The sequence below is a fragment of the Ixodes scapularis genome, unplaced genomic scaffold (assembly GCF_016920785.2).
Source record: "Ixodes scapularis isolate PalLabHiFi unplaced genomic scaffold, ASM1692078v2 ptg000146l_1___fragment_2___debris__unscaffolded, whole genome shotgun sequence".
Lineage (NCBI taxonomy): Eukaryota > Metazoa > Arthropoda > Arachnida > Ixodida > Ixodidae > Ixodes > Ixodes scapularis.
Window position 1 is genome coordinate 162,802 of NW_024609922.1, and position 72,089 is coordinate 234,890.

At 45.4% G+C, this 72,089-nt stretch overlaps 1 pseudogene; it reads left to right on the forward strand.

Annotated features, from left to right (window-relative positions):
* Nucleotides 1-9,181: 9,181 nt before the first annotated feature.
* LOC120846662 lies at nt 9,182-10,051 on the forward strand (annotated as a pseudogene).
* Nucleotides 10,052-72,089: the final 62,038 nt, after the last annotated feature.

Consider the following 72,089-nt stretch of genomic DNA (forward strand, 5'->3'; position numbering starts at 1 on the left):
CTGGTCCCATCACAAGCTGGTCCCAGCATCCCAGCCTCATGCTGGTCCCAGCATCCCAGCTTCATGCTGGGTTATTGCCCCAGCATGCCCAGCTTGTAGTGCTGGTCCCAGCACAAGCTGGTCCCAGCATCTCAGCCTCATGGTGGTCCCAGCATACCAGCTTCATGCTGGGTTATTGCTCCAGCATGCCCATCTTGCCGTGCTGGTCGAGCTGGTTGGATGCTGGGTCGTGCTGGGTGAATGCTGGGCAAATGCTGGGTCAGGCTGGGTGAACTGCCCATGCTCGTTAGGCTGGCGTACTTCCCCACCATTTTAACCAGTTTAAATGAATACACACGATAAACAAGCCAGACTCTTCAGAAAAGCCAGCTCGGCATCACATTTATTATTTTCGTATTTGGAGTCTGCACATGACCTCAGATGCTATACATCCACTGCGCTGACACAGTACTAACCGGCGCACAGATAGCGGTTCTCGGTGCAAAACAAACAATGCTATTAAAACTGGATTGCTTATCTCTCAACACGAAAAATACTAGACACACGCCAAAAACAGGCAATAACAATAAAAATACTACATGGATGAGAAAAGCGAACCTGTGTCCCACCCGTAATGGGGGCGAAGCGTCCTCTTGCGTAGTCGGCAGAGGCGAGGAAATCCGTGTGGCTTGGATGGCATTGGCGAAACTCCTCGGCACCACCGTATTTCACGAGCACACGGATGTTCGAAGACACGAAACGACGCCTCCGTCGGGGCATCCGATTTCTTCCCGCGCTGAACGGACTGCCGCTCGCCGCCTCCCTAAATCCCGCTTCGCTTGCACCGCCGTTCAAGTAGTGGTCAAACAACGCGCACACAGCCGTCCCTTCGAAAATCTGTCCAAGATAGCCAAACGTGTCTCAAATTCTCCGTTCCTACCACTCACTCTCTCTCTTTTCTCGCACAGAAAGGAAGCTCGCAGCGTGCCTGAAGCGCCCGGTCGTCCACCGAAAACGAGAGGACAAAGAACAGGACGTGGCATCACAACCACCCCTGCCGGCCTTGGCGCGCGCGCTCCCGGCAATGCCAGTTCGACAAGCTCCCGCCGACCTTGGCGTGCGCGCTCCCAGCAAGACCGGCTTGAACCAGCTTGAACCAGCGTGACCAGCTTGAACCAGCTCAAGTACCAGCTTGCCCATCCGCGGTGTCAGCTCGAACCAGCTTGAACCAGTTTGACAAGCTTGAACCAGCTTCAGTACCAGCTCGAACCAGCTTGCTCAGCCGCAGTGCCAACTCGAACCAGCTTGAACCAGCTTGACCCAGTGGCGGATCCAAGGGGGGGGGGGGGGGGGGGGCGAGGTCAGGGCGATCGCCCCCCCCCCCCCCAAACGCCTCGCCAGGCAACCCCCCCCCCCCCCCCCCCCCCGGGGTCAGCTCAAAAAAAAATGTAAGCAATCGACGCGAAGGACAAAAGATTAAAACAGCGGTGGGTGGACGCGCCTGCTGGGCGCTTCCAAAGTGGGGTTTATCTCCGTCAAGGTCACGGTACGTCTTCCCGACAGAGACGGCGCCAGGGCAGGTTTGCTCATCTTGCGGCTGCGGTCGCGGTTGCAGCCAAGAGGGATTTTTACGTCACGTGACCAGCTTTATGGGGACAAGGAAGTGCCTAACGTCCCTGCCTAATGGCGGAGTGATCCGCATCGCTTCAAGCACACAAGCCTAAATTCGCTCGCAGAAACTGATTGCAGCGACTTTCATCTCGAGTCCAATTGACCGCCCCTTTATACTGTAGGAGCGGCAGGTAAAGTTGTGGCCAGGGGGGCCAAATAGGAGCCAAAATAAAGAAAAAAACCACACGAGATAAAAGCGGTAGCAGTATATTTATATACCTCCGCCGCCGCTGGCGCCTCGCGCCTTCTGCTATGGTCGAGAGTAGTGCCACTAAATAAGCTACGCTTCAGAGTAGCCACACTTGGCCATTTTGTGTCTTAAAATCATGGTTGCGAGTTATCTGACGCTTCATCTGAAACCACGGGAAACGCTTTTCCGCCCTCCAGAAATGTTTAAACAGTTCGCCACAGAGCATATCAATATTACGTGACCTTCCTAACACCGGATCTCTTCTGAGGAAGTCGCACTTTTGAATCATGACGATCGGCAGTTGCGTCTGCTCTGCATACGAGCCAAAATGGCGGCGCTTACAAGAATGTCGGGGAACGGAGTGCCGATACTCTAAGCGCAGCTCATTTAGTGGCTCTAGTCGGGAGAAAGAAGAAGACGCCGTTCCGAAAGGACGCGCTTTATGTTCTTCAAGGAAAATACACCGGCCACTGGCCGGGGAAATGCTGAGGCTTCGGCCAGTTCTTCGGAAACCATGACAACTGAATACCGGACCGTCTTACCTCGTCTACCCACAAGTAATTTGAGCCTAAACTCTGTTTTCCTGCATGGAGATCTTGCCGCGAGACCCTACCGCGCACCTGACTTCCGTGATGCCTTACGAGGAGTGGTTGAGGCTCAAGATATCATCGGAATCGGCCAATTCCAAATGAGCCACGTATGGATGGTAACTTGTACTAACGCTTTGGCGAAAGCCAAGCTCGTCAACAAGGCCGAGCTCTTTGTGAAGGGACACAGATGCATAGTCATCGACCCAGACACCAGAGACGTTAAACTCAAGTTGTTGCGGCTGCCGGTCCACATGGAGAACAAGCGAATCGAAGAGGCGCTAGCGCCCTACGGTACGGTTCGTTCAATCGTTCGCGAGAAGTGGAGTTGCCCAGGGATGGAGCAAATGGAGACTTTAAACAAGGAAGTAACGTTAACACTCCGTGAAGGGATGAACAGCACCCAAATCCCACACCAACTCACGGTTTTCGGCTGCCGAAGCCTCGTGATCGTTCCTGGTCGCCCTCCGCTGTGCCTCCGATGCAACCGAATCGGGCACATACGTCGAGAGTGCAGAACGCCTCGGTGCGGCGAATGCCGACGCTATGGACACTCTACAGACGAATATGTATCGACATACGCCGACAAGCTCCGACAGGTGAGAACCCCTCTTGATGACGTTGTTCAAGATCACCTAATGGACATCAGTGAGATGCTTGACGCTACAGGAGAAGTCCTCGATTCCATAGCACCAAGGACAGAACGGGAAACTGCTTCCCAAGAAGCACAAACGACCAATCCCGTCTCGCATGATGTCTCATCTGAGCCAATCAAAGAAGACTCTACGATAACCACTACAGCAACCGTGCGAAACTGGTCGGAAGACGAGTACCCCGTCTTGGAGGTAACAGAGGAGCCGTCCTGCAGCCAACAGCAACTGCCTCGCCGGGAGCGTTCCACCACATCCAATGGAGCATCCGTCAAGAGACCCGCTCCTAGGGCTGAGTCGTCCCAGCCCTCTGGAATGGGTGCCAAGAAGGAGAGCAAGAACGACGAGGGAGGAGAGGAAAAGCGCAAGCCAGCAGCGCTCCGAGAAGACCCTTACAGCGTGGCTCCACAGCCGGACACCGAGATGAAAGACAATGATGTTTTACCTACATAACGACTAGTAGCCCATGGCACGCCCCCCACTCAGCTTCGCTACCCTCAACGTCAGAGGAGTGTGTTCACGTGCGCGACAGTCACAAGTATATAGGCTCCTCTTAAAAGAACAGATAGACTTTGTTGCCATTCAGGAAACAAAGATATCGTCTGATGAGGACACCGCTCGAGCACTGGACCCTTTCCTCTTGACATTTCTGTCCGGCTCGCACGCCGTCAACCTTCATGATTTTGCAAAGCCAAAAGGCACCCCCTACAGACTGCGTCATGATAAACTTTTTATAAATGATAAGTGCTATGTATTCGATGCCGCTCATGGCGCCGTTGAAGAAAAAGACACATAGCTACGCCAGCGCTTCTTCTCGTCGCCCTCTAGAAGTCGACCGGCAAAGCACCATGTTATCACTAACAAATCTTCAAGTCATTCTATCCTATTTACTAACATTAGAAGCCTAATACCAAAGAGAGACGAAATAATTTCAGTAATCGAAGCGTGTAATGCCGCTTTTGTTGTACTTACAGAGACGTGGCTAAGCCCTGATATATCTGACGTTGAGCTATTTCCCTCGCAACTAAACTTTCGAGCGTATAGGTCTGATAGAAAAACTAGAAAAGGAGAGGGCGTACTTTTGACCATAAAAGACCATATACCATCACGGCTAATACCGCTTACCACTGACCTAGAAGTTGTTTGGGTGTATCTTTGCACAACGCCTTCCGTAATAATGGGTGTGTGTTACAGGCCGCCGGATAATAAAAGAGATTTTGTTATTGAGCTGTATAAATGCCTTTCTGAACTCGCATGTAAATATCCTAACGCTTTAGTTACCCTTTTTGGTGATTTCAATTACCCAAATATTGACTGGTCTACTATTTGTTCTAGCTGTGCATTTTCTCAAGAGTTTATTGACCTTTGTTTAGATTTTAACCTATCTAATGTTATCACTCAACCCACTAGAATTACCAATCGCTGCAGCAACGTACTCGACCTATGTTTAAGCAATGACCTTTCTCTCTTCAGCAACGTCACATACTTACCCAGCATTAGCGACCACCTCGTCATTGAGCTAACATTCTCCATCACTACTCCTAAGAAATCACGTTATTGCAAATTCATTCACGATTATGCGAGAGCCGACTACGCATCTATCAACACCAACCTCGAAGAATTTTATCACATATTCTCAGTAAACTTCGCAGAAAGGACGGTCAATGAAAACTGGATTCTTTTCAAAGATAGACTAACATGCCTAATCAAACGTTTCGTTCCACTCACTCGAATTATATCCGATAACACTAACCCTTGGTACGATAAAACAGTTCATTGTCACTCCAACAGGAAAAAAAGAGCTTATACGAGGGCAAAGGCTCATAACACTAACGCATCTTGGAACGCCTATCACGAATGCGCTAGGGCCTACAAATCCGCGATTCATGATGCCAAATCCAAATTTTATACTCATGACCTCCCCAACATTTTAACCAATAAACCTAAAAAGTTTTGGAAAGTAATTAACCCAGCACTCTCTCTTCCATTACAATTCGTTGACGAGTACGGCCTTCCACTTTCTGACGAACATAGTGCTCTTGAAACTAACAACTTTTTTAGCTCGATCTTTACCAATGAAGGCTTGTCAAGTATGCCCAACTTGGGCCAACCCCTTCATCCTCCTATGAATCCTATCATGATCGACCGCTCTGGTGTACTGAAGGCCATTGATCAGCTGAAGGTGTCTTCTAGCTCTGGCGACGACCAAATAAACTCGAAAATATTAATAAATACTAAACATGTCTCTTCAACTTTCCTCTGCGACATTTTCTCGCAGTCTCTTCAACTTTCTGAAATTCCATGCGATTGGAAAATCGCTAACGTCATCCCCGTTTACAAAGCAGGTGATCGCCAACTAATTAACAACTATCGCCCCATCTCGCTCACCAGTGTGTCGTCTAAACTCTTAGAGCATATACTCTATTCTAACATAATAAACTTTCTAGACTCCCACAGCCTTCTTTTCGAGCATCAGCACGGCTTTCGCAAGTCATACTCATGCGAAACGCAACTAACAGCTTTTCTTACTGACGTTTACTCAAACTTTGATTCTAATAAGCAAACTGACGCCATATTTATTGATTTCTCCAAGGCATTTGACAGGGTCCCTCATCAACGTCTCTTACTGAAACTTAGAAATATTAATATCCATCCCTCAGTCGTCAAATGGATCTCCGAATTCCTCACAAATCGCACCCAGTACTCATCTATTAACAACACCAAATCTACCACCTGCACTGTAACCTCCGGCGTCCCCCAGAGAACCGTTCTTGGCCCCCTTCTATTTTTAATATACATTAATGATCTCTACCTCAACATCTCCTCTTCAATACGTCTCTTCGCCGACGACTGTGTAATTTATAGACCTATTAATTCAAACCACGATAATCAAATTTTGCTGAATGACCTCGCACTTATAACTCAGTGGTGCCACAAATGGCAAATGACTTTAAACTTTAATAAATGTAAATCTCTATCATTCACCCGCAGTTCACATGTTTCATCCTTTTCTTATCACCTTTCCACTATCCCAATAGCCACCTGTTCCTCATATAAATACCTAGGCGTTCACCTGACCTCTGATCTGTCATGGACTACTCATATAAATGCTGTCACTGCCGATGCTAACCGTACTCTCGGATTTCTTCGCCGTAACCTCAGACTAGCTACACCTTCAGTAAAACTACTAGCTTATACGACCTTGGTCAGATCTAAACTTGAATTTGCTTCATCCATATGGTCACCATGGCAATCATATCTAACTAACAACCTTGAATCCGTTCAAAACAGAGGTCTTCGTTTTATTTACTCTGACTACTCCCCATACACTAGCATATCAGGATTACGCAAATCAGCTAACCTTGACTTACTTTCTTTACGTCGAAGGGTGTCACGTCTCACTCTTCTTCACAAAATCTTTTACCACAACAACCATCTAAAAGATTCTCTCCTATCACCTCCCTACCGTATTTTCCCTCGTTTTGACCACTCATGTAAACTGCGCTCAATTACTTCGTCATCTGTCTCCTATAAAATGTCGACTTTACCATCTGCTATTGACGATTGGAACTCATTACCTGACCTCATTGTAAACATGACTGATACTAACAAGTTTGCTGCAGCCGTTAACCTCTTTCTTTCTGAAATACAAGTATAGATTACAGCGTGTTTTTTATTAACTATTTTTGTTGATGTTTTTAGTGTGTTCACTCCCTTGTATAATGCCCCCTGGGGCCCTCAAGGAAAATAAATGATGATGATGATGATGATGATACGAGGTATGTGTCAGTCATGCTGATGGCTTGTCGGGAGGGTGCTTTTTGTTTCTGAAAAAAAGCCTGGGTTATTCTTCACTGTCACATGTCGTTGGCGACAAAGGAAGGTTTATATGCTGTGATTTTCTGTTACGGGGCATTTTTTCGTTTACTGTGTATTTACGCTTATAACGGCGAGCGAGAGAGACGTTTTTTCTTTGAAAATCTTGCCCCATTTCTTGATACAGACAAGCAGATTGTTTTGCTCGGAGACTTTAACTGTGTGTGTAACGTTAGCGACAGATCAGTGCCTTCTACAAGGCGTGATAGCAGTGCCGAAATTTTGAACAGTCTTATATCTGATTACTACCTTTTTGACGTTGGGGCTTCGCAAAACGTTTCTAATCGATTTACCCATCTTCATGCAACATGCAATGCGAGACTGGATCGCATTTATGTATCAAGTCCCCTTTTTGCACAAGTGCGTGCCTACGACGTAAAGCCAGTTTCCTTTTCGGATCACTGCCTTGTAAGGGCGTGCATCGGTAGAGACGTACAACGTAAATCATCACCAAATTGGGCTTTATGGAAATTTAATACGAGACTATTAGAAGACAAAGAGTTTAGCAAGCGAGTTCGAGAACATTTTAATAAGGCGAGTACGAACCACCTATTCGGCATTTTTGCCCAGTGGGACTCGTTTAAACAAGAAATTAAGAATGAAGCAATTGAATGCTCGTGCATAACATCATTCCATGCAAAGAAAGACAAAAATCTTCTTTTACGCAACCTACAGACCCTCCACGAGCTAGAGTGTGAGACGCCTGGTCTGTTTCATGAAGAAATACTAAGAGTGAAATGTCAGATACAAAGTCACGAACAAAAACGGTTCCATGGAGCACAAGTACGGTCTCGTTGTAGACGATTTCTATCCTCAGAGACACCCACTCGACGAGCACTTGACGATGAGACTCGAAATAGACAGTCAAAAAGAATACAACTTCTGAATTGTAACGGGGCATTATCATCTGACGAACTTGAGATCATGAATGCTTTTGAAACACACTACCAGAGCCTCTTCGGGCAAACGCAATCGATAAATAGAGAAAAAGCTAAATATCTAGTCTCTTTGATGCCCCAGGTTAGCCAGCTTAAGAGCATCTCCTTGGTAGACCAATCGCATTGGAAGAAGTACAATGCGCGATAGATGAATTACCAAATTCAAAAACACCAGGGCCCGATGGACTCCCAGCAGAGTTTTATAAAGAATACAAGGACCTCCTAAGCCCGTTTTTACTTAAAGTATTTCTGGAAGCGTATGAGCAGGAAACACTACCACCTTCTTTTTATAAGAGCCATACAGTTTTAATCCCAAAAAGTAAAGAGGCAGATAAACTCCTAAATGTTGAAGGGTACCGCCCTATTACACTCTGCAATGTGGACTACAAAATCTTTGCAAAAATTCTGACAAAACGACTTCAATACATCACATCCAGCGTTGTTGGCAATCACCAGACTTGTGGAATTAAGGGCAGAACGATACAAAAAAACATACACGTAGCTCGTACAATAATAGAGAGCTGTTGTGCTCATGCAGATCAAGTGGCTATGGTTCAAGTGGATTTAGCAAATGCTTTTGATCGCGTCTCCCATATTTTTCTATTCGACATACTCCGCCACGTAAACTTAGGACCAACACTTTTTAAAGGAATAAAGATATGCTACCGCAATTGTACCACTAGGCTTATAGTTAATTGCTCTTTGTCAGGTCCAATTCGCCTAGAGTCATCTGTCAAACAGGGATGCCCCTTGTCCCCCCTTTTGTTTGCACTATACTTAGAGCCCCTATGTTTAAGCGTACTAAATAGCCCTACTGTAGAGGGATACCGTTTCTACTCCACAGAGGTAAAAGTGTTGGCATATACGGATGACATTGCGTTCTTCTGTAAGGACAAACGAAGCGTAGACAATGTGTTCGCTTTAGCTCAAAACTTCTGTTCCACGACTGGGGCGCTCATCAACAAGGCAAAGTGTACAGGCTTCTGGTGCGGGCAATGGGCCACAACACCTTCAAAGTACGCTGGCATTTCATGGAGCTGCATTGCCCCTCAGTACCTAGGAGCTCCCCTTAATTGCGTTAGGAATAATGGACATTATTGGACAGAAATGGTTGAAAAGATGAAAACTCAATCGGCAATAATGAAAGTAAATCAGTGGTCTATTTTTGGACGGGCGAAAGCCTGTAATATCTTCTTAGCAGCAAAACTTTGGTACGCACTTCAGGTGATTTGCTGTACTAGAGGCCACATTCAGAATTTTCACAGAGTGTTTGCAACTTTTGTATGGGGTTCCACCTGGGAACCCATGAGACGAGATAACCTGTTTCGTTCCGTTGAGCAAGGCGGTCTCGGGCTTTTACACGTCTTTTTAAAACAGATTATATCACGCTTCTTGTTCTTCAGAATTGTGTCTCATGACTTCCTTCGAACTTACATGCAGGCAGAGCTTTCAAGCGCGTTGCCGTATTTGGTAGTAACAACAGTGCCTGCGAGCACATATCGTCCATTGGGATACCTCGGAGAGGTTGTGAGCTCAATAGAGTTCCTTAAAGCACGTTTTTCCTTGGAATATTTATTTGAAGTGTCGCGGAAAGCTTTATATGTTGATCTCATCGATGCATTATTTCCTATACCCCTGTACCGAAGTATGTTCAGTAATGGCCCGGGACAAGACGTCCTGAAACGTGTGTGTAAGCTACATGTCTCACTGACAGCGAAGTCATTCTTTTATAAGCTCCACACTTCAACGTTGCCGGTAAAGCCATGGCTTCGCGAAAAAGGTATATTTGTTCCTTGGTCAGTGAACTGCCGTTTGTGCAACCAGCCTGAAACAATAGAACATTGCTTTATATTTTGCACCGACGCCTATTTGTTTTAGGATGTCCTACAAAGGACATTGAAGAAAGATTTGAATATCTGTGCATATACTATACGTTTTTTGCCTTTAAACCAAAATGATACTTTTCCTTATGACTTGTTCACATTGATGGGTCTGCATAGCCTTTGGAAAACAAGGATGATTGATAGAAATGCTGATCCTCCACGGTCTACAAAGTCCAATTTCATAGAAACTGTGTCACATGTACGTAATGTGTACGACCACCTCAAGAAACGTCCAGAATGGACGTTTCTTGACAAATGTGTTCATCTTCCTTCTTGACAAATGTGTTCATCTTCCCGACTTTTAGCGATGTGACCCCATTCGAAATATGTTACCATAGCCCTCTTTCTTCGTATTTCCATGTGACCATTATCAGTCAGTTTGAATGTAAATAAGGGATACCTCTGTTAGAATGTGTCTTGATTGTTTTTACTGTCCTTTTTCCATGTAATAAATACAAAAAAAAATAGTGGCTCTAGTCGAGAGGTTAAAGCGCCGGTACTTGTCGTCGCGGCGAGAAAGTTCCGGGTTCAAATCGCGCTAGGGACTTCTTTTTTTTTTTTGTATTTTGCGCGTGTTTTACTTTTTAACTGTGATCCTTTTTTAGGAAATCATCCACTTGCACTACTGCGCCTTACACGGTTTTTACTGTTAGTCCCACCTGTTCAATTGAAACACCGGGAAAAGAAAAGATCAACGCAAGTTAACGCGCTAATATTATCATTTCATGATGTTCATTAAAAGGAAACCAAGGTAACAGCATCGGTAGGGCTTTCACACAAACGGAGCCGAAACAAGCGTCCTTTCACCAGCAACTACAATTTTATCTGTTTTTAAATAACGCTCTTGCTACGATTCCTTTCAATAGAGAGTTTTAGCTTACCGCGTACCGGGCGACCGCCGGGGTTACCGCGACCGCGACCATCGAGCCGGTACCGGACCGAGAGCGTAGCGGGTAAAGAACGTTTTAGCATACCGTAACCGCGCCTGACCGCGCCTATGGAAGTTTCTTCTTTCTCCAACGGCTGGAAAAAGTCATGATGATAGTGAATACCGGCGTGGTTCGTTTTTAAAGCGGTACATTTATTTGGACAAATGCCGCATAAAAAGCCACTTTTAACAAATATTTTCCTTATTGCGAGTAGTTATAGTGGTACTTCCTTGGTATACGACCAAGTAACTTAATTTGTCAGCTAAGCTGATGGATAGCGCGAGCTTTCGCTACACGTGCTCCGAGCTGTGGTGCGTTAGCCCACTCGGCCACCGTTCTCCCACGAATGCAAGCAAACAGCATCATCCTGTACGCTGCTTGTTTGCATTCGCAGCTCCATTGCCATCAGCACCAGTCTCTAATGTCGGCTAGGTGGCTCAGGTTGCCGCCCGAAACAAGGGGCATAGCAGTTACCATCCATCTATTCAACCGGCCTGTCCGGCGGCCATGGAAGCCCGGACTTTTGCTATGGACCTCGGGTAGGCGAAAGCCTTTATAGGCCAACCAGAGCCGCTTCACTTGCCCTTTCCCATGTTATGTGGTGCGACGATTGTTTCTAGACGCCTCCCCCGCCATTCCAAAACAGTAAGTGATTTGTCTACGCCGGCCGTCGGAGCCGATGCCCGGCAGTCGCCATTGACGGTAAACGCGGTAAACCGAGTAGCGTGGTGTTGTAATTGAGTTTATGAATCGCCACCAGGGTGTCCCTTTTCCTTTAATCGCCCTTGTGCGCGTGAATAAAGAAGAAGTGTAGCAGCGTTCGTCGGGGCTGGACGTGTCCTTTTTCCTTCGGCGTGTCCGCTTGGCCGCGGGCCGCCGCTGCCCTCCACGCCATCGTCGTCGTACCGTAAGCCTTCCTGCGCATATATCCTAATGCAGTATAGCCCCTCAAACACTACATTCTGGCGACGAGGATGGGATAACTGAGATCGAGCTACCTCGACAGATTTCAAGATGTCGGCGTTCGCGAGCACAGCTCCTCCGCCATTCATGCCAATACCGGGTGCCCCCGCGCTACCCTGGGCGATGTGGAAATTAATTTTTTTAAACCACTTAGATGCTATCGATGCCGACGCATTCACCCCGAGACGGAAACGGGCCCTGCTAATTGGAATGCTTGGCCAGGAGGGTCAACGGATCGTGTCCACCTTCAACCTAGCAGGAGCTGCCGTTAGCGCCGAGCTTACTGAATTCGACGTACTGCTCCAGTCATTAGATCGACACTTCGGCTTTACAACCAACGTAGTTCTCGAACGCAAGAAATTCTTAACTCGGGTTCAGGCCCCAGGAGAAAGCGTATTGGAATTCCTTGGTGCTTTGCGTCACCTGGGCTCCTTTTGCAATTTCGGAGCGACTTTAGAAGATCGCATCGCCGAGATTTTTCTGGCTGGGCTTCGATCATCAGAGGTACAAGATCGCTTAATCCGAGAGGCTGCGGGGGCTCAGCCACCAAGCCTCGAACGTGCTGTACTCCTTGCTCAGCAGTTCGAGCAGTCCTCTCGCGATTGCGATAAGTACCGCCAGCTGTCAACAAATTTAAACTCGCAAGTACAGTCTTGTGTTGAGCGGGTCTTCGCGCCGCGGACGCAAAACAACGCCGCTCGACCGTCACCGTCATCAGGCCGTGTCCAAGACGGCGAGCGCCAGCAATTCGTTGCCTCCTCATCCCGAGCTGAAGGTTTCAATTTATCTCCGCGCCACCAACCGCGCCCATCGGCTTGTGTTTGCGAGCGACGACCAGCACGTGACGCCCCTCCGGGAGCGCGTGCTTTCCGTTACGGTGCACCATTATGCGACTTTTGTGGCCGTCAACCCCACCCTCGGGACCGATGCCCCGCGTCGGGGGCTACGTGTTTTTCATGTGGCAAAGCCGGACACTTCGCCAACGTGTGTCGGAGTCGTCCACCTCCATCCGCCTGCGATCGGCGCCAGCTGGCCTTTCCCGCTGGACGCGGCCGAGGATCCGGTCGCCGACTTCCGCCAAACGGAGGCAACCGAGCGCGGGCCCCCATCCATGGCATCGTGACCTTCCCCGAGGAGGACGAGGACGAGGAGATCCTGTCCACTGTCTACACCGTCAGACCGGCCAGAAGTCCTTCGCAGCATGACCGTAACCGTAGCCTCAACTTCGCAGAATGTAGTGTTTGAGGGGCTATGCTGCATTAGGAAATATGCGCAGGAAGGCTTACGGTACGACGACGATGGCGTGGAGGGCAGCGGCGGCCCGCGGCCAAGCGGACACGCCGAAGGAAAAAGGACACGTCCAGCGAAAATACTCAACTGGGGAGAAAGAGGCTCTCGCAATCCTCTGGGCCTGCGAGAAATGGCACATCTACCTCTGGGGTCGACAGTTTACCATCCGGACCGACCACCAAGCATTGGTCACCCTGATGTCTACGCAAGGAGCTGGCGTGCGCCCATTGCGCATCAGCCGCTGGGTTGCCAGGCTCTTCAATTACAACTTTGTAATGGAGTACCGCAAAGGAACCGACAATGTCGTTGCTGATGCCCTTTCTCGCCTTCCAGTTCACGATACTGAAGATGGTACGACTTTTAGAGAAGAAATTGTTTCCATCGTCTGCGCTTCCCTCACAGAGAAGGATTTCCAGGAGGCAACTTCACGAGACCCTGCGTTGCGTGAAGTCATGAAATATACTTCATCATCATGGCCAGAGGAAGGCAAGCTATCTCCAGAACTCAGGTCATATTTCGTTCTTAGAGATCAACTTTCCGTGGTCGACGGACTCCTTTTCCAAGGGGAGAAGATCATCGTGCCGCCGAGTCTGCGCGACAAGGTTATCCAGATCGGCCATGAGACCCATCAAGGAATATCGAGGACGACGAGTTTTATAAAGGAACTTTATTGGTGGCCACATATCGCAGAAAACATCAAGAACGTAATCCAGCATTGCACTGTTTGTCACTCCACCGACAAGCCCGCTAAGGCTTCCCCGGCGCCCCTACAGCCGGTAGCATTTCCTTCCCGTTCGTGGACCAAGCTTGCCATCGACATCGTTGGGCCGTTTGAGCAAGCCCCACCAAAAGAACTTTACTTCATTACTTTGGTGGACTACCACAGCAAGTGGCCGGAAGTGGCTTCGTCCCACAACGTCACGACAGCGTCAGTCGTTGACTTTTTGAAATCGATTTTTTCTCGAGAGGGCCTGCCTCTCGAGATAACAACAGATAACTGTCCACAATTCACATCCCATGAGTTCAACCAGTTCCTACAGACAAATGGCATAAAACACGTAAAATCTTCCCTTTATCACCCTCAAGGTAATGGGCAAGTTGAAAGATTCAATAGAGTCCTAAAGTCCGTCATCCAGTTGGCAATGGTGCAACGCCGTCCGCTTCGAGAGGCCATCACTGAATACCTTGGAGTTTATCGAAGCACTCGGCATGCGGCCACAGGTGAAACCCCGGCGTTTCTGCTGCATGCAAGAAATCATCGGACTCGCCTACACATCCAAGGACGAGCAACTCCGGATCCACCTCTACCTCGGCACATTGTCCAGCGCGACCTGCCGGAAAGGGTACAGGCGTACCAAGCAAAGATGAAAAAGTACTCGGACTCAAGGCGAGCAGTGAAAGTGCCATCTTTTAAAACAGGACAGTATGTAAAGGTCCATAAGCCAAGACACCATGGTAAATTTCAGCACAAGTATTCTGAACCACAGATGATTTCTGCGAAAATTGGTCCTTCTACATATACACTTGATGATGGTACAACATGGAATGCCGACAAATTTACTCGTACACCTCTCAAACCTACGTACTCACACAGATCACACAGATCATCCTGGGCGGCTGATGAAGCTTTGTTTCCTTGTGCACCTCTTCAGCCCATCCCTGCCGTTCCTCCCGTCAGCTTTTCACGAATTCCTCCACCTCCTGGTGTCTTCGGCACTGAACCACCCTCCGTGATTGGTCGTGAAGCGTCCGCCAGTGCTCCTCCTCCGCCTGGTCTACATTCTGTAGAAGCAGAGCGAAGTTCCCCTAGACCAAGCCATCTGGACCAGTCCTCCCCCGCAAAGTCGTCACCGGAAGTTAGCGGAACTACCGAGTACAGCGAAGCATCAACCTCTGCCAGATCTGCTTCACCAACTCCGGATCATGACAATATCGAACAGGAGCAACCTTCTTTCATTCCTCTTGGTGGGCTGATGAATGACTATCCAGCTTCACGTCCCCCAGCCCGACCGCAGCGACCCAAGCAACGACCAGCTTGGCTCGACGACTATGTCTGCGATTATGTGTGTGCTGAATGAATTTTTGTGCCCTGTGTGCTCATGATGAAACGTGGCGGGATAGGATGTGTTGTAAATAGTTTTGGTTCCCAGATTTATTTCGTTCTTCATGTTCTCTCTTTTTTTTTATTTTACGGAAGGAAGAAAATGATATGTTGTAAATACCTTTCGTAGCCTGATAGATTTCGTTTCTTTTTGCTCTCCGTTTGCTTTATTTTATGAACGGAGAAATGTTGTAATTGAGTTTATGATTCGCCACCAGGGTGTCCCTTTTCCTTTAATCGCCCTTGTGCGCGTGAATAAAGAAGTGTAGCAGCGTTCGTCGGGGCTGGACGTGTCCTTTTTCCTTCGGCGTGTCCGCTTGGCCGCGGGCCGCCGCTGCCCTCCACGCCATCGTCGTCGTACCGTAAGCCTTCCTGCTCATATATCCTAATGCAGTATAGCCCCTCAAACACTACACGTGGCATAATTGGCGCATGCGCAGTTCTGCAGTGACGGTCGCGGTAACCCCCCGGTCGCCCGGTAGGCGGTAAGCTAATACTCTCTATTGACAAGAGACGCCTATTTATGACTAATAAAAACTGCAGTTGTGACAATTTAAAAAAAAAACTGCAAAAAACAAGCAAAAAGAAAAAAAAAGACTAGCAGCTGTCAATCATCCTTGTCAATCATCCGAAGTCATTTTAAGTGCACACACTTAAAATGACTTCGAATCAACATATGGAATTAATTATAATTAATTCCACATGTTGATCCAAAGTCCTTTAGGTGTTTGCATTGGAGAGAGGGACCTAAAATGACTTCGGATCAAGAAATGGAATTAATTATAATTAATTCCATATGTTGATCCAAAGTCGTTTAGGTGTTTGCATTAGAGAGACGGACCTAAAATGTCTTTGGATCAAGAAATGGAATTAATTATAATTAATTCCATTTGTTGATCCAAAGTCATTTTAGGTGTTTGCATTAGAGAGAAGGTTTCCGATGTCGACGCCTGATTCATTTTTGCATTCGGTCGGGATAGTCCGCTAATCTAACTAAAATTCAACAAGTAATGTGTTAATATTACAAAACGATTGCCACAACAAAATTTAAAGAGTATAAATATATTTTTATGACATTCAATGCAAGTAAAAGTATGATCTCTTTTATTTCGGTTTTTTTAATTTCTCAGACGTTTGACTTGCTGCCTTGCCTGTAGGATTTCGCTCAATCAATGTATCAGCTGCTAGTCTTTTTTTTTTCTTTTCGCTTGTTTTTTTCAGTATTTTTTTTTAGATTGTCACAACTGCAGTTTTTATTATTCCTAAATAGGCGTGTCTTGTGATTGAAAGGAATCGTAGCAAGAGCGTTATTTAAAAACAGATAAAATTGTAGTTGCTGGTGAAAGAATGCTTGTTTCGGCTCCGTTTGTGTGAAAGCCGTACCGATGCTGTTATCTTGGTTTTCTTTTAATGAACATTATGAAATGATTGTATTAGCGCGTTAACTTGCGTTGATCTTTTTTTCCCGGTGTTTCAATTGAACAGGTGGGACTAACAGTAAAAACCGTGTAAGGCGCAGTAGTGCAAGTTGATGATTTCCTAAAAAGGATCACAGTTAAAAAGGAAGACACGCGCAAAACACAAAAATAGAAGAAGTCCCTAGCACGATTTGAACCCGGAACTTTCACGCCGCGACGTCAAGTACCGGCGCTTTAACCTCCCGACCATAGCAAAAGGCGCGAGGCGCCGGCGCCGGCAGAGGTATATAAATATATTGCTACCGCTTTTATCTCCTGTGTTTTTTTTTTTTTTTATTTTGACTCCTATTTAGTCTCCCTGGCCGCAAATTTACCTACCGCTCCTACAGTATAAAGGGGCGGTCAATTGGACTTGAGATGAAAGTCGCTGCAATCAGTTTCTGCGAGCGAAATTAGGCTTGTGTGCTTGAAGCGATGCGGATCACTCCGCCATTAGGCAGGGACGCTAGGTACTTCCTTGTCCCCATAAAGTTGGTCACGTGACGTAAAAATCCCTCTTGGCCGCAGCCGCGACCGCAGCCGCAAGATGAGCAAACCGGCCCCAGGAATTTCGAAGTGGAGAGTCAGTGGGGAGGCGCACCAAATATCAGGGTCCTCGACTGCAGGCACACTTCCAAACAAGGCCAGCACGTCGAGCACGGGGGGAAAATACCTTCAACATATCTAGTCCCCTTTCTCTCTCTCCCTCTCTGTCTCCCTCTCTCTTTGGAGGTTGTCTGCGAAATAGTTGGGCCCTGAAAGCTCCCAAACGCAAACGCCAAGCAGCCTTCCTCGAGGGTACGATCCTATACACAGCGCATTATCCTTCCTCTCTAGCGGCCGCCTTTTCATCACTTTTCGTTTGATGGTTTCTTCGTGGTTCTGGGCTTGTCTTTTGGCATGTCTTTTAGAGAGCCCGTGGGCGACAGAATCTTTTTGAGATTCTGTCGCCCACGGGCTCACTAAAGGTATCTTATTGGTACGGCGTGTTCATCGCCAAGTGCGGAGGGGACGTACCAAGAGGAGACGTTCCAGTGGGGGGGGGGGGGGGGGGGGGGGGGGGCGGGGGGGGGGAGGGATGCAGCTTATACAACCAGGTGACCAATTGCTTTTCTTCTCAGCTGAGAGAGGAAGCAAATGCTTTGGGTGCAGTGTAGTCTGCGTCTGAGCTTCTCCTGACGACGCTCCGGACTTCCCCACGACCTTGGCTTAGACATAAGCCCGCTTACGCCCTCGCCTCCATCCCTCACTGAGGATCAGCGCCGCAGCGCGGAATACAGAAAGAAGCCGACGAGCGCCAGAAGGGGAGATGTTTCCTCTAATGGGCTTCAAGCGGCCTGCGGTACGACTTCTCGTGGCGGGAAGCTAATAACAGAAAGATAAACGGTACGACCACTCTAAAGGCTGGAGGCTGCTTACACGGGGTCCTCAAGCCGACGCCGTAGGCATTTATTTGTATACATTGCCGTTTTAACTTAGGGTGGCGGGACATATTTTAGGAAAGGCGTCCGCTACCCTTGTCTCCCCTTGGCGCCGTCTTTACTTTTCGAGTTAAACGCGGCTTCTGTGGATTGACGGCAGAGCTTTCGCGCGGCTTTGCAGGAAAGAATATGCGTGTCTAACGAAACGGAGGCTTGGCTTGCTGGTTTGCAACTGCGGCTTCGAATTCCCTACCTAGGAACTTGGGGAAAACGAGCCCTTTCAAAGATGTAACAAGAGACAAATTAAATAGACAGTGCCTGTGCCCTTCCGAGTGAACACCGACTCCCAAACATCCATGCTGCAGTCGTGATCGGCCTTTAGTCCAGTTGAGATTCGCCGAGCAAACAACCGCTCTGCTCTATCATATATCTGCACCTGTCCTCTCGACCCTGACGAATGAGCTAACTACCCAGAAACAAGTAAGTGTTCCTGTCATGCAGAAAATATCCAGACGAAGTGCAACTGAATATAATTTGGAAGGATCAATTGCTGGTTTAAGGTCTTGTCTAAGTTTAAAAGATATAGTTGCCGAACTGCAACATGCTTTCAAAAATATTCAACAATTATTAGCTTTCGTTCTCTCGAGTTGCATCCAGAACACGTGAAAACACAAGTTTGTGTTGGCAATGCCGCATGTGCTGCGCTCTGGACATTCCAAATACACGGCGAACAACCGACGAACTTGCCTGGCATCGTTCGTTTCGTTCGCTGCGTCAACAGCCGCGATAGCAACAAACATTCATCCCCAGTAGTTAAACTTCCTTTTCTATTTCTAGGGCTCTGCCACGCGAATGGAGTAATCCCGTTTCCTATGAACTACAAAATTCCCTGCGTTATGGTGTTCAGAAAAGATATTGCCACCACAATTTTCTAGCTACTTACCTCTAGCGTGGTCACCCGAAAGGTTTAAATTCAAAGAGTTCATCCCCCAGCGGGTAAACCGATACAAAAGCTCTCAAGATCTATAATATGTTAAACATGTTATCAGAGTTTAGTAAAAACGATAACTCTACAAAAAAATTTATAAACACCCCCCCCCCCCCCTTCCGCCGTTTTACGCCGAAAAACCGCCCCCCCCCCCCCCTAAAATAGAGGTCTGGATCCGCCCCTGGCTTGACCTAGAGCCACTCTATATGGCAGCGTAGCTGCCAGAGTAGCGACATGACGCAAAATTATCTGGATGCACGACGTCAGAAGCGCTGATAGTGATCTTCATTTTGGGCCTGGGAGGTTGCCATGGTAACCGTGCTTCTAGCGACGCCGGGTGGAAACCTTTGTAGTCTAGTTGATATCTCCATTCGTTCATTGAAAAGTGGTATAAAACGCTTGGAATCGCGGTACGGCAAGAACCTCTGGAGGAACGGTGCCTGTTTTTTTCTGAAAAGTGAGACGATTTGCAGCCCGGAGACTGTCGGGTGACGAGAGCTGCTATGGCATCGTACGTGGACGGACAAGGCGAGCGGTTTTCGGCGCCGCCGGGATGGCGGCCGCTTCGTGGGACGAACGCACCGTCCTAGTACTTTCAGACTTCGCTTCGATGGAACAAAATCCGATTGCGCCGGCCACGACAGGACGATTCGCTCGGAATATGACTGCTGCTCGACTGCCCCATAGTGAGCGAGTAGATATGTTTAGCATCATACTTCTTCAAGACCCGATCATCCCTTCAAGATGAGATTTTCTCACCGACCGGTCAAGAGCGACGTCGACGGGGTTCAACCAAGAAGGACGGCATGGTGGTCTCTAGAGAACTGTTGACGCCATCAAAAGAGACGGACGCCGGATATGAGGTGTTCTTGCCGACAGGGCAAATGGTCTTCGGAAGTTTACCGGCATTCAAAAAGTCAATATTTTTATCTGGTGTAGCACACATATCCGTGTTAAAGGGGCCACGAAATTATTTTTGAACTTTCTCTTCCTTACCTGTAATCCTCAACTCAGAAGAGAACTGTGAAATCACGCAGTCGTGACATGCTAGGACACCGGTGCGATGATCCCAAGCTTTCACCGTGCTTTTTAAGCACACCGTAGAACTTGGCATTAGCAAGTAATGATAAGTTCCGTCAGGGCACTCATTCGCCAGGAACGCGAATTCAAATATCCATGGACGAATTGATTGGTGACGAGCGCATACATCCGAGCGACGCATTTTTCGTGTCCAATGCGTGAGTTGGGGTCGGCTGACGTCATTTCGGCCTTTGTAGACATTGTAAAGAGGATATTTAGAACCATACACACATGATGATAACGTCATAGCACACTGACATTAAGGAGCACAAAACGGGCCCAGCTACAGAAAATAAATATTACACTCGTAAGAAAGAAATACGTCCGTAACTTGTTAATTACAAAGACGAACACACCTCCGAGCATCTAAGTTTAATAGTATGTGTTGATGCATTGTCATATAGACGAACATTTTATACGCGTCACTTGAGCAAACGCCAGTTTTTCACTTGAAAAACAAACCAAAAAAACACTGCGATCAAATGCAAGCTATTGCAACGAAAGCAAGTTGTATCAAAAGCTTCAGAACTGCCTCTTCGTAAAATTGGCGATTAGTAAAAAAGGTTAAAGATCGCAGGAGCTTCCTCGCTAAGAAATGCTGTGATTATTCGGTGACCCAGGGCTGAAACAATTTTGCCTAGGCCCTACACGCGCCGTATACCTTTCGTTATGATTCTCAGAAACTCAGACTTTCAAAGGAAGCTAGAAAAATGCGAAAATTTTATCCCAAAAGCTATGTGGAGCGCAAGTTCGTCTGCTTCTTTTTGCAGGGGCTGTGGTGACGTCAGAACGCCGAGATCTGAGTGGCTCCGACTGAAGGATAGTGTTTAGACCTAAAAGCAAGCTGCATTGAGGTCTACCCACTATTCTTTATTCAGAACCAATCAGAGCTCGGTGTTCTGACGTCACCACAACCCCTACTAAAAGGAGCAGACGAACTTGCGCTGCGCATACAGTAAAATCGTTGATTAGTATGCTTGGGAGTTGTGTGAATATTTATACAGTGTGTAGTTGGTCAGCCATTTCAAAGTTGCGACGAGTCACTCGCTGTAGATGAGCAATTTAGCCAATGCAGTATAACCGCTAGCCTGGCCGGGGTCTATAGGTTTTTAACGTGCACCACGCAGTAGTGACACACAACCGCACGCCGGTATGATGCTCATCCAGATCGAAACGGGCAGGGGTGAGGATTGAAACCAGGTTCCCTGGTTTATTAGTACAAAACGTAAATATCGCAAAAGCTTCCTCGCTAAAAGTTGGTGATCATGCGGTTACCTGGGGCAAAAACAAATTCCCCAAGGCCCAACATGCGACGCATAGACTTCGCATGGATTCTCAGACACTCGACCGTTCAAATAAAGCTAAGAGAATGCGAAAATTGCATGCTAAATGTCTTATCGATCCTCAAACACATCTGGAAACCCGAGCACCGCTAAGGCGATATTAATGATGCTGTCGCACAGGTGCTAATATCCAGAGCGATCTTGCACAGAAAGGGTATAAAGTATCATTCTTTCAGATCTTCACGTTATACCTACGTCAGAAAGCACGAAGAAGCCCTAAATCGTCGACAAGCTGCGGCACATCATGACTATGGGTCCCGAACAAACTCGCATCCACCAGCTCTGGGCGCTGCCATCTTACCGATGACATCACGGCTCTTGAGAGGTCACGTGACGAGTCGTCACTCGGTTGTTACGGAAACCGAGCCAGCTCAGCTCGTTCCTATGGTACCGCTTGTGACCAATCGCGGTGAGAGGCGGCACAGGGAAAAGCGTGGCGCTACTATGGCAGCTACGCTGCCATATCGAGTGGCTCTAGCTTGACCCAGCTTGATTACTACCTAGACCAGCTGGAACCAGCTTGAACCAGCACGAACCAGCTCGAACCAGCTTAAAAACCAGCTAGACCAGCTTGCCCAGCTTGAAATTCTTGCTGGTTTTCTCAATAGGGCACTACTGATATATATGGAAAGTGGCGTTCATATAGCCTAAGAAATTGCTCTAAAAAGGTGCTATAGGCATCATCAATCGTTGTTTGGATTAGCACGTTAGCAATAATCATGGCGGTTGTTCAAAACAGTTGCCTCCAAACATTCGTCTCGTTGTGCGAAATCCCCCTTTGGCAGTGGCCATTGGCTACGGGTAATGTTGGATGGTTTTAGAAACTTCCGCTTTTCCACGTACTTCACGGATCACTCTGAGAACTTACCACGTCGCACCTTTGTCATCAGGTACGTCACGGCACCTTTCCCCCGCATTGGGCGACTGTGCTACAGCAGTCGCTTTGGTTTCTTTGCACATTATAGGCAAAAGGTACGACTCTTAAAAAATAGTTTGCAATTTCTTGTAATATTATTGACTGTGGTCTATTGAGAGCACCGAGGGCGAAAAAATGCAATAACAATACTCGTACACAGCAATAAACCAATAATCTAAATGAGTCCCATATTACAAGACAGATGACTGTAAAGGCAGCCTAGTGGTTCATTTTCTAGGCTGCTTTTGCTGTTCTTGCTAGGGGTGGTTTGTGGTAGCCTTGTATGAATGCTGGATTTTTATCTCTGATTTTTATTTGATTATGATTCCTCGTAGAATTCCCCGCAGGGTGCACCTGTGAAAGCAGGGGTTTGGTGAGTGGCGTCACTACGGACCCCGAGCCATGTGGGCTTGCCGTCCCCCACCCCCCCCCCCCCCCTCGTCCCCCGTCTGGCTGTGCGTGCCTTTCCCGTGTCCAGGGAAAAGGTCATTGTGGTGATTGAGTCGAACTTGGGGTAGATCTGGACCTTTCGTCTCAATCTGACCCCTCGGAGGGTCAGATCCGGGCGGACCTGGAGGCTGATGACGTAGCCAGCCTCCAGCGCGGTGTCTACTTTGTGGGAGATAACGAGCCACGCTGAACGTGGATGGACGGCCCCGTGAGCGGCGAGGAAGAAGAGAAAGGGACGCTCGTGGTAGGTGCGCGAGGACAGGAGTTGGAAGGGCCGTGACAAACGAAAGAGGCGGTGCGGAACGAGCCCAGGGAAGACTCGGACCACAAGGCAGCCTTGGCCCCCGCAGCACAACTTAAGTATCGATAAAGTGTTTGTCTATCATAGCGCTCCTTGTGTGACTTCCTCGGAGCGAGTGGAGCTCGGCCTGATCGGGAATTGTCAGGCGACCCACAACTTGCACGCACTCACAGACACGGCTATCTTGGCATATCAACTCTCAGCTTCCTCGTTTACCTTCCACGTTTCCAGCATCCGGTCTGTGACGATTACGTCTACGGCATCGATCGCCTTGTCGAAGTGTTCGACATTGGTCGCAGCAGCGATGAGAGTGATTGATATCAAGAGATGTTGGAAGCTGTTCATTTTGACTGCGACCCGCTGGCGACGAGCTCCATCGACGACGAGTTCGCCGCGGTCACCGTCGTCCGGGAATATCTCGCAGGCGCATGCAGGGTGGAAGTTCAACCGGCCGGGGGGCGAGAGCGAGAATAGCTTTCAGTTTACCGAGCTGTTTGAGCGGTTTCTTTCGTACCGCGACGAGAAGAGCTTGGGCGATCTTGGGGGCGCCTAGAATGAGAGAGTGTTCATGGTCACGTGGTTTATGTTCACCATGGTTGGATGGATGGATGGATGGATGTTACTGGCTATACCATTTGTAGCGGGTGGTAGCTTGCGCCACCTAGCCTAAGTCTAAGAAAGACAAGCATTTGATTTGATTTCCCGCGCCCTTCTAAGCCAATTTTCTACCCCCTAACTATCACCAGGTAGTGTGGGATATCACCAGGATGACCTTTGGGGGATCGGGCAAAAAAACTAAAAACATCACCCCCCGCCTCTTCCCCCCGGCGAGGGAGTCGCCAATTTTCCTCTAGTCAGACCTTGTCGGCGTTACCCCCGCACCGGACCCACTGGGAGACAGGGTTGAGACTTTGGGCCGGAGCCACGCGGGAGGGAGTCCCAATTTTCCTCTGTCCCGCCTGTCCCCAGCTGTGCTAGTTAGTTCTGTATCATTCAATTTTCCCTAGATAATTTCCACCAATCTTCTAATCTCCTCTTTGTGACTGCAATCCTCTTCTCCTCCGCCCCTCCATCGTCGCCAGCAAACCCCAGGGCCCCGGCCAGATCTATTACCCCTTCAGGGAGTGCAGGACGAAGCCCCGTGCACTTTAATACCAAGTGCTCAAGTGTCTCACTCTCATTATGGCAAGCAGCACATAATGTGTCTATCTCCTGAAATTTAGCCCTATACGTCCTCGTCCTCAAAGCCCCCGTTCTCGCCTCGAACAGCAAAGAACTTCCTATTGAGTTGTCAAACACATTTTCCTTTCCTATGTCCTGCTTTCGTGACCTGTACACTGTTAGAGCTGATTTATCCTGCATTCTTTCTTCCCACATTTTCCTCTCTGCCTCTTTCACCCCATTTTTCACTGAAGTAGTCTGTTCAGCCCCATCACCAGTGTGTAGGTATTTAAATGTAAGCTTTCGGGTTCGGTTTGTCCATTTTGTGTTTAAACTTTTCATGTACAAATATTTGAATACTTTCCGTGCCCACCGCGTATCATCCATTTCGGTCAACCTTTGTTCAAATTTCAACTTACTAACTGCCTCCCTGCTCTCAAAAGACGACCATCCCATGTCCCCCTGTACTCCCTCATTTGGTGTTTTTCCATGTGCTCCCAGTGCCAGCCTGCCTACGCTTCTTTGTCGAATTTCTAATCCTGATTGAACCTCTGATTTCATGCACAGCACTGCATTGCCAAAAGACAGCCCTGGCACCATCACTCCTTTCCATATACCTCTGACCACTTCATATCTATTATAGTTCCATAGCGCCTTGAGCTTCATAATTGATGAATTTCTTTTCCCTTTTCTAATGATATTCTCCTCATGTTCCTCTAGATATTTCGCTCCCTCATTGAGCCAGACTCCCAGATATTTGTATTTTCCTACTTGGTCTATTTCAATGTCCTGTATCCTCAGGGGTTCCCTCTTTTTGTCGTTAAACACCATTACTCCAGACTTTTCTCTACTAAAACTCATGCCCATTGTGTCCCCTTCCTCGCCACATATTCTAGCTAGTTCCTGTAACGTATCCTGGTTATCTGCCATAAGTACTATGTCATCGGCATACATCAGTCCTGGTATTACCTGTAATACATTTCTCCCTCCTTCCATATAACTCACATCAAAACCTAAGTTGCTTTGCTCTAGTTTCTTTTCCATTTCCCTGAGATATATCATGAAAAGCAGAGGTGACAGTGGACAGCCCTGCCTGAGCCCTCTTTTTATCGCTGCGGGTTGTGTAGTTTCTGCCTCCCATGCTATAATTACCTTATTGTCTGTATACACCTGCTGAAGAAACCCAACCAAATATGCATCTAAGTGATATTCCCTCAGCTGACTCCAGAGTTTTTCCTGGCTCACATTATCGTACGCTCCCTTGATGTCCAAATAAGCCAACCACAAAGGAGTCTGGTTCTTCATTGCTATTTCTATACATTGTGTGGTGACGAATAAGTTATCTTCCAGTCTTCTATCTCTTCGGAATCCATTTTGAAGCTCACCCAGTATTTGATTTTCTTCTACCCATTCCTCCATTCTCCGCTTTACTATCTGCATAACTACTCTGTATAGAACTGAAGTTACCGTTATTGGGCGATACGACTTAATGTTGTCTTTGTTTCCTCGGCCTTTATATATTAGTCTCATTTTACTCAGTTTCCAATCCCTAGGCACCTCTCCTCCCATAATTATTTGATTTATTGTATGTCGTAACTTCAATTTGCTTGTTTTTCCTAGTGTCCTAATGAGTTCCATGGGTATGTCATCTGGGCCTGTCGCTGTACCTGCTGGAACCTTACTTTCTGCCTTATCCCATTCCCTTGCGGTCGTCTCCATTGTTACATAATTCTGCTCCTCCTCTATGCTGCTGCTGTCAGAGTTATCCACTATCCCCCTCTGCTCAAGCTGCGAGAAAGCCCCTTCGATTGTCTGCCTAATATATTCCCGAGCCTCTTCCCCCTCCACTCTTCTCCCTTCCTGTGTGGTTAGTACGTGTTGGAAACTATCTGTCTTTCTCCCTTGCGCTTTAATATGTTCCCAAAACCTTTTCGCTGCATTCCTATCTTTTTTATTTATTTCCATCATCCACTGCACTCCTGCACTCCCAATTTTGGTCTGTATTAAAGCTGATGCCTCCCTTTTTCGCTCTTGGAAGTTTTCCCATTTTGATTCTACCTCAGTTGGCAAGGCTCCCCTTTTCTTTGCCCACCTATGCTCCCTAGATGCCTCTTGGCGCTGCAATATGGCTGCTTTGACCTCCTTATCCCACCAGCTTTTTGGTTTGTGTTTTCGTTTTCGCTGTCCTCTTTGTTTAATTCGATGCTTCTCTAATTCTCTTTTAAAGATTCCTATTAGATCCTCATATGCCCATTCCCTTTCTGGTTGTTTCGATACTATGTTCTCAATGCTTTTCCATACTTTTTGTATTTGATCTTCACTCAGTTTAGGTTTACCCGCTCGTTCCTGGGCTTGCTGTTCTGGTTTGGATGCACCAAATTTAATCTTAATTCGTTTGTGGTCACTCCCTAAGCTTTTTGTTCCTTCCTCATCTATTTCCATACTTCCTAACCTGGCATACAGTTTGTGGGACATGAGGCAGTAGTCTATAGTTGAGTGCGAGTTGTTTCGTTCCCACGTTATTTTGCCGTCGCATTTTACTTGAGCATTCACTAATACTAGGTCAAGGGCATCACAGAAATCTTCTAGCAACTTTCCGGTTGTATCTGTAAATCCATCAAACTCTTTTAAATGGGCATTCATGTCTCCTATGATAATTATTTCCTGATTAAGGCCAATTTCTCTAATGTCCCTTGAAATACATGTAAAGTGTTTTCTATTTTCCTCCCTCGAGTCTTTTCCTGTTTTCAGGTAGGCGAATCCCAGAAGAGTGTTGAGGCCTGTTACTCTACCATTCAACCATAAGCGTTCCCTGCAGCCTTCCCTCTCTCTTTTCCAGTCCTGTCCTTTAACTAACATGCCCAGACCCCCGCCTTTGCGTTCACCTTCCCTCCGGTTGCATCCCATCCAGGAGTAGCCTGATATGTATGGTGGTTTCTCCTCATCTCTAAGGTGCGTTTCTGCTACCCCATATACTGTGAAATTTTCAGCCTCTAATTGTTCACCGATCTCCTCCCACTTTATTCTGTTTCTACCCCCCTGCATGTTTATGAACCCTATATTGAGCCGATCCTTTCTCTTATTTTTTCGGGGCTTCCTCCTGCTCTCCCTGCTGCTCCTGCGGTACTCACACCCAGTAACCTCTTCCGACTCTGGTACCGGTCCATCTTCTCCCGCTATGTTGCCATTTAGCCAAGGATGCGCTGTGCTTCTAGCTCTATATTCCCTCTCTTTCCTAACTCTACATTTTTTTCTGTTTCATCCCCCCCTCCCCAGCCCCGGCCTCTAAGCTTCCGCCCTTAGGGACCTGTGTGTATTTAAAAAATACCTCACTGTGCATCCAATCCTCCGACCCACCCTCCTTCCGGTGTGCTCCCGGTAGTGAATGCCGTCCGCAACAAATGGACTGGCAGACGCTGGCTGGTACACCCCTCTGTTAATATCAATTACCTCGTACCCCAGCTCTCGCCCCAGTCCCTTTATGACCGCATTTGCCCTGACCACCTTCTTCTCAGTTTTTACAGTCTGCCCCTGAATCTCTGGAATCGTGCACATGACGATTTGGACTCCTTCAGCTGTCGCCTTCAGTTTCCGCACCCCGGCTTCGATTTGCCTCCCCAGGTTCTGTTCCCTTCCTTGTAAAACGTCGTTCAGCCCAGCGTGTATCACCACCAGGTTCTGCCCGTCCATGCTGTCCCATAAGTGGTCCTTTGCCCCCTCCATAACCTTTCCGATGCAGGCACCCGGGTACGCCTGCACTGTGACCCTCTCATCGTCCTTTACCTTCCAAGCGAGCCCTGCCTTGAACCTGTTCACGTTCGAACTTCCAACCACAAGGACCCTTTTTTCCTCACTTGGGCCCGCTCCAGTCGAGCCCCCTGCCAACTGCCCTTTCTGGTTCACCGCATTTGTCTCCCTATTCTTCTGGCTGTCCGGCGTCAGCGCCCTCGCGTAGCTTTGTCTAACGCTGCCGTCGTCGTCCCCATCCCCGTCGCCCATGCTGGTGGCCGACCGCGCCTCGTCCTTTTGCTTCTCAGCCTGTCCGCCATTACCGTTCAGGGCGACCGTCTCTGTCCGACTCCCCTCTACGTTCTTCAGTCTCTCTTCCAGTGCCTGCCGCTCGTCTCTCTCCTTTCTCAGCTGGTCCTCCAGTTCCACAACGCGCGCTACTATTGTCGTGTTCTCGGTTTCCATCCTGTCTAGACGCGCCTGTAGGACGCACAACCTGCATAGGAAGTCTCCTGCCTCCGCTTCCTCAGCGCTCTCGAACCTAGTTTCCGACATACTAACCCAGATCAGACACTCCCCGCACTGTACCTGAACGTCCTTCGCCATTCTTCCCTACTCCCGGAGTCCCGGATCCCAGCCCAATTCGGCACTAATCTCGAACACGTCGTATACCACGTGTTCTGCTGCTCAAATCCAGCCGATTTCCCCTCCTTTTTCCGCTATATATACTCGATAAATGGAATTGGCAGACCTCTACTGCCTCTACGCCGTTCTCCCCACGTGTCTTCTAAACAACGCCGCTATCTATCCCGCCAACCATTCAAACAAAGCCACGTGGCCCCGTCATGTGGCACCGTTGATACACTCTCGTGCCTACAAAAGACTAAACTTAACTAAACTAAAAACTATCCTATCCCCTGTCCCTACTGCTACCAAAAACTACCGTCCCTGGTCCATGCACACCTAAATAGAAGAAGAAAACAAAAAAGTACTTAGCTTCGGGAGCTTTCGAAAACACGTCCGCTGCCGATGCCGTCCGACCAGTCTCCGACAGCGTTGCTAAAAAATGGCGGTCGTCTCCTCTATGCTTCCTTCTTTCTCCCTCGCTCCTTCGGTGTGACTAACTTGAGCAGTGTTGCCTGGTCGCCAGATGAAAATTATAAAAATTCGTAAATTGAATATTGCAATTATCAGAGCTCTAAAAATTGCGTAACTCGGTGTATATACTAAGTAGCCTATGAGCATTCCATTTCAAGAATAATCTATCCGTTTAATTTTCGTGTCATAACCCCTTTAACAATCGGCTGACTCTGCAATGCTGGTTTCGTGTACCGGTGTTCGGCGGAAGTCACCGATGCGCCTTCGTTAGTTTTACGAAGGCTGCGTACGATTCCTCGGCCATGGTTGGCATCGGAATGCTGAACGATTACAGACTTGGTTGGCGCCGAGGCCTCGGGGCTCAGTGAGGCCATGCCGCCCCAAGCCCGACCTTAGGCTGAGCTCCGTCTATTGGGATGTGTGTTTGGGGGGGGGGGGGGGGGGGGGGGTGGAACGGGGGGGCAGAGTAGAAGCTTTGCGTTGTTTACAAATTTTATGTATTTCGCCAACGAAGGAAAACAGTGAAGAGTGCAAATAATCCAAGTCTTGAAGAGGATTTGCTCGTGAAATGTTCGCAAATGAATACCACAAGAGTGACAACAATTTTAAGAACCATACAAACAGCGCTCTATCTGTGTGTTTCCTCGTCCCGGTCCAACGTTTTTAACACTGCTCCCACCAGGACAAGCTTGAGAAGCTGTTCATGTGAGAACTATTCGTTTCGGCTTCTCCACTCATTCGGTGAACCTGAAAGATTTTTCCAATGTTCGATATTTTAACCGCGCTTCGAATTTTGCTGTTTTGAGAAAAAGCATGCATTCCAGCTGACTGGAAAACTTTCTAGTTTATACGCTGAGACGAAGAAAAGAACGGGTAACCAAGCACTAATTACAACGCGGCGATAAATGCGTTAAGATGTGAGTGTCAATAACAATATATTTCTAGAAGGTAAGGTAAGGTGCGATGCCCTAGGAGCGATTCTGAATTACCTTTCTGGGAAGGTATACTGAATGGTAAGGTAAAGGCAATTATTTTTTTATATTTTCTCTTCTGCGAGACTGTGCTGTTTGCCGTTTCTTGATGCATTAACCCGGCTGCGTTTGAGAAGTCTGAGACAGCCACTCTTCGTCATAAAATATTTTGCAAGCAGACCAAGTATACCATTTCAGAGTTTTACATTAGAGACATAAAAATTAACTTTACACCACACCAGCCGAGAGCCCTAGTGGATACGTCATTAGTAAACAAAAATGAAGAATTTCGGCCATAAGAACCAACTCGGGACAATAAAGGTCAAGTTTCAGTCAAATAAAACTTTACATGGAATGAATCCGACTATAGCATGTGAAACCTGTCTTTCTCTCTTTCTTCCCCCCCCCCCCCCCCCCTTTCGAGATTACAAATTGCGCGCAGGTTGTGGCGGCTCAGTCGCGCCATCTAAGTGTCTAATACCCCTGTCAGACGGGCTAGTTTAGTGTCACTAGAAGCGAGTGCACTTCGCCCTTACCGCTCATTCAAACTGGAAGTGGATCCGCGTTCGGAGTGCGGTTGCGAACGCGGTTGTATAAAGATCCAGTGCAATTGCACGCGCACTCGAGGACATCAGGTGCGCGTGCAATTGCACTGGATCTTTGTACAACCGCGTTCGCAACCGCTTTGCGAATGCGGATCAGCTTCCAGTGTGAATGAGCGGTTAGTGTCATTTCTGTAGTGTGCCACGCCGCTCCTTCCTGAGGAACACACTGGACTTGGAGTGAGTTTGACGAACTCACTTCGCTCGATCGAGTGCGTGGCTTCAATGGGTGTGTTTCAACAGTAAAACATAACCACACAAAAACCAAAAGCGTGGCGTAAGTTTTATTTTATAAAGAAAAAGAAATTCGTGAAAGATACGAAATGTAGAAGAGTGGCATTCCAAAAAAAAATAGTGGGGTAGACTTGGAGTTTAGGATCTGAACCAAGATTAGCGCAGCGCGAATTGATAAAAGACGACGACAAAGTCAGTCATTCAACGGCTATCTTGGTTAGCAGAGAATACTGGAGCGTACTTTTGTTGAAGCATGTGACTATTCGAGACAACAGGATAATTATGATCTAATTAGGCAATTTTAGGGCCTCCTCGTAGACTTCCCTGAAACGAAGCGGAACGCCAAAGTTGGATATGCTTCGTTCTTTAACTTGGCTTGCGATGATCGATCAGAATCATTCAATAGGCGTAAAAATTGTTCATTAATGCAGCGTTGTTAAGAGCACAGCTTCTAGGAACCTGTTTCTGAGTTGAGCAGCGTCGGCGTAACCACGCTTTGAATTAAGGGCTGTTTCCCAAAAGGACGTCATACGTGACGTAACGTGTGTCGTCACGTGTGACGTCACGAGGGTAAAACTTTCCTGCTAAATTTTGCTGTAAAAGTGTCTGCTAAGTTTAGTGGAAATTTTTTATGCTAAATTTCGAGGGAAAATTTTACCCGTCTGACGTCACGTGACGTCACACTTAAAATCTCAGGTGACGTCTCATGTGGCGTCACACGTCAATTCAGAGGGAAACTTTCCCGGCTTAATTTAGCGGGAAATTTAGCGAACGTTTTACGCTGAGTGGGATGGGAACAGGAGAGGAGGTTGGAAGGGTACAGAGGGGGAGCAGCTGCATACCCTCCCCTTCGTACCCTTTCCTCCTCCTCCTTAAGAGCTGCGCTCCAATTCGGCATTATTTTGTTAGATGAAATGCATTTTCATGTTATTTTTTTGTGTGGACTATAAGGGACCAGTGCCACGTCAGGTTTTTTTAGCCTTTTGCATTGTCCCTTCCTTCGGGCAGAGCCCGAAGGAAAACAAATAAAGAAAGAATAAAGAAAGAAAGAGAATTGTAAACTGCAAAGTTTTTTTACCGTGTCTTTATTAAGGAGTACCAAAGCCGAGTGGGCTAGCGCCCACCAGATCGGAGTACGTGGAGAGAAAGCTTGCGCTGGAGAACCCAGTGATCCTGAGCTCAATCCCCAGCCCTGCCCGAAGAACACTCTTCCAATGAAATGAGTTCGGGGAGCACACTACGTTTGCTCCGGTAGACCAAGTGTGTAATCTCGATAGCAGTGTTTGAGGAGTAAAAATAATAGAGAAAATTAACGCTGCGTAAAATTAGTATTATTTTTACAGGAGTAATATTGGATGCGCACTTTTTTTCTGTTGGCAGGAAAGTAGTACATTGTAAGAAACAAACGGCTAAACTAGTTTCCAGCTTTGCCTCCTGCGCGACGGCCAGCGACGACCAGGAGGAACCTGCAAGACTCCACCAGGAATCTGAAGGTGGCAGGAGAGATGCGAAAGGCTTGCTTGAGATGGAACTCGCCCAAATGGGGCAAGGTGTCTTCGAACCACCGTTCATTCCCCTGGAAAGTCCACCGTTCTCGACTGATCACGGGTAGGCTGTCAATCATGAGAGCGGCTATGATGAAGGCATTGGCCTGCAGCTGCTGATCGATGTCACTTGAAATTCTTGCCTGTGCGTCGGCGTCCAGGTCCAGCTGCCTCTCATATGAAAGGCGTCGGCCTCTCACAAAAAGAAGTAACCCAACCATGCGCTTCCACTGTCCAACATCGGGGATATCGCCCTCCAGCTTGTGCTCCACATACTCCATGATGTTTCGTTGTGGCGAATGGCGAGCGGCCGAGTAGGCTCGCGCACACTAGCTCGGAGCACGCGGAGCGAAAGCTCGCGCTGCAGAGCCCAGGTATCCTGGGTTCAATTCCTACCCCTGCTCTTTTCGATCTGGCTGAGCATCGTACCGGCTAGTGCCACTAATTATGGCTCTAGTACCGGCGTGCGGACGTGTATCACTGGCTTCTAATGACTGATCGTAATTATCAAATTGGATTGAAATTTCGATTAAAGCTCGTGACTTAGTGCGACAATGTGTGGTAACGCGTTTCTAATAAGACGACGAAGGTTTTTATGAAAAAATGCGTATGCACTCTAATATTTTGCGTGCCCGTTACTTACCCATCGTCATTGCCATCATTTTGGAGTGACACTAAGTTTTCCCGTGTAGCACCAACAGACTTGGAGTGTGTTTCGACCGGTTGACGTGCACTCGCTTGTAGTGACACTAAACTAGCCCGTTTGACGGGGGTATAACTGACTCAACCAGGATTGTGCAAGTGGTGCGAGCCGGTCCGCGGACTCTGACATGCTTTTTATAAACAAAAATACACACCTTAAACGTGTTGCGGGAAAACGTTCTCTCTCTGGCGCGCGTATGCTGTTTTGCGTGGATTACAGTGCGGGGTGAACCGTGCAGATGAGCGCACGCGCAGGGAAGGCGCGAGATTGCCACGCTTCACGACAGGCATCTTCGGCCACCGCGGGCATCCCGAGGCTCATAATGAGAAACAGCGCAAAAGGGACAAGACACAAAGTAGAAGTAGCGTGCCTTGATGTGCGCTTTGTTGAGGATGGAGACATCTGGCCATTTTGTCCCACACTTTTATCTTTCTTTTTTGTTCAGAAGCACGTGAAAGAGCGTGCCCCTGCACGCGTTAGTGGCGCTGACTGTGCTACGGCGACATTTTGTTTTCGTCGATTTCTTTGTATTTTCCCCGTGAGCGCGTGCTGTCGTCATCGGGTATTACAAAGGGTGGCATCACCCTAAACAGAAGGACATTGAGGCACCCTAAGTAGAAGAAGGACACAGCACATACGCTGTTTCTCAGTATGTCCTGTGTCCTTCTTCTACTTTGTGTCCTGTCTCTTTTGCCCTGTTCCTCATTAGATCGTTCAACCAACCAGCCCAGCAAGGTATCCTGTTACAGTACATTTCTTCTTTATAGGCTCTTTTTTATGTTCCCTCCCACCAAGCGTACAGTGCACCCATTGCGCAAGTCTCATCGCCACCGTAAGAGCAAAGAGAGCTTGAGCTTGTGCGGGCCACTGCGCGCGCGTGGAAGTTATAATAAACTTTTCGTTGCTAATCAGCGTATCCTGTTACAGTACATCCCGAGGGAACCGAAATGGCAAGGGTCTCTGCGCTGTGCGGTCGTGCAGGTGGCACTAGTAGCTGCTCGGAGGTAGGGTGCCTGAAATTTGACTGCGACAGTGTGGAGGCATCCTTTTTTGTATTAAGGGCCAGTTAGCAGAACAATAAAATTACCGAGCTCTAAGATGTTATTACTCAACAAAGAGTCGCGTGTGGGAGAGGACACTACTCGGTGGCTTTCCTGTTTTCCGGTTGATCGCACGCGACCTCTCCCTGCATGGTTCTAACAATTGGTGGTTTTGGCATAGGCTTTGTAGTTGCAGGATAGCTTACGCGTGATATTCCAAAAGAGTAAGATCAAAAGTTTGATTCCCTTTTATCTCCAGTGGCTTACAAGTATCGCTCGTACTTTGCACGAGCGACTGCAAATTAGTTTTGCATTTTTCGCTCACTACTATACTTTGAATGAATACGTAGCTCCTCACGCAGATATGTCTCTTCTTGAAGTGCGTTGAATGGGCACAGAAGCAACTTATTTGGAAGTTGCTGAAGGCGCGCGCTCGGTGGTTGTTAAAATGTCAGTTTGACGGAATTATGTTGACTAATAATTTTTACCAATTTTTCCTTTGCCTGTTTCAAAACATGACACGGTCGCTCTTGTAGGCGAATTCAGGTGGGCTGAAACTACGGGTTAAATAACTTTTCTTCGAATGCGTGCCCATATAGTCGTTTTGAGCCAAAAATGCTTTCATTGTTTACACTTCTAATATATTCTTAACAAATTTGAAGATCACCACTCATGAGGAGTACCCATTTGAAACGCGAAGCGAGTTACGAAAGCTGTTTAATGTTGTTTCAAGTGACGGACTATTTCATTGCGTTGCAGACTTCCACGTCAACATTTGTCGAGACAACTCCTATGTTATGGCGTCCATCGGTTCAATACAACTCCTGCCTTTTTGCAACAAAGGCCGGCACGTTTTGTATACTCGATGAGAATGCGTGAGCACAGTGCTCAACAACTACATCTGATGGATATTTTCTTGATTTCGAGTGCCGTTTCGTTGCTCTGAGCTTACGCTCAAATTCCAGAGTACAGTCGAACTTGGCGCAAAAACAGCTGCAATAAGAAAAAAACAAAACAAAAAAAAAAACGTGATTTAGGGAAGAATAAAATACAAGCTTTCACGTTGTTTTCAGAGAAATGATTATACAAAGATGTGGTCGGATATAGTTACTTGTGTGACGTATTGACACGTGACACTTTGTAACATCTTCATATAATGCTTAAGCTCGTATAACATGTAGGCAAGTCTTCTAAACCTATTGAATCAATTGAGATTATTTCAGACGAAAATGAAACTTTATTCCTTTTTTAGTAACGTTTACAACGCAGAGGGTGACCTTGCAAATTGAAGGGTGCGACGTAGAAACCAGTGACAGGTCCTGGCGGGGCAACAGCGGCGAACTAGCTGCCGATTTACAGTACTACGTCTTCATAAACTTCGAGCGCCATCTGGGGGAAGCAGAAACATAAAAATAAAGAAACAATCACCAAATTTTTTTGTTTTCTAATTCACTGTAGTTACTGCACGAATCAACTTATATAAATAGTTTTGATATGATTCTGTTGCGGGTAAATTTAAAGACACGGGGCGTAAAACGGTTTCCTTATATTTAACTTCGTAGGATGTCTTCAAACGCAAGAGGGCCAAAGCAATCGATATTTGGAAATGTCGCAATTTTGTTTAATGTAAACAAATTATAGAAAGTATACGTAAGGTTCAGTTTCTTAAAAAAACGTGTCATTCTGAATAAAGTAAACATTTATTAAAGATATCCCGCAAAAAATGCTCTATGGTCGTGTATGGGAAATTTAGTGGCAGGCTATCACCCCCCATTGCCCTCTATAGTCGGCTATAGAAATCTATAAATACAGCTACAGCCAGCTAAAGCAAACCTATAGCTCTGTTTCTAAAGACTGGGAACCAATAGCTTTCCTTTACCCGCCTATAGAAAATTATATGTCCCGTGTCTAAGGACTGGGAACGTATAAATATTCTTTACCCGCCTATAGAATATTCGTTGGCCGCGAGTCTATGGACTGGGAAACAAAAAATTGTCTTTACTCGTCGATAGAAATAGTTATGGCCACGAGTCTAAACACTAGGAACCAATAAATGTTTTTTATACGACTATAGAAAATCACTATCGGCACTTACTTTGTTTAGGAAAAACGCTCCAAGTAGAAAATTAACGCAATATTAAATTTCTGTAATACCGGTGACAAAGCATGACACAAGATATGTTCTTTTCTGTTGCAACCAGTCGTGAAGACCAACAATATTGTTTGTTTGAAAAATCCATTGAAATACCTGTGCAACAAGTAAAATTAATTATTAGCCCCCAAAAGTGAAAATAGATTACACTGACACGGAACACCGCAATCAAGCAATAGCTGGATTGTAATCTTCAGCAACAGTGTACTGCATTTCATCACTGCATTGTCAGCATGATTCATGAAACTTATTAAAATTTAATTAATAAATTTTAGTCAATTCGCCTAATGATCATTTTGCTTTTTCCAGGGTTTTTCAGAGACAATTCAAAAGTTTTATTAAGCACGAGTAATATTTGCCCCGCCTCTCCGTCTTTATGCGACAAAGGACGGCAGTCATCGGCCAAGTCGGATTCAAAAATAAGACTGCCATATATGGAGGTAGTGCGAACTTCGCGTACGTAGAGAGGGGTAGGGGTGCGGTGTCGGTTGCGTTGTTGATGTTTAGTGGGGGGTTATTCTGCGTGTGTTCTGTGTATTTTGTGTGTAGATGTATATGTATATACCATAGTGCTTTTTATATGCATCTACAATAGCGTTCAGAAGTCGGGGGAACTTGAAGATATATATTCTTTTAGAGTGTGTTGGCTAAAGAATGCCATAGGAAAACCCTTACAGCCTCCTTTAACTGACCATTTAAATGGCTAAAGACACCAAAGGAAGAGCCATAGGCAGTTATAACATGCTGGCTGTAGCGAGACAGTCATGAGAAAAGCTAAAAAGCGCTATGGCTGAAAAGTGGTAGGGCCATAGACACAGCTAAAGAATCCAATAAAGACGACCGTCAAAAATGCTAAAAATAGCCAATGAAAATTCTTTAGCTAATTAGGCCGAATATCTAAGGCCGACCATTAAATAATTTTCTATAGCCGACCATAGGACATTTTTGTATGGGACATGTGCACCACTGATCGCTTGAGAAGAAAACAAAAATCATGACCCATTCCACTCTGTGAAGGGGATGGGCAGCGAAGTTGTTGAACACAAAGCACAGATGTGACACAGAATTTTGAACAAAGGTTCAAACATATTTATTGCCGTGATCCTGGGTCAGCGTGACTAAAGGTGCGCACAAACATTTATTGCTTTCTTAAGTCGTGGTCATTATTTCGCATGGACGTCTAACACCACCCCGAGGGGCCGGAGGAAAATAGATACGGGCGACTGAACCGCCACCCGGCGGAAAGTACATACACGCTTGGGGACCGCAACCCCGGAAGGGCGAAAGGAAAGGAAACTAGCCACGCAAGTGGCTTGGAACGACAACAAAGAGAGGGCGGTGCGAGTGTAAACATGGCCGACGCGGGTCGCACAAAAACAAATATCTTAGAAAACTTTACTATCTATCTGAGAGTCGACTGATCTGAAAACGGGGTGCCTATATTTGATAACTAATGTACTGAACAGACCTATCTCTAAATTACCCCAGCATGAATGAGACTGTCGGGAAGGGTGTCCCACGCGCCGCACGTGCCTGTGTCTACAGCAGTAACTTTTCGAAATCCAGTCTAAAACAAATGGCATCTTGCACGCGCGTTCGTCAACGCTTTATTTTGGTTATTTACTTCGAATCTTTTATGCGGGGGAGGTGTGCGGGGGAGGCACGTTCGGTTGTGCGAGCGTAGAGGGTTTGTTGACGACTATTGAAACTCCACGAAACACAAACCAGAAACAGCTTCGCTAAAAAAAATGCATGTATTTTTTGTTAGTTTTTAGGGTGCGCTCTGTCGCTCCTATGGCAGTGTACAATTACTTCCTGTGGAAGTGCATTGTTATTTGAATTCACATGTCAATGAACCCTGCGTACACTTACACTTGGTACTTTCTTGCAGCGGTGAGGCGAGATGCAAGAAGGCAGTGCAATGTTTGTTCTCCTTATTTTCGTTATTTTGCGAGTGTGCATTGTCTGTCGATTGGTTGTACAAGAAACCGGCTGTGTGTGAGAAGATGTTTCGACCCTCTCTTTTTCCACGTATCTACACTTAAAACCCGAGTGGACAGTCTTAAAATATTACTGTGAAGGGTCAAATCTATTTTTAATATAAACTGTAGAAACATATTGTCGCCGATCAGGGATTGACATCAGTGTTGGGAAGTGCTTGAATTACATTGTACTTAAAGTACTACTTCAAGTAGGTTTAGGAAACTTGTACCTTACTGGAAGTCAGGGTTGGCCAGAAATACTCAAAAATGTATTTAGAGATACACCTACTGGGATACATTAAAATAGTAGATAAAATACTGATACTAAGATATATCTGTAAAAATGTATCGCGATACGTGTCGGAAATACATTTTAAAAAGAGGCCAAAAGTATTTGGAAATACGAATACAGGAATACATTTCAGGGAGGGCAAAAATATAAATACAGAAATACTGATAGTGCAATACATTTTCCAAATTTTTTGAGACGCTAACTGAGATGATGCTTGAAGTTTGAAGTGGATGTTTTCAAACCGGAAATTACTTTCCTGTAGGCTCGGCACTCTGCCTTGAAGGTAGTGGTTTCGGACGACCAAAAGTCTTCAATGGTCCCAAAAAAACGTTCCATCAAAGGCTAATCGCGGTCTGTTCCATGACATCCTGTTTGTCTGACGAGGGAGTCTTGTCAATATTGATCACATGATGTCACGCTGAAATGAACTAGTATTCTTTATCTGTAGGTGTGGCCTTGAACATGAAACTTTACCACGCGGCTGTATGAAATGACAATACGTACTTTCGTTGTAGGTTACCTAGTTGAAGATTGTGCAGGCAGGGTCATTTGGAATTTTTGAGAATAGTGGACCACCTGAAGCATCTTGGAATACATGTCTTATCTCCTGTTGTGGTTGAAAAAGCGATACGGTAGCATCCCTGTTCTAAAGGTCCTTACTACCGACCCTCCGCCACCGACGCACGTATTGCAGTCCTGAAGTTTTGCCTAGCATTATCCAAACAGAGACCGCGTGGATTGGGAGCCGATATTGCCGGCGCAGGTGCAAGCTCTCCGAGAAACAGCGGTCTCGAGACGAGTCGCGGGAGTACGTTGTATTCAAATATGTGTTGAACTTCAGAGCGTGAGTATTCCTACTATTTCAAGTCAACCACCGCCAGGCTCGTGCAGCAACGAAATGTGGCTCAGCTTTGCCGGCTGGGTGTACTCTGTACGCCAAGGCGAGAGAGACGGTTAGCAGTGGGCATTGGATGCCAGGAAACAATGACTCAAGAAATCCCTACCCAAGGACCTGCGGCAGAAGATGCTCTGATTCCACTACTGGCACGCCACCTGGTTCGAGTCCCCGACTAGGCAACACTTCTCAGAAGAAAGAAGTGGACGCATAGAAAAATAGTTTGCAGAATCAAAGGGAACCTTGGTCAGCATAGTAACAATGCCCCAGCATCTCCTTGACTCCGGTGCCCCCAACAGTAAAAAAAAAAAAAAGCGTTCGGACTTGTTTCTTTCTTTCTTTCTTTTTTCCGGGGCGGGGGGGGGGGGGGGGGGGGATTCTTGAAGAAATGTAACGAAATACATTTCATACTGATTGTATCACGATACAAAGAAAGCTTCCATATGTATTTCGATACTGGAATACAGATACTGGTGAAAAAAATGTATCGCGATACAGAAATACAGATACTAAATGTATTTCTAAAATACTATCGCGATACAATTGTATCGCGATACTGCCCAACTCTGCTTGAAGTAGATATCTAAGTATGTTCTTGTACTTTACCTACAGTATTTTTTGTAGTACTTTCTGAGGAAAGTACAATTATCGACTTTAAAGTACATTCCCCAAATTTAATTTTTTTTTTAGTTAGTATTACGAAATGATGCTTTGTTGACTCCAAAAAAATACTGGGTGGAATATTCTACTTTTTCCGAAAACGTAAGTAGACGATGCATCGCTCCGATTGTTCTGAAGGTGGCTTTCTTATAACTTTTCGAACTCTCGCTACTTCTCGGTCGGTTAGTGCGAGCTTTCTCCCTTTCTAAAGGAACATAGGTTAGAACACCGTTTACTTTATAACAACAAACTGTGCGTCGACTCAAGTTTATATATAACCTCCTTATCTTCCAGGGCCACTAGGAAGCACCATCAGTTTTCTCCTCGACCAATATTTGCTCGAACCAACATTTTTAAGTTTTCATATTTTCCACGCACCATATCAGATTGGAACGCCCTCCCTTACAATATATTCATAGCCCCTAATTTTAATAAAGCACTTGATGATCATCCTTTTTAGGTATTGCCATTGTGCTCTTCTGCTGTGAACCTTTTTGAACATATGTTGTACAAACCTTTTTCCCCGTTAATTGTTAGTTATGAGAGTGTTAGTTACTAAACATTATGAAAGCCATGTGTAATGATGGTTTACAAGTCTTTTGTACCCCGCACCTGCAAAGACCTATCAAAAGGCCTGCAGTATGTAATAAATAAATAAATAAATAAATAACCAAGCACTAAGTACAACGCGGCGATGAATGCGTTAAAATTTGAGTGTCAATAACAATACATTTCTAGAAGGTAAGGTAAGGTGCGATGCCCTAGGAGCGATTCTGAATTACCTTTCTGGGAAGGTATACTGAATGATAACCTCAAAGGCAATTTTTTCCTTTTCTTTTCTGTTCTGCAAGACTGTACTTTTTGCGGTTTCTTGATGCATTAACCCGGCTGCGTGCGAGAAGTCTGAAATATTCACGCTTTGTCTTATAATTATTTTCAGGCAGACCAAGTATACCAGTTCAGAGTTTTACATTAGATACATAGAAATTAACTTTACACCACTCCAACCGAGAGCGCTAGTGCATATGCAATTAGTAAACAATAATTAAAAATTCCGGACATAAGAACCAACTCTCGCAAATTAAGGTCAACTTTCAGTCAAATAAAACAACATGAAATGAATGGCACGTGAAACCTGTTTTCTTTCTTTTTTTTCCCTTTAGAGCAGTGATTCTCAGCCATGGATGTGTCGGGGACCCCTTACGGACCGCTGGCAGTGATGAGGGACCCCTTCCAGCGGGGGGGGGGGGGATGTTAGTAAGTTAACACATCTGGAGCATGAAACCGGGGCCTTTTACTGCTACGTAGCAGAAAAACATAAAACAAAGGTGCCACATCACTTCATTTTGGTCCGTTTATCAATACGTGGCACAGTCGCGCTTAAACATAGTTGCATATCTGCAGCCCCATTCAACCTGTTCCGGTATTTACTTTTCACGTATGCAAGCGGTTTGCCGCCTATATCGGCAACGACAAACTTCAGATAACTTTCTTTGTAGCCACGTAACTGGGACTAGAATGCTTTCATGTGCGCCTCGCATAGAGTGATGCCAACTGCATGTTTCCCTTTTCCCACACCCTCTTCCACCGCCATTTTGTTCCCCTCATTTTCCCTCTGCGCCGGAAATCGACCTTTGTGTCCATCGGTCCTCCCATCCGAGGAGGAAAATGCTAATCCTCCCTCCGTGGGTTCCACAACGGTGCTTTGAACTTGTGAGATAAGGTGCTTGTTTCTGGGACGGTTATAAGCCCCACGGATTATCGCCGAGAACCAAAATGGCTGTTGGCTTTTCGGCGAGAGGTATTACAAAGGGCGGCATCACTCTATGCGAAGCGCACATGAAGGCACCCTAATTGGCACATGGCTACGCGGCTCAGACAAACACGTAACTTTACGTCCTAAGCCAACAGGGTGAGACTCCACGGCACAGCCACCGATGCCAGCCGAAAATCAGGATATGCGATATGATATGATAATCCCGCTGCGGGGCACCCGAGACACGTAGTTCGGGAAGGTGTGGGGAAGAGGGAAAGGAGGTGACCGAGAAGACATTGTGCGGATTGCTGCCGTAGTTTCGGAAGAAGGTTTCAAATCAGTCACGGCCGGACTGAACTACAAAAAACGTGCCCATTAAAAAAGAGAAAACAAAAATTGTTGAGGGTCTCGCGGACCCCAGAAGTGGCTTCGCGAACCCCCTGGGGCCCGCGGACCCCCATTTGAGAGCCACTGCTTTAGAGAGATTACAAATTGCGCGCAGGGTGTGGCCAGATGGGGGTGGCGGCTCGGTCGAGACGTCTGATGTCGAATTCGCGTGGTTCTTTCTGTGCGCTCTCGAGCGCTCTTTCCAGAGCGCGCGTAATCGGTGGCTGAAAGAGAGTGCTGTCGCCTGATCGGGTGGTTCATTCCGAGGGCGCCTCTCCCTCTCAGAGCGCTCTCTGGCACTCCGTCTGTAGCCGTCGTAGTGCGGAGCGGCACAGGCGTCACGTGGTAGCTGGACGGTGATCACGTGGTTCTGTTGACGATGGCCGGCAGTGGTCTGTTGTGGTGTGCGGGGTACGGCATGACGGTGATTGATGTGTGGTTCTACAAAGTGCTTGTGCATTCGACGATGCGAGGATTACAACGGACGGAACGACATTCGTTTGCGACCGTAACAGGAAAAGCCGACGTGTGAAGTGTTCCCAGTACTTTTACAAAATCGTTCGTCTCACGGTGGTGAATCCGCCAAGCCTAACCGACGACGAAACAGCTCGGAGAGCTCGCCGCTGTTTTACCGGATTTTGTAGCCGCTTCAAGAGATTTTTGAGGTTTGGTAAAAGTGCGTTCAAAGGTTTGTGTTGTAAAATAAAGGAAGAGCCGAATATAATGCACTGTGATTTCTCTCACATTGCGATGCTTGCACGATATTTTGCTGTGAGAAAAATACGGTCTATTAACCATTTTATATTCGCCTGCTCAGTCGTACGCATGACCGCTATCGCAGCGCGTTCACTGTCGAAAACGCGATAAGTTGACAACTGTTTCCAAGATGTGGCTTTCGTTCTGTTCTGAAAAAATCAATTCGCATACTGTTGTTTTCTTTTTTTTTCTTTTTACATGCCGACGAGTAAACCAATTTACGTCAAAACCGTTATTTCATCACGTTGCGAGCGTAAATTTCACTCAATCGTCCACCGTACGCTGTAAGATCGTGTTGTTTTTAATGCATTACCAATGTTCAGAAATTTTAATTCCGTGACTTGTCTGAGAATCCCGGAGCGCTCTGAAGCCAGCAGTTGTGATCGGCTGAAAAGGATCCCGAGTAGCTCTGGCGGTGACGAGGGGGCGCTCTGCTGAATCGAGGTCAGAGGAGAGAATTCACCATGAGTATCTAACTGACTCAACCAGGATTGTGCAAGTGGTTCGAGCCAATCCGCGGACTCTGACATGTTTTTTATATACAAAATTACACACCGTAACCGCGTTCCGGGGGAACGTTCTCTCTCTGGCGTGCGAATGCTGTTTGGTATGGATTACAGTGCGGCGTGAACTGCGCAGATGAGCGCGCGCGCAAAGCCGCGAGGTTGTCGCACTTCATGACAGGCATCTTCGGCCACCGCGTGCATCCCGAGGGGCATAATGAGACACAGCGCTAAAGGGACCGGGACGCAAAGTAGAAGGACACAACACGTACGCTGTTTCTCAGTAAACATGGGCCCTTCTTCTGTGTCCCTCTACTTGGTGTCCTGTCCCTTTTGCGCTGTTTCTCATTATGTGGTTCAATCAACCAGCCCAGCAAGGTATCCTGTTACAGTACATTTCTTCTTTATTGAGCTCTCTTTTTATGTTCCGTCCTAGTAAGCGTACAGTCCACCCATTGCGCAAGCCTCAGCGCCACCGAAAGAGAAAGAAGAGCGTGTGCTTGTGCGGGCCACAAACGCGCTTGGAAGTTATAGCGAACCTTTGGTTGTTAATCAGCGTATGCCCTGTGTCCTTCTTCTACTTTGTGCCCTGTCCCTTTTGCGCTGTTTCACATTATGTCGTTCAACCAACCAGCCCAGCAAGGCATCCTGTTACAGTACATCCCGAGGGGGCCGAGATTGCAAGGGTCTCGGCGCTGTGCGGTCGTGCGGGTGGCACTAGTAGCTGCTTAAAGGTAGGGTGCCTGAACTTTGACTGCGACAATATGGAGGCATCCTTTTTGGTATTAAGGGCCATTGAGCACAAGAATAAAATTACCGAGCTCTAAGATGTTGTTACTCAACAAAGAGTCGCGTGTGTGAGAGGACACTACTCGAAGGCTTTCCTGTTGATCGCACGCGACCTGTGCATGCGCGGTTATAACCATTGCTGGTTTTGGCATAGGCTTTGGAGTTGCAGGATAGCTTCCGCGTAATATTCCAAAAGAGTAGCATCAAAAGTTTGATTCCCTTTTATCTTGAGTGGCTTACAAGTATCGCTCGTACTTTACGCGAGCGACTATAAATTAGTTTTGCAATTTTCGCTCAGTTTTAAACTTTGAATGAAGACGTCGCTCCTAAAGCAGATATGTCTCTTCCTGAAGTGCGTTGAATGGGCACAGAAACGACTTGTTAGGAAGTTGTTGAAGGTGCGCGACCGCCAGTTGTTAAAATGTCCGTTTGACGGAATTATTTTGACTAATAATTTTTACCAGTTTTTGTTTGCCTGTTTCAAAACATGGCACCGTCGCTCCTGTAGGCAAATTCAAGTGGACTGAAACTACGGGTTAAATAACTTGTCTTCAAAAGTCGGAATAAGAAAATTGCTGTCTCTTTGTAGTCTACAAAATTCGCTGCGATCAAATTAGATGTTAGTTTAGCGTTGTGTGAGGGGCGCTTCGCACGCTGACTCGCGATTGCAAACTTTGTGCATGTGTTCAAATGAAACCTTTAAAATTGTGCTCCTGATTTATATAGTACGGAAACTTTTTTACTGTTCTCAAATATTTTTGATTGCTTACATTTATTACATTGTGTTAACAACCTTGAAGATCACCACTCATCATGAGTACCCATTTGAAACGCGAAGCAAGTTACAAAAGCTGTTTTAGGTTGTTTCAAATGACGCAATATTTCACTGCGTTGCAGACTTCCGCTCAACATTTGTCGAGACAACTCCTACGTTATGGCGTCCATCAATTTAATATAACTCCCGCATTTTTGCTAAAAGGCCCACCACATTTTGTATATTCGATGAGAATGCGTGAGCACAGTGCTTGAAAACTAGATCTGATAGATATTTTATTGATTTTAGCGCCGTGTTGACGCTCTGAGCTTACGCTCGAATTTCAGAATACAGTCGAACTTGGCGCAATAACAACTGTGATGCGAAGAAACCTTAAGCTGGATAGACCACATCAATCATATTCGCTCTAGCATATCCAGATCTATTGGAATCTTGTATAAACTTAAACATCTCCTTCCCTGTTGGCTTAAGTGCCAACTCTACTACAGCCTTGTGCAATCTCATTTACATTATTGCTTACTAGTTTGGGGAACTACAACAAAAACAAATCTAGACAGTCTATTAGGCCTACAAAAAAAAGCTGTTCGTTGCATCGAAAACCTTCACTATACCGATCATTCAGCCCCAAATTTTGTCAAATATCGAATTTTAAACATCCATCAGCTCTTTCTTTTAAAGCTAGCGATGATAATATACCACGAGTACAGCAGTGACCAAAATGAATTTTGTGACATCTACCACCCTAAAACAGCACAATATAATTTGAGAAATGAAATATACACAAAGCCCAAAATACGGACGAATTATGGCTCCCAAGCTCTAGCGTATAAAATACCACAGCTTTTTAACGATCATCCAAGTGTTTTTGAATTAATGAGGAAGGCTACTTCCCTTATTGCCTTCAAAGGTAACATGAAACGTTATATTTTACAATAGGAAATTGCGTTTTGGTTATGCATTGGGTTGAATAGCGTATAATCAACTCTGATCACCGTTATTTGTGTTAATTCGCTTGATAACTCATTGCGCCTGCCAGTTTGTACTTTAATAATTCATTTTTCTGTAGAAGGATTGTTTCGTTTTTTGTTTCGCACAGTGACACATTTTTTCATAAGATTTATTGTCGTTTTTACTTGTGTTCATTTCTAGTCTGTTTTGATTCGCTGCTGAGCAATGTACAGGGTGGTGGGGCCTCGTCAGGTAATTCTGTTTACCTTTTGCCCCTCCACCTGAGACTCAAGGAGTCCAAATTAAGATTATTATTATTAAGAAAAAACAAAACAAACGTGCACGAGGAAAGAATAAAATACAAGCTTTCACGTTGTTTTGAAAGAAATGATTATACAAAGATGTGGTCGGATATAGTTGCTTGTGTGACGTATTGACACGTGACACTATGTAACATCTTCATATAATGCTTAAGCTCGTATAAAATCTCGTCAAGCCTTCTAAACCTATTCAATCAATTGAGATTCTTTCAGACGAATATGAAACTTCATTCCTTTTTTTTAGTAACGTTTACAACTCGGACGGTGAGCTCGCAAATTGAGGGGTGTGACGTAAAACCCAGTGACAGGTCCTGGCTGGGCAACAGCGGCGAACTAGCTGCTGAACTACAGTACTACGTCTTCATGAACTGCGAGCGCCATCTCGGAGAAATCAGAAAGATAAAAATAAAGAAAGAAGCACCAATTTTTTTTTGTTTTTCGAATTCGCTGTAGTTAGTGAACGAATCAACTTATATTGCCACGCTCGTCGGCGAGCGACCGCGTGCGTGGGCGAGTGGTTATCGCGCTTGACTGTCGCGCGGAAAATCTCAGTTCGATTTCAGTCAATGGAATGCTCTTTTATTTATTCTTTCAACATACCGTTCTCGTGAGTTCGTGAACATTCTCGTCTGACCGAGTTCCCAAAGTTCCACTCTCCGAACATTCTAGGCCGATTGTTCCAGAAGCCAACGCGCATACAAAAGGTGCTCCACGTGGCGATCTGCAGTCAGTCTCGCCCCAGCGTTCGACTCTGCTGCTACGCCGACTTCGACGCCCGCGACGCTCTGTTATTATCCTTTTTACCCTTTCATTTTTGGCACAAGTTCGCCGCATTAAACGTTTATTTCTTCTTGTTTATTTATTGTTCTTTTGGTCACCACCCGTGACAATATCAACAATTTTATATGATTCTCTCGCGGGTTAAACTTAAAGGCACCGGGCGGAGGACGATTTACTTATAATTAACTTCGTAGGATGTCCAAACGCAAACGGACCAAAACATCGATTTTTGGAAATTTCGCAATTTTGTTTAATATAAACAAATTATAGATAGGTTTACGTAAGGTTGATTTTCCTAGAAAGGTGCCATTCTGTATAAAGTAAACATGTATAAACCACATGTGCACCACTGGTCGCGTGAGAATAAAAAACAAAATCAGGAGCCATTCCACTCTGTGAAGGGGATGACCAGCGAAGCTTTTTACCACACGACACAGACGTGACACACAATTTTGAACAAAGGTTCGAAAAAATTTATTGTCGTGATCGGTGGTCAGAGTGACAAAAGGTACGCACATACATTTATTGCTGTCTTAAGGGGTGGTCATTAGTTCGCATGGACGTCTAACACCACCCCGAGGAGCCGGAGGAAACTAGACACGCGCGGCGCGACCGCCACCCAGCGGAAAGTAGACACGCGCTTGGAAACCGCCACCCCGGGAGGGCGGAAGAAAAGGAAAGTAGGCGCTCAAGCGGCTTGGAACGACGACGAAGAGAGGGCGGTGCGAGCGTAGACATGGCCGACGCGGGTCGCACTGCGGCAAATCTTTGGGAAAAGTTTACTATCTACCTGAGAGTCTACTGATCTTAAAAAAATGGTGCCTGTATTTGATAACTAATGTACTGAACAGACCAATCTCAAAATTTCCCCAGCATCAATGAGAATGCCGGGAAGGGTGTCCCACGCGCCGCACGTGCCTGTGTCTGCAGCAGTAACTGTTCTAAAGCCAAAGTCTAAAACAAATAGCATCTTGCACGCGCGTTCATCGACGCTTTATTTTGGTTATTTACTTCGAATCTTTTATGCGGGGGAGGTGTGCGGGGGAGGCGCGATCGGCTGTGCGAGCGTAGGGGTTTTGTTGACGCCTATGGAAACTCCACGAAACACAAACCATAAACAGCTTCCAAAATAATGTATTTTTTTGTTAGTTTTTAGGGTGCGCTCAGTCGCTACTACGTCATTGTATATTTACCTCCCGTAGGAGTGCATTGTTATTGGAATTCACATGTCAATAAACTCTGCTCACAATTACACTTTGTTCCTTGTTGCGCCGGTCAGGCAAGATACAAAAACACGGATGTGCCATGTTTTTCTTATTATTTTCTTTATTTTGCGAGTGTGCATTGCTTGTCCATCGGTGGTGCAGGAAACCGGCTGTGTGTGGGAAGATGTTGTTTCAACCTCATCTTATTCCACGTCTCTACACTTACAACCCGAGTGGACAGCCTTAAACCATTACATCGAAGCGTATATTCTCTTTGTAATATAAATTGTAGGAACGTAGTGTCGCCAATCACTGATTGCCATGAGGCGTGAAGTAACCATTGCCTGTAGTGGATAGGGAGAAATGACACTGCATACGTAAAATATACTGTCGCACACTGATAAAGGTGTTTATTTATGCAAGCGTTTTTTTGAAGTTGACTAGAAGTTGCTAAGCAAAAGCGTGATACTTAGTTGTGCGTCCCTAGTCATTTAAGTTATTCTCAGTTTGAAAATAAGTGAGACCGCGCTCGACGCTAGGATCCGCTGAGGACTTGAAGCAGCACCGGAAGTGTACTGTCATGACGCTGGTCGTCCTTTTGCGTTTACCGTCTAAAGCAATCATGCGTAGTGAATGCACCGTGAGACTATGGTGCCTGGAGAGCGTCTCCGACTGATGTGTTTAGCATCCTATGCTGTCCATACGTCAAAAGTGGTCCCCAAGTGACAACAAATGACGTCACAGAAGCCGAAGCATCATGCTGCTGCATTTCCCGATCCTTGCGGTTGGTCGTAGAAATGCTAACGAGAACTTTTGAGAAGCACGAACGAACGTGAATGTCGCTGCCGTCAAGGTGTCCCATGAGACCGATCTCACCAGCTAGTTTGAGTACGCCACCGCTGCCGATATGCATCGTGGGAGCTTTAGTATTTTTGCACGCGCGACAACCCTGCTGGAGGTTTGCGGGAGCAGACCAGGAGGCAGCTTGAGCTGTCGCGTGAACTGGCGTCTGCCTCCTACAAACTACAGTTACGGCGGCGTCACGCATTCGTGGAAAGCTTGGTGGGATATATATATTCCTGGATGCCCAAGCCTCCAGGGACTGCCACACTGCAGATCGACAGGCAGCAGAACAGGCGTCTGCCACATAACCACAGCTGTTGGGACGCCGGCGGGATCGCAACTGGCGATAGCAGGGCACTTCTACGACTGAGTTAGACTGCGCTTTTTTCTAGACGCAAAGGCGACAAAAGCCGTGACTATTTACTTCTTGGCATTGGTCCGTTGGATAGTCGCTCTGGCTGTGGTCAGACAATGTGAAATGGAATAGAGCAGTAGATATTATTCACATCGTAGTTTAAAGCCAAAAACAACACTGTGAGTTGATCCTTCGTATAAAAACAATCACTCCAGGTGGACTTCGCGACCTATTTTATTCTATTTATTCAGATACCTACAGCGCCATTGGGCATTACAGTAGGGGGGGGGGGGGAGAAGTTGGAAATGAAGAACACGAATAGTTATACAAAAGTTAAAAGAGCAATATTCACAAGCCATAAATCTTTCAGTATCGCAACAAAGTGCAGGCTACATAAAAAATAAAAATGCGGTCCACTAAACACTACGAACGTTACTCAAATACTAACTAGACACTACGAGGTTAATGTTGAATAAAGCATATCGTTAGGAACAATGTTGACCACCGAGGCTGACAAACCGTTCCAATCCCGTATTGTTTTAGGAAAAAAAGAGTTCATATAGACGTCACTTTTACAGCGGAATTCCTTGACCTTATACACATGATCCTTTCGTTGCGATATTTAATCTGGCGGGTGAAGGTAGGCATTTCTATCTATCCCAGTCCTACAGTGAAATATGTTATTAAAAAATTTCAGTCGAAGGTTCTTCCTTCCAAAGCTTAACTCCTTCCATCCTAGGCTCTGTTTCGCACGAGTCATACTAAGTCGCCTGTCGTAATTGTTTAAAACAAAACGGGCAGCCCGGTTTTGTACTTTTCAAGTTTGATTATCTGGACAGCAGTGTGAGGATCCCATATAGTGCAGGCATATTCTAAAACTGAGCGGACATGCGAAAAATAGTCTTTCTTTCAAGGAACGTGGTAAAGGCTTAAAATTACGAGCGAGAAAGCCAAGCATTCTCGAGGCTTTAGAAACAGTATAGTAAATGTGCTTATTCCAACTTAGGGTAGAGGTTAGGAATACACCAAGATACTTGTATTCGTAGGCAACAGTGAGTGGCTCGTCATTAATGGTATAAGTACTGAGGGACGGAACACGCCGTCTCGTAAATGGGATGTGGACAGTTTTCTTAAAATTAATATTCATTTCCCACAGTTTGCACCAATCGGCAATGGCATTTATGTCTGCCTGTAGAATGTCGACGTCATCACTCGCTCGTATTAACGTGTCATGGCCTAAAGAATATCCCGATATCAAAACAACACTTCATGTTATGACAGCTGAACACATGCGCGCAAAATAATTGTTTCCAATTCCTTGATTTACTTTAAAAAATACAACTATCCCAACCGCTTGGGTTTTGAAAATAAAGGATAACTGATCAAGGGGATACCCATCCCAACTTTGACGTCCGATGTCGACTTCCGCTATCTATCAGTAGGCAGTGGTACCTTTCAAAAATATGAAAGGGGAAAACAAGTGTTTTATTCTCATATAAATTTAAATTAGGTTATCGCTGGGAAAGAAACTTCGAGCATAAACGCTTTATTGTAGCTAAAACTCCAGGGGTCTCTAAACTCCGGTCAGCGGGCCCAATCCAACACGCGGAGGTCTTCAAACTAGCCCGTGGTTGGCCGCAGTTTTTTCAATGAAGCCCAGCCAGCGGCTCGCTTTCAGCAGGCCCGCTGCTACAGTCGCAAAAATAAGCGCGGTTAAAAAGACGGCGTCGCAAAGCTTGCTAACAGCGTAAAGGGCCGGCCCTCTTGTCATGTTTTTTTATTGGACATTGTCATCACCCACATCAATATTGTTTGACCCCTGTCTCATATCAGTGTATGTACGTAACAATTTCTTTGCTTTCCGGTGATATTTGCGCGCAGCGTCTTGTGTCGTATAGATTGCATATCGTCATCGGAAGTTCTATCATTCTCATCACTCTTCTACCCTGAGTCGACGTGCCGAAGTTCCAATGCACTTTATATTCTTCCTTGTGAATTTTCAGGTTCCGAAATTACTGTGTAAGGTCAAAATAAGATTAACTATTGCTTTTCAAAAGAACGCATGTCTTTTCATCCTTCCTAGAATCTCTTTTTTTACGGTAACTTTCAATTTCGTATTTAGACGCTGACCTAAAAATATTCATTAGGTTCGTCTCCCCTTTATATTTACTCTTTTGTCTCCTGGCAACACATCCCCAATTCAGCCTTTCAGCAAAAAGGTTTGGAGACCCCTTTATCGGTATTCGTGCGAAAAGAGGGCCCAAGAATAGAGAATGTTTCTTTTTGAAATCCGATTGAAATTGGGCTCAATTTCAAACGCATTTGGAAATGAGTCGCGGAAAAAGTAATTGTTGAATAAGAATGCCCGGGCTTTAGGACGGCTCTTTATTGAGGAGAGTAAACCGCATCAGTAGAAAGAAACCTTCATGGGAGCACTTTGTGTTGCAGCCCGACACAAACGGTTTCCAAAAGGTGTACTCAGGTTTATTGTAGTTTTGCAGACCAATGCTGAAAAACCCTTGGTAGTACAATATAACTTTTTCTATCTTATTTTGTCCCCAGTAGCGCATTGGTTAGCGCGTCGGGATCGCGTACTGTGGACTTGGGTGCGAAGCTCGTTAAGGCAATTTGTTTTCTTTCTTCTAAAACGATAGCTTTTTGGGCGACACGTTGCAGAGATTTCGAGCTCGTTGGCGGTCGTCGCCGTCATAGAAAAACCCTTTTTCTCTTCTCTCTTGTCGCCAGGGAAGTCGGGACTTCCCGTCGGCCGTGCCGCGTGAAGAATGCAGTCCTGGCTTTCCGCCAAGAATGGCGCGACGAAGGGAGAATCTTCCGGTCCTGTGCTCAAAACCCTTGCCTCCAAACATTCGTCTCGTTATGCGAAATCCCCCTTTGGCAGTGGCTATTTGCTACGCGTAATGTTGGATGGTTTTAGAAACTTCCGCTTAACCACTTACTTCACGTATCACTATGAGAAGTAACCACGTCGCACCTTTGTCCTCAGGTACGTGACGGCACCTCTCCACCTGCATTGCGCGACTGTGCTAAAGCTATCGCTTTTGTTTCTTTGCACATCATGGGCTAAAGGTACGACCATAAAGAAATGGTTTGCGATATTTTAAAATTATATCGACAGCATGTTGTCTATTTAGAGCCAGAGAAGGCAAAATACAATAACAATACTCGTACTCACCACTACATCAATAATCTAAGTGAGTCCCAGATAACAAGACAAAGCAACTGTAAAGGCAGCCTAATAGCTCATTTTCTAGGCTGCTTTGCTGTTCTTGCTAGGAGTAGTCTGTGGTAGCCTTGTATGAATGGTGGATCCTCATCTCTAATTCTCATTTGATTATGATTATTTGTAGAATTTTTCGCAGGGGCACCCGTTAAATGAGGTGTTTGGTGAGTGGTGTCACCACGGACCCCGGGCCATGCGGGTTCGCCCGCATGGCCCGGGGTCTACTGACCTGAGAGTCCCCATACAAAAATGGTCTATGGACGTCTATGGAAAATCCTATGGTGAGCTATCACCTTCTATGGCCCTCTATGGTCAGCCATAAGAAACCATAAAACACGCTATAGCCACCTATAGAAAAATGTATGTCTTCAAAGCTTTAGAATCTCGACCATTCCGATTTCTATACCTGGCTATAGAATAATTTATGACTACGCAGCTATCGACTCGCGACTATTCAATATTCTTTAGCAAGCTATAGACATATGTATGTCCTTGATGCTATAGATTCGCGACTATTGAATATGCTTTAGCCGGCTATAGAGTGGTGTATGTCCCTAAATCTATAGAATCGCAACCATTGAATTTTCTTTAGCCGACTCTATAGCATTTTATGTCACCGAAGCTATAGGCCTCTGACCTTTCAAAGTTCTTTAGCCGGCTATAGAGTGGTGTATGTCCCTAGACCTATAGACTCGCGACCACCGAACTTTCTTTAGCCGTCTCTATAGTGTTTTATGTCACCTAAGCTATAGGCCTCCGACCATTCAACGTGCTTTAACCGACTATAGAGTGGTGTATGTCCCTAAATCTATAGAATCGCGACCATTGAATTTTCTTTAGCCGTCTCAATAGTGTTCTATGTCACCAAAGCTATAGCCTCCGACCTTACGATGTGCTTTAGCCGGCTATAGAGGGATGTATGTTTCCCGAGCTATAGACTCGCGACCATCCAATTTTTTTAGTCGGCTCAATGGTTTGCTTAAACTATAGGTCCGCGACCCTTTTTTTTTTTATTTTTACTGCAGATGTACGAAAGTGGAAGAGAGTCATTCATGCGCTCGATCGGGGCGAGAATTTTTTTCAGCCAAATTAACGGGGCGTACGTCGCCGCGGCTATACGCCCGCGATCAGAAAAGCTTCCTTAGCTGCCTATAGGACTATTGCAGTTTTGCCGGCTGCTTTCCCTGCACATTGCCTTATTTCGGCGTTGACGTCATCTCAATCTTCCGTTTTTTAGCTCTAATTATCTGTCGTTTCCAGTGTATTTTGTAAGTATATGTATTTCATAGCGCGCCTTCTACTTTGTCCATATCCCTGCCATGTTTGTATTTCTTTCTGCCTGCTGTGTTAAATATATTTAATGTTTTTTGTGTAGATTTCGTCGTTCTCGACGCGGCGTCAAGAACGCTGCTTACGCCACTACAGAGGTGAGCTTTACTCTTGCCACGACGGTTTATCGCGCTATAAAGCCGTCTATTGGACTCGTATAAAGTTTCGAGAGGGCGGTTTCGAATGCCGGTGCACATGTCATCGGTGTAGGTAGAGCAACGACGTAGCAATCGCGACGCGAGTGCTGACTGCGCCTCGATCTGGCCGGCCGCGCTCGCTCTGTGGAAATGTAAGCTTGGGACTCTCGAGCCCCGTTAGCTTACTGAAGATGCAAGACACTACTTGGTCGTCGCGAATCCTTTGCCCATCGAATGGCTTCGAAGCCGTTCCAGCGCCCGGCGTATACCCTACGCAGTGTCCTCCAACAACCGTTCGCACAGCATCGGAACCCTCCGTCTGCGAGCCCCGGCGGTTCGCCGTCGCGGGGGTTATGTTCGCGGAAGTTCATGTTCGCGGTGTTTCATGTTCGCCGCAGGAGTTCATAAAATGCTCCCATTGAAGTCGCGACGATAAATCGTCGGCGCTCGCAGACTGCCAGTAGGCTCCGGGCGGTCGCTGACAGGCGCTGCTGCCTAGGGTACGCCGAGCACTGGAACGTTTTCGCCGGCGTTCGCAGGACAAAGATTCTCAACGACAAAGCAGCGCCCTGCATCATCAGCAAGTTAACGCTGCTCGAGAGTCCCACGCTCACATTTTATCAGAGTGAGGCGCAATCGTCTCTCACTTCGCGATTGCTGCGTCGTTGCTCTGACTAAACAATTGACAGTTCTCTCGAGACTTCATGAGCGTTAAATCGACGCGTCTATAGCGGGATAGAGTGTCGTGACAACAAAAAAGCTTACCCCGGCAGGGGCGTGAGCAGCGGTGCAATCTCCGTCAACGCCCATGTCGAGAACGGCGAAATATACACAAATAACAGCCGAAAAAAAATTAATATCATTAGGCACGCGCTACCCTAGGTGCGTCCTATTATCTCTCTGTTCTGCGAATTCAACAAATCAGCAAGCGCTGTGGCTAATTTCTCTTCTTTTTCTTTAAATTATGAGACATTAAAGTCGTTAGAGCTTCTTGGAGCACACATCCCCACCACGTGTCATCATGGTGCTCAGAGATTGTAATTGATGGCAGTGATATAGACTGAACTCACGGATGAAAAACGTATTACACAAATTTCTTAAACCACGCAATCATAGATGCCACAACGATGCAAAGATTCCCAAAATTTAAGTTTAAAAATGCGAACCTAACAGTGTACACATAATTCAAAAGTGCTTGGTAAAAAAAAAAGACATATATATATATATATATATATATATATATATATATATATATATATATATATATATATATATATATATATATATATTTATTTATTTATTTATTTATTTATTTGTTTGCTTGTGGACATCCTGCGCAAAAGAAAAGTATTCACCATTAATTATTCATTTTAAATTATAATGTGGGCTACAAGGCGTAAAATATGATATCTTCAAACCTCCCTCGTTTTGGGTCACTTCTGGGAAGTGCAGCTTTAGAAATAAGTCCAAAAGCTGGGGGGCCTTCATGGAGCTGTCCTGTTCACTCGGTAGTGACAGCAGAGTAGGCGCTATGCGTGTTTGAGGCCAATCACGTCTCGGGTTAGGGTCCCGTGACAACTCTCTCGAAGCTGGTGATAACGCTGGACACGGCACCTGCCTTAAGCCCAAGGCCACACATAGCATCCACTGCACTATCAACCTTGGTTCGAACTGTCAACAGGATATAAGTGACACATTCTCTCGCTGTGTTCATTGTTGGTATGCCCCTGAAGATTAGTCTTTGTGATCGCACCCCCGTTTTGGCCTTGAAGAAGCCCCGCTTTTCAATTTTTCTGTTTTCTCTTTTTCCCTAAGCTAAAAGCATTGTAGAAGGTGCGGACTCGGCGGACCAATCAACCGTAGACTTTTTATCGCTTCACTCCGCTCTCTGTGCGCATGTAACGGAAGGAGCGTGATCACGTGGTTTGACGGATGACGCATTAGCCACTGCCAATCCCGGAATGAGGCTGCTTGCGGACCTAGTTTCGCGTGTCGTGCGGCCCGCGGGGCTGCTGTGGATTTCGCTTCTATGGTAAAAGGTATCCCGATCGAAAAGTCCTACCCGTATGTCGGCAACAAGCGATTTCTTCAAGGAAGCCCAAGACATTCTTGTGATGCTTTCAGTGTTCGGTTCGGCAAATGACAGCTTGTGCTACATCGTGGTGAATCTTCATGGATCCCTTCCTTCTCGGTTTTGTGTTTGAGTGGTTGGTCTGCAGTGCCCGTGTCGACGTATATTTCGGATTACATCTTTCAAGTCCGGTATTTTGAACGTAAGTGCGCTGCAACCTACTTGGCGACAATTGACCGTTCTGTAGTGTCTATCTCCTGGCAGTGCCTATCTTCTGACAGCTGGGAGAATAATTTCCCCGTAATTCTAACGCAGTCGCCTGCCATTAGCTCTCTGAAATCATGTGAAAATTGTAGTTAGAATACTGACATTCTTATTCTCCCAGCGTTTTGTGAAAAGACGTTTCATGGACACCTTTGCGTGGAAAGACGTTTCATGGACACACGTTTAGTCGGCACTCGTTACGCGAATTGCACGCTGCAGGGACATTTCGTCGCGCCTGTATTCCTGAAGCGCGTGCTCACCGACTCAGCCCACCTGTTCACGCCACTTCTTGGCAAATTATTAAAAAAAAAGACATATTTTGAGTTGTTTATAAACGTCACGTGTTGATGAAACGATCTCGATGAAACGTCTTTTGATAAACTGATTGCAGCGCCAATGAGTGGCGACTGGCATTAGAATTTCGGGGGGAAGGGGGGGGGGGGGGAGAATTCGGCCGGCTGCCGGGGGACTAGACACTACCCAGGAATTGCCTTTGGTTCTTGTTTGCTTTGCAATATTCTCAGTTGTATAACAGCTCAGTAGTACCTCTTCACATAGTAGAGATTGCTTAATGTGTGCTTGTCTACAGAATGGGCTGTGTGTAATAAACTTCTAGGAGATTTGAAAACAATACCTTGTGTCTGTTTACCTGTGCTTTTGCAAACACCTGAGTGAGTGCATTTGTTTTTTGTTGTTGTTTTGTTGAAATGTTAGCTATTTGTTTTAAATGGGGCTATGAAGTTCGGCACGTCTCACAAGGTTTTTTTTTAAAGATGTCCAGTGACAACAAATGATTTGTTTCACATTTCATACGATTGCGGTAAAAAGAAAAACTACAGGCAGCTTTGGCACGATGGCAAAGAGACTCATAAGACGAGCTATAGAATGAGCTATAGCGGACCATGCAAAGAGCCATAGGCGGCTAAAAAAACTATAGGAAAAGCCATAAGCAGCTATAGCACGGTGTCTAAAAAGATCCATAAGGTAAGCCATAGAGATCTCTATAGCAGACCATGCAAGAAGCTATAGGCGGCCGTAGCACGATGGGTAGAAGGAACCATAGGACGAACTATAGAATGAGCTATAGCAAACCATACAAAGAGCAATAGGCGGCTAAAGAAAGCACAGGAAAAGCCATCGGCAGCTATAGCACGGTGTCTAAAGCGAACCATAAAGTAAGCCATAGAGATCTCTATAGAAGACCTTACAAGAAGCTATAGACGGCCAAAGGAACCAAAAGAAAAGCCATAGGCAGCTATAGCACGGTGTCTAAAGCGAACCATAAAGTAAGCCATAGAGATCTCTATAGAAGACCTTACAAGCAGCTATAGACGGCCAAAGGAACCAAAAGAAAAGCCATAGGCAGCTATAGCACGGTGTCTAAAGCGAACCATAAAGTAAGCCATAGAGATCTCTATAGAAGACCTTACAAGAAGCTATAGACGGCCAAAGGAACCAAAAGAAAAGCCATAGGCAGCTATAGCACGGTGTCTAAAGCGAACCATAAAGTAAGCCATAGAGATCTCTATAGAAGACCTTACAAGAAGCTATAGACGGCCAAAGGAACCAAAAGAAAAGCCATAGGCAGCTATAGCACGGTGTCTAAAGCGAACCATAAAGTAAGCCATAGAGATCTCTATAGAAGACCTTACAAGAAACTATAGACGGCCAAAGGAACCAAAAGAAAAGCCATAGGCAGCTATAGCACGGTGTCTAAAGCGAACCATAAAGTAAGCCATAGAGATCTCTATAGAAGACCTTACAAGCAGCTATAGACGGCCAAAGGAACCAAAAGAAAAGCCATAGGCAGCTATAGCACGGTGTCTAAAGCGAACCATAAAGTAAGCCATAGAGATCTCTATAGAAGACCTTACAAGAAGCTATAGACGGCCAAAGGAACCAAAAGAAAAGCCATAGGCAGCTATAGCACGGTGTCTAAAGCGAACCATAAAGTAAGCCATAGAGATCTCTATAGAAGACCTTACAAGAAACTATAGACGGCCAAAGGAACCAAAAGAAAAGCCATAGGCAGCTATAGCACGGTGTCTAAAGCGAACCATAAAGTAAGCCATAGAGATCTCTATAGAAGACCTTACAAGAAGCTATAGACGGCCAAAGGAACCAAAAGAAAAGCCATAGGCAGCTATAGCACGGTGTCTAAAGCGAACCATAAAGTAAGCCATAGAGATCTCTATAGAAGACCTTACAAGAAACTATAGACGGCCAAAGGAACCAAAAGAAAAGCCATAGGCAGCTATAGCACGGTGTCTAAAGCGAACCATAAAGTAAGCCATAGAGATCTCTATAGAAGACCTTACAAGCAGCTATAGACGGCCAAAGGAACCAAAAGAAAAGCCATAGGCAGCTATAGCACGGTGTCTAAAGCGAACCATAAAGTAAGCCATAGAGATCTCTATAGAAGACCTTACAAGAAGCTATAGACGGCCAAAGGAACCAAAAGAAAAGCCATAGGCAGCTATAGCACGGTGTCTAAAGCGAACCATAAAGTAAGCCATAGAGATCTCTATAGAAGACCTTACAAGAAACTATAGACGGCCAAAGGAACCAAAAGAAAAGCCATAGGCAGCTATAGCACGGTGTCTAAAGCGAACCATAAAGTAAGCCATAGAGATCTCTATAGAAGACCTTACAAGAAGCTATAGACGGCCAAAGGAACCAAAAGAAAAGCCATAGGCGGCTATAGCATCTTTTCTAAAGAGACCCATAGATTAAACCATACGAAATTCGATAGCCAAATTTCTATTGAAAAAGCTATAGACAACCATAGGGTAGAGCATAGGAAAAGCTATAGACAGCCATAGAAGCGGCTATAGCTAATTGGGCCAATTTTCTATAGCCGGCCATACAAAGGATTTTCTATAGCCGACCATAGACCATTTTTGTATGGGTCTACTGATCTCAAAAATTGTGCCTTTATTTGATAACTAATGCACTCAACAGACCTATCTCTAAATTACCCCAGCATCAATGAGAATGCCGGGAAGGGTGTCCCACGCGCCGCACGTGCCTGCGTCTGCAGCAGTAACCGCTCTAAAGCAAAAGTCTAAAACAAATAGCATCTTGCACGCGCGTTCGTCAACGCTTTATTTTGGTTATTTACTTCGAATTTTTTTATGCGGCGGAGGTGTGCGGGGGAGGCGCGTTCAGCTGTGCAAGCGTAGAGGTTTTGTTGATGCATTAGCAAACTCCACGAAACACAAACCATAAACAGATGGCTAAACAAAATTCATGTATTTTTTGTTAGGTTTTAGGTTGCGCTCTGTCGCTCCTACGTCATTGTACATTTACTTCCTGCAGGAGTACAATGTTAATGGAATTCACATCTCAATAAACTCTGCCTACCATTACACTTGGTACTTTCTTGCACCGGTGAGGCAAGATACAAAAACATGGCAGTGCAATGTTTTTTCTTCTTATTTTCGTTATTTTGCGAGTGTGCATTGTTCGTCGATTGGTTGTACAGGAAACCGGCTGTGTGTGAAAAGTTGTTTTGACCGCCTCTTTTTCCACGTCTCGACTTAAAACCCGAGTGGACAGCCTTAAAATATTACAGTGAAGGGTCAAATCTATATTTTATATAAATTGTAGGCACATAGTGTCGCCAATCAGTGATTGACATTTGGCGTGAAGTAACCATTGCCTCTAGTGGAGAGGGATAAATGACACTGCGTACACAAAATATACTATCGCACACTGATAAAGATGTTTATTTACTTAGGAGTTTTTTTCTTTAAGTTGACAATAAGTTGATAAGCAAAAGCACCTAGCTGGGCGTCCGTAGTATTTTAAGTTATTGTCAGTTTCATAATAAGTGAGACCGCGCTCAACGCTACGATCCGCCGAAGCCTAATATGTAGCACCGGGAGTGTGTCGTCATGGCACTGGTCGTCTTTGTGCGTTTTACAGCTAAAATAATCATGCGTAGTGCATGCACAGTAAGACTATGGAGCCCGGAGCGCGTCTCCGACTCTTTTGTTTAGCGTCCTATGATGACCATACATCAAAAGTGCTAAAAAATTGGCAACCAATGTCGCCGAAGTGTCATGCTGTTGCAAGTCGCGATTCTCGTGGTTGGTCACAGAAATGCTAACGAGAAGCTGCGAGTAGCACAAGCGAACGCGAGTGTCGCTGTCGTCTCGGCGTCCCAACTTCTGGCTGCCGAAGCTTCCGTGGACTGCCACACTGGAGGTCGACCTGGAGAAGAACGGGCGTCTGCCATCACACCACAGCTGTCGGGAAGACAGCAGGAGTGCGACTCGGCAGCAACACACTTTTCTGACGTCATCAGGCGAAAATCGAGGGACCACTTTTTTGGACGCTGTAAACACACCAGTCCAAGACGCGTTCCAGGCACCATAGAGACAGTCAGCTTTCTTCTAGGCACAAAGACTACAAAAGCCATGACTATTTACTTTAGGCATCTGCTCCGTCGGATAGTCACGCAGGCTGTGCTCGGACACTGTGAAATGGAATAGAGCTGTAAATATTATTCACACTGTAGTTCTGACAAGAAAACAGCTCTGCGTGTTGCCCCTTCGTATAAAAAGAATCACTGGAGATGGACTTGGCGATCTATTTTAGGGCGTCATAGCAGGAGGAGCTATCAAAAAATCATTTCCAGTTATGACAGCTGAACACATGCACGGGAAATCATTGCTTCTAATTTCTTTACTTAGCTAAAACAATATAACTACCCAAAAAGCTTGGGGTTTTAAAACAAAGGATAATTTCTCAAGGCGCTATGAATCTGAACTTTCACGTCCAATGTCCTCTTGCGCCATTTATCAGTAGACAGTGGTCTCTTTAAGAAATATTCATGGGCAAAAGCAGTGTCTTGTGTTCAAATAAATTTAAAGTAGCTTAAGAAAAGGACTGCGAGCATAAACTCTTTATTGTAGCTTAAACACCAGGGGCCTTCAAACTCCGGCCCCCGGCTTAAATCCGACCCACGGAGCCTTCCAATCGTCCCGTGGCTGACCGCTGTAATTCCAATGAAGCCCAGCCCGTGGCTCGCTTTCAGCAGGCCCGCGGCTACCGGCGCAGAAAAAAGAGCTCGTGTAGGTCGTCGCAAAGCCGACTAACCGAGGTAACGACGGTACGAGAAAGAAACGAGAGAAATCTGCCCTTCAGTAAGGCGTGTCCGCTAGTCATACTATTTATTGGGCCTTGTCATCGCCAGCAGCACTACTCTTAGTCCCGTGTTTCATAGCGGTTTAACTATGTATTTTTTTTTTTGCTTTCTCATGCACATTGCGCGTAATGTCTGGCGGCGTATCCATTGCACATTCTCAGCGTCAGTTGTATAATTCTCATTGGTCTTCTGCCCTGAGTGGACATGCCAACATTCCTATGGGCTTTGATTTCTGCCATGTGAATTTTCAGATTCCATATAACTGTGTAAGGTTATACTTAGATAAATATTGCTTTTCAAAATAAATACATCTTTTCATCTCCTTATATGCTCTTTTTTTACTCGAACTTTGATTTTACTATTTAGACGCTTATCTGGAACTATTTATGAAGTTCATTTCTAATTTATATTTACTTATTTATTTCACGGCAACATATCTCCGATCCAGCCTTTCAGGCAAAATATTCAGAGACCCCTTTAACTGTATTCATGCAAAACGATGCAAAATAATAAATAATGTTTTCTTTTAAATTGCGATTAAAATATCGCTCAATTTTAAAGGGGCGATGCAACAATTTTTGTACTTCGCGCAAATACCGCTCAGAACGGATCCCTGACGTTAATGATCTGTGAAATACCCGTTCGTTTTTCACCACACGCAATCGAAGTCGCAGAAAAAAATAAAGAAAAACGAGCAGAGTTCACCCGCTCAACTCGCAGCCAGAACAAGCGGCCACGTGATCTGGAGCCGATTATATGCCGCCAATGTTGATCATAGCCACGCACTGGGGTTGGCTAATGGCGAATTCGCGTGGTCATTTCCCGGCAAATTATTTTGCCATATCTCCGCCAAGGGCGTTCGCGTGGTCAAAGGCTGGCGAGTGCGCGCCGTTCGGGTGGCAGTTCTCAGGCGTGTGCTGGCAATTTACCGGCACAATTTTTGCCCGAGCTCCAAGAGGTCGGGCAGCTTGTCTGCCAGACTGTATCCGGTATCGTCATATCCGAATCGGGAAAGGGAACCAAACGAAACAATGGTCGCCGAGAGCGTGTTCTAGTAGAAAACGAAGTCATTGAGACAGACACCCCTCTGTGGTCCGAGAAAAGACAGCAAAAACAACGGAGATAAAGATAAAATATTTTAAAGGAAGCTTCCGCAAGATCAGTTTCCTATGGGACACAGCGTGTTATTACACCGCTGTGAAAAAAATGTATTGATAGTGCTGCAGCTCGACACTTGAACGCGCATTACTATTTTAAAAGGCTGGGTCAAATCAAAATGCTGAGGATTCCAGCAAAAAGGTAATAACAAGAAACTGGAATATAAAATGGCGACGCTGGTGAGCCTTCTGGGATCCGTTTAAGATGGCAACAGCTCTTCGAGAATCTAAACAAAATATATTATAATTTGTTTACCCACATCTCAGAGTCCGAATATATGTTGGTGATGCCTACAGCGTGCCTATTATATCATAAAATAATCGAGGAAGAAGTTAACGAAGTTCACGCGCGACCCAGGCAGACGAAAACGCCAGTTGCAGGCGCTTTGTGTTCGGGTGGAGAGGGTCACGTGGTGCGCCGCTGGCGCGGTTTTCGTTGCCTGTGCCGCCGGCATGAGCTCGCCGGCGATTGACCACCCGAATTCGCCATAAGCGCAGGACACGCGCTGAGTTCCAGACATTGTTATGGTTCGGCTGTTGTCATCATTGCAGCGGTTAGACACAGGACACTACCCGAATGCTCCTCGAGCTATAGATTATCACCAGCCCAAATCGAGAGCCCACGCAATGCTCGGGTCCAATCTATGAGCCGCATTAAAGTATCGTCACTGGGCGGTACTGCTACCGCCCAGCTATGTCATCAGCTTTTGCGAAGGAGAGATTGAATGGAAACGCGCAGTTTTGTCCTCGAAATTACAGCGCAAAAAGGAGTTTCTTGGTCAGTGGCGTTTCGTGCGAGAATCCTTGAGTCCCACTAGTGCCAGTAAGCTCGTGTAAAGTGAAAAACATTCCAATTGAATATCGTTGCACCGCCCTTTAATCGCATTTGGAATTGAATCGTGGGAAACGCAAGTGCTGGCTGGGCAATAGACGAGCTCTTTCGTAAGTAAAGCGAGCCGCATCAGTAGAAACCCTTACGGGAACACTTTTTGTAACACTCCGACGCAAACGATTTTGAGCAGGTGTATGCAGGTTCATTGCAGTTTTGCAGAGCAATCCTGATAAACCACAGGTAGAAATATAAAAAAAAAAAAGTGTTTCCACTAGCAAACCGGTTAGCGCGTCGGTTTACCATCCTGCTGACTTGGGAGCGAAGCTCGTGAGGGCAATTTGTTTTCTTTCTTCTAAACGATAGCTTTACGGGCGACATTTTGCAGAGCTTTCGGGCTCTTTGGCTGACATCGCCGTCATAGAAAAACTATTTTTCTCTCCTCTCTTGTCGCCAGGCGAGTGGGGACTTCCCGTCGGCCGTGCCGCCTGAAGAATGGAGCCCTGGCTTTCCGCCAAGAATGGCGCGACGAAGGGAGAATCTTCGGGTCGGCTGCTCAAAACAGTTGTCTCCAAACATTCGTCTCGTTATGCGAAATCCCACTTTGGCAGTGGCCATTTGCTACGCGTAATGTTGGATGGTTTTAGAAAGTTCCGTTTAAACACGTACTTCACGGATCACTATGAGAACCATATAGTTCTCATAGGCGGTGCGACGTGGATGACCACGTCGCACCTTCGTCCTCAGGTACGTAACGGCAGCATTCCACCCGCATTGCTCGACTGTGCTAAAGCTACACTCTAAAAAAAAAGGAGTCGACAGGTGTCGACTCGACTCTTGTTGGAGAGTATCTGGGTTGTCGCAAACCGCACTCTCTAAGGAGAGTAACGGTTACTCTTCAACGACGAGAGTCAGTTTAACTCTCCCATGCGAGAGTTCAATTGACTCTTCTATAAAGAGTCATGCCAATACTTTTGCAAGAGTCAGGACTACTCTTTTGATGTGTAAGTGTGAGAGTCAATTTCACTCCTTTGTGTAGAGTAACTATAACTCCATAAAAAAAGGTTGCCTAAACTTTTTGACGAGAATTAATATCACTCCTTTGTGTAGAGTGACCATAACTCTATCAAAAGTATTGCCTTAACTCCTTGTTAACGAGTTAAGGATGCTCTCCAGGCAGAGTTAAATGCACTCCTTCATGTAGAGTAACTTCAACTCTATTAGAGTGTTGCCTTAACTCTGTATTCAAGAGTTACGCGTACTCACCAGGAAGAGTTACCTTCCCTCCATCGTGTAGAGTAACTACAACTCCATTAGAAGTGTGGCCTAAACTCTGTATTCGAGGTAAACATACTCTCCCTGAAGAGTTGATTTCATTTTTTTGTGTAGAGTAACAAGAACTCCATTAAAAGTGTTGTCTAAACTCTGTAGTAAAAAGTTAAAAAAAACTCTCCAGGTGGAGTTAATTTCACTTGTTTGTGCAGAGTAACTACAACTCCTTTAGAAGTGTTGCTGAAACTCCATATTAAAGTATTAAGCATGCTCTCTAGGAAGAGTTGTGATGACCATTTTGAAGAGAGTAAATACAACTCCATTAAAAGTGTTGCCTACACTTTGTACTGAAGAGTTAAGTATGCTCTTTAGCAAGAGTTATTGTCAAATAACAGCACACTTGAGCAGTTTGTGCGACCCCTTTTCAAAGAGTGCTTAACTCTTCAATAGAGTTAATTACTCTCCACAAAGAATTGTGTAAATACACCCCCGTTAGAAGTGGTACCTAAACTCTGTATAAAAGAATTAAGCACACTCTCCAGGAAGGGGTCACACCAACGCTCCTCAATTATACCGTTATATGTTGTTTTTGTTGGGTTGTTGGGTGCAAGTTAACCCAGTAAAAAGTAACAGAAACGCCTGAAAAGAGAATTAGAAGAACATAAGTGTAAAATTGGCTCTTTGTTAATAAAAAGTTTGCTGGAAAAAAAAAACTCTACTGGCAATTGGCATTCCTAGCCAGTTGAAGTGCGACCACTGTATTTTTCTTTTTGAAATTTTTTCATGAATGTCAATATTTCCCTTGATTTCACTGTAATGTGGAATATTTTTGGCCTTATTGCAGGAGTTATTGCATACAACTAGGGACCACTGTTTTGCGAAGAAAAGTAGCCCTAAAATCTGAAAGCGGCTATGTACATTTTCACAAGATGGTTGCATAGGAAATGTGGAACAGCACATAGAGCATGAGCCTGTACGGAGGCTACAGGTCTTCATGAAAAGTCAGCATAGAAAGAATAAAAACAGTAGAAAAGAGCTTAATAAACCAAGACTTTAATTTCAGCACATGGCAAAAAAAGCAAAACTGGCACCTAAATACCCTCTGGCTAAACGTTTCTAACTCTGATATCAGATCCAAAGCCAAGACGGACTTTATCTTGTACTTCAAACCAATGAAGTGCCCAATCACTGCGAGTGACCGGCTTGCTTTTTGACGGTAAGATATGTCATGGACCCAGTGCAGCGCAAGAACGAGCGCAGCACCAGCCACAATATCCGTCACCTCAAAGAAGTGGTCCTCCGACACCAGAGTTATGGCACTTGAGTCCTCTTCATCAATGCGCATCACCGGACAGGTGGATCCGCCGTGCCCCTCCTCCTGTGAAGAATGAATGCATAAATGTAAAGTCAGCAATATTAAAAAAGAGTAAACAGCTTGCTAAGTGCCCTTAGTTAATACCAGCGCACTCATTTGCAAGACAATAGACCATTTTCGAAAATTCCAGGAGCCATTCATAGGATATACTTGAATAGTTGGCTGGGACTTGCTTTTTTGCCGATTGAACAAGAGTCCAAACCGAACACTTAGGGAGCACTCATGGCTAGCTCGCTCAGCCGCAACCATCCAAAACCATTAGTACCCCTTCTGACATGAACACCTAAGAGAAAGATAATCCACATCTCTCTCCCTCTCTCTCTATTTTCTCCTTTGTATGCAATGGCAGCCGTAAGTGGTTGCATTTATTTATGGCATCCCCAAGTTAGCACCCCCCAGGCACGTAGCCAGGGGGGAGGCCCGTGGGGCCCAGGCCCCCCTCGAAATCTCTTATTTTGCTGGGACCTCCTCTCCCCCCTCCCCCTCATACAGCATTTTGTCATGGGCGGGCCCCCCCCTGAAACAAAATCCTGGCTACATGCCTGGCACCCCCTGCCAGCGGCAGGGGGTACAAAGTACAAGGGGAGGGGGCAGTCGCCCCCCCCCCTTTTTTTCCCTAACATTTGAAACAATTGCAGCAGACAATATGGGAGGGGGACAGTGTTTAGCTTCCCTGCACATCACCCCTCCACCTTCCAAACGGTAGCAATTCAGCTGGCCTCTGCCCACAGTGGCAGAAGACATAGCTCTATATTTATACAGACTTTCCCGAAGGGTAGGATGAATGCAATTTCTGAACATCTGGATTTGTCCAAGTGGAATTTTCAAGTTTTTATAGATTAATTAGAGTGAACAATTTATTGTGTTTCAGTGCTGACTGCCGTATATTATAGTTTATTTTACAACTTTGCACAAAAAAGCTAGCGAATGCATGTAACATCTCAGTTTGGGGAGACCATTAATTAAATGTAATTTCAGCTCTACAAGAAGCTAATTTGCTATACAGAACCATTTAACCTTAACAAAAAGAAAACAATTATACACACTAAAATGCACAAATTCTAAAAAAAAAATATATATATATATATAAAAGTAGCCCAACCCAAGAACACACAGGTTTGGATTCGCAAAAGTTAAAATAATTGATAAATGAGCCACATGACAAAACAAAGAATGCATTGTGGCATGCTTAAGCTCCCACCATAACCAACACTACTAGATAGTCAGCAAGCTGTTCATGTGTGCCACTTCATCATGCAGCTAGCTGCACAATAGATGTGGGCTCTGAATTTCTCGTTGCATGTGAATGAACTGGTTGCACCACTCTCAATGCAGGTGCAGGCACATGCATTGCAAGGTCAAATTTAGAGCTCTTTTTTCTTTTTTTTTTTCAAATAGTAGGAAGGTGAATCTATAAATTGCTTAGGCCTACTCTCGCAACATCATAGTGACCCTGAACCCTTCATCTAGCCTTAAAGGGCCACTGAAAACAAAAAAAAAATTATTTTAAACAATTTGGTAGCGTGTCAAAAAATAAATTTTATGCGAAAAAAAAAAATTAGAGCAATATTGACGGCAAAGGACTGATTTGAAATTATGTGGGCAAAGTCCATGACATCACAGAATGGTCATTCGTTCTTTCCACCTCAACGTGAAGGCAAAGCAAATCCACCTCTCCTCCACACGCCCGAATGCCAAGAGAAAAGCAGTTGAAAGGAGGTGACTACTGACTTAATTGCAAGGCACCTCGCGCCATCAATATTTCTGTAAAATATTTTTTTTCGCTTCAATTTTCTTTAACCAGACTTAAAAAAAAAGAAAAAAAAATTCTTCTTTTCAGGGGTTTTTAAGAACTGATAATTACAACCTCGTCATTTAAGTTCATACCTATATTTCTACGTTGATTTGAAAACAAAAAAAAAAGTTTTAAGGCTTACGGTATTTGCGGCACAGAAATATCTAGTCATAAATGAACCCATATTGCCTCCATATTATTTACAAGTTAAAAATCAAACTGCTGGCCTTCCTCTTCAGCTCACCAGTGTCAAATGTACTCCTAAATTAAGTTGATTAAATACCCTGTTATACGAAAGAGCATGACAGTTGAACAGAACATGACATTTGAATGAATCAAGAAATTAAAATAAATCAGTCACATAAAAAAAAAACTTGAGTAAAGACAATTACTGGCAAAAATATTCAAATATTGCAGTGACGTAACTGACACTCCACTCGCACCCAACAAGCCGAATCTTGGCAAATAAGGACTAACTCAACGCTCTGTGGCATTCGGCTTTGGACCTACTGGGAGGACTTTACAACAGCACACATCTACCACCAAGAAGACAGCCATATTTTAACAGCAAAAATGAAATAAACATGAATTCGAACACAAAAATAACCAATCATAACAGCTTTCACGGGCTATTAGAATAAAAAGCACTTACAAATAGCGCTTTACAGGGCCTTTTGCCGTGGATTACACGCTGGACTCGTCGGAGATTCCTGGTCCAGAGTTAGACACAATCCAAGCTCATGGGATCCTGACAAAAAGTACATTCACTGAAAAAAAAAAAAAAAATCCGACAAATTAATAGAAATTGTTACCTAATTTTTGATGACGGTACAATTACCGTTGTCTTCCATCACGGTCACAGCATTAACTATGTATTACGTGCATGGCAGTAATGAGGCCCTGTGGTTTTCCCCGTAACTTGACCCGTAGAAGCGTGGCAGAAGACTAACTCTCAGTCACTGTACTGCACGTGATGCACGGATACGTGAATTGTTCCGGCATCAAAAATTAGCTGCCTTGTTGTCCGTAACTTGCGACGGCAAAAAACCGCAACTCTCAATCACCGAGTTGCACGTGACGCACGACGACGGGAATCGTTTAAATTAGCTGGCGTGTTGCTCGCACCTTGCAGCAACGGCCAGAGTCTGTTGAACTGCTAGCTGCAGTGACTTAACAAAATGGACATCTCAGTGAACAATAAATAGAGCATTTTACTAATATAATTATTGTTCCCTGAGACGTCCGTTTTATTAGATCATTGCAGCTAGCAGCTCAACAGGCTCTAGCCGTTGCTGCAAGGTGTGGACAACACGGCAGCTAATTTTTAATGTCTGAATGATTCAGGGCAGCTAATTTTTAATGTCTGAATGATTCACGACAGCTAAGTTGTAATGTCTGAACGATTCCCGTTGTCACGCATGACGTGCAGCTCAGTGATTAGAAGTTGCAGCTTTCTGCCGCCGCTAGTTGCGGACAACACGCCAACTAATTTTTGATGCGGGAACAATTCAAATTAAATATCTAGCACCCATGAAATGTGATTAGGTTGTGGGGCCAAGTTACTTTCAGGAGTTAACGCCAGCTGCGCATCCCAGCAGTTAGCAGGTGCCTAAACACTGTTAGAAATTTGAAGCAAGTGCACACAAAATACAGTACTAGGTAAAACATGTTCATACCTTTTTTTCTTAAGAAATAAGTAGTGGGCCATTTCCAGCTTTCATGTAGAAGGCAATCGCTGATTTTCAGAGCAATAAAGTCCATATGAAGAACCACAGATCCTGGAAAAAAAAAGTGGAATGTGATTAGGTTCTGAACAGAATGCAATGACAAACTAAACCTCCCGATTTCTGCAAATTATGAGTTATACATAATCGCAGTGCAGGTAACTCAGATTCATTCTGGCAGGCGGTAAACAGTGAAACCAACTTGTGACTTATACTATGAAACCATTTTAACAAGGCAAGTTCGAAAAATACTTTTCAAAATGATATTTCCACATTATATGAGTTTCTTCAAGCCTGCTGTCACAAGTTAATTTCGGAGGTTACTGCCAAGTGCACCTCCCAGAGATAGGTGTTTGAACACCGTGTTAGTCAGAAATTTCAAGCAAGTGCGCACAAGATGCAGCACTGAGTAAAACATGTTCGTATCTTTATTCTTGAAAAATGATTAGTGGGTTACGTCCAGCTTTCAAGTGGAAGGCAATGTTTGTAACTTGCACAGCAATCAAGTCTATATGAACAACTATAGAACCTGGAATACAAAGAAAACCAAAAATGTGGAATGTGGTTAGGTTCTGAACAGAATGCAATGACAAATTAAGCCACTCGATACCTGCAAACTATGAGTTACACGCAAGTGCACTGCAGGTGCCAGTGCGACTTGAGAAAGCTGTAAACCCAAATGGAATTGCTTGAAAAGGGCCAGGACACAGAAATTAGGCAAGTTAGAATATTCATTACATGACAGCACCCATAGGTTACTGGACATACAGAAAACCTTTCAGAATATTTAAAGCTCCAATAATTACAAAAATATATCTTTTAATGTTTCTGATTTTTATCTGGGTGACCGGGCGATGCCTGAACATCGGACTCTGAGAACACGAAAGCTCATTGCAAGGGACCGCATACTAGCATTTAGCGGTGCACTGTCGAGATTCCGGGTGCAAACCACAGTTCTCCAACACCATTGAACTGTTTAAACACCAAGACCAAATGTGTAGAGAAATGAAGGAAACCTATTACATAATAAAAAAAACAGACAATCTTGAGTGAGCCAACCTTCACTGACTCCAACGAACGGTGAGATTCATTTTCTGGATCTTGGTTAGCATGTGGAGTGTGCAATGAAGAAGAAAGAAGTGCAAAATCCATGGTGCGCCCTATGCCTGCTGAGCGAATATAGTGCCATCTACACATTCCAATGAAAAATCAGTTGTTAGTCAGCACTTATCCTGTGTAGTCCTTCCTTTGAATCCATGATAAAGTGAGAGAATCAAGATTCAGTGAGGAAAGTTTTGATATTAACTGACAGTGAGATACATCATCAAAAGCCTTAGAGTAATAGAAAAAAATATGGCATCATATTTGGGAGTTAGTGTTCATATTAACTTGAATATCATGGGTGAACTCGAGCAACTGCCTCTAGCATGATTATCTTTTACGAAACCTGTACTGATTTTGGTAGAAAAAGTTGTTAGTAGATTCCAGATGCGATACTACATGAGAAAATATTTCGAGTTCTAACAACTTGCATACAACGCTGTTTCCCGCAGAGTGACGGTCGCCACTTTTGTAGATTGGAACGACCTTCCCAACCTTCCACTCGGGTGGGACGCAACCAGTGGACGAATGCTGGAAAAGTAGACTGCATATTACTGCGTGCTTAGGGGTAGCCCAGTGCGCACCGCGCCCGACTTTCATGCAGAGGTCCCGGGTTTGAATCTTGGGACGGCAGATATTTTTATTTACTCCTAAGACGATGCTTCTAGAAAATTTGAGAAGGCCGTGGTTAATTCTAGAACAGAATGTTCTAGAAAGGAGAGTGGTATAAAAGAAGCCCCGCGTGGTCTTATGCAATCTTATAGCTTGTGCTCGACCCTGTTGTATTGAAGACACTCGACGCCTCCGACGTGCTGTTATTTCCCTTTAATTTGGGCAAAGTTTGCCCATTAAACGTTCATTTTGTTCAGTTTTACTTCACCTCGTCACCTATTTTTGTGACAATATTTCACTTGTTTACACCCTTGGTATTTTTTAGAATTTTTGTATTAATTGAGTCGACACCAGCCGAGCTGAAAATTTTGAGGTTATCATTAATATCGCAATCTTGTACAAAAGGTAAGAAGGAATTATCTTCATCAGTAAAAGTAGACTAAAAGCAATTGTTCAAAACCGTAGGACATTCAGCGTCCGAAATAACACTGCCATCATGGTTCATCAAGAGTATTGAACGAAATGACTGATATGGGA